This window comes from Prunus dulcis, chromosome 3 (genome assembly GCF_902201215.1).
Source record: "Prunus dulcis chromosome 3, ALMONDv2, whole genome shotgun sequence".
NCBI classification, from domain to species: domain Eukaryota; kingdom Viridiplantae; phylum Streptophyta; class Magnoliopsida; order Rosales; family Rosaceae; genus Prunus; species Prunus dulcis.
In genome coordinates this window covers 4,221,366-4,276,198 of record NC_047652.1, presented here as the reverse complement: position 1 = coordinate 4,276,198, position 54,833 = coordinate 4,221,366, and the positions used below count along the sequence as shown (strand labels likewise).

At 36.6% G+C, this 54,833-nt stretch overlaps 4 protein-coding genes and 1 non-coding gene across 7 annotated transcripts; 2 read left to right on the top strand and 3 right to left on the bottom strand.

Moving 5' to 3' along the window:
• Nucleotides 1–2,559: 2,559 nt before the first annotated feature.
• TRNAK-CUU lies at nt 2,560–2,632 on the bottom strand. The gene has a single exon. It is a non-coding gene; the product is annotated as a tRNA-Lys (tRNA).
• A 1,006-nt stretch (nt 2,633–3,638) lies between these two features.
• On the top strand, nt 3,639–9,482 carry LOC117622482 (casein kinase 1-like protein HD16). Its single transcript, XM_034353158.1, has 16 exons — nt 3,639–4,296; nt 5,278–5,403; nt 5,514–5,587; nt 5,674–5,743; nt 5,871–5,926; nt 6,036–6,107; nt 6,732–6,826; nt 6,916–6,982; nt 7,112–7,241; nt 7,329–7,547; nt 7,664–7,803; nt 7,979–8,153; nt 8,338–8,428; nt 8,540–8,697; nt 8,878–9,066; nt 9,162–9,482. The coding sequence occupies exons 1-16, from the start codon at nt 3,886–3,888 to the stop codon at nt 9,219–9,221; spliced, it is 2,133 nt and encodes a 710-aa protein (XP_034209049.1). The 5' UTR covers nt 3,639–3,885; the 3' UTR covers nt 9,222–9,482.
• Nucleotides 9,483–10,436: 954 nt separating this feature from the next.
• LOC117623485 (protein SAWADEE HOMEODOMAIN HOMOLOG 1-like) lies at nt 10,437–14,877 on the bottom strand. Of its 2 annotated transcripts, none has more exons than XM_034354479.1 (9): nt 14,580–14,877; nt 13,833–13,918; nt 13,609–13,654; nt 13,367–13,505; nt 12,294–12,357; nt 11,599–11,650; nt 11,156–11,299; nt 10,828–10,947; nt 10,437–10,738 (listed from the first exon to the last, which is right to left on the bottom strand). In XM_034354479.1, exons 1-9 carry the CDS (start codon nt 14,649–14,651, stop codon nt 10,619–10,621), a joined length of 843 nt encoding a protein of 280 aa, XP_034210370.1. In that variant the 5' UTR covers nt 14,652–14,877; the 3' UTR covers nt 10,437–10,618. The 2 variants fall into 2 exon arrangements, with proteins under 2 accessions (XP_034210370.1, XP_034210371.1); XM_034354480.1 differs by having other exon boundaries at nt 14,724–14,871.
• Nucleotides 14,878–23,061: 8,184 nt separating this feature from the next.
• Nucleotides 23,062–24,969, bottom strand: LOC117622916 (1-aminocyclopropane-1-carboxylate oxidase 3). Its single transcript, XM_034353733.1, has 3 exons — nt 24,401–24,969; nt 23,951–24,311; nt 23,062–23,393 (listed from the first exon to the last, which is right to left on the bottom strand). Exons 1-3 carry the CDS (start codon nt 24,934–24,936, stop codon nt 23,175–23,177), a joined length of 1,116 nt encoding a protein of 371 aa, XP_034209624.1. The 5' UTR covers nt 24,937–24,969; the 3' UTR covers nt 23,062–23,174.
• Nucleotides 24,970–31,787: 6,818 nt separating this feature from the next.
• On the top strand, nt 31,788–40,923 carry LOC117621359 (ABC transporter G family member 36-like). 2 transcript variants are annotated; one of them, XM_034351787.1, is made up of 21 exons: nt 31,788–32,113; nt 33,114–33,323; nt 33,440–33,524; nt 33,622–33,781; nt 33,911–33,987; nt 34,091–34,144; nt 34,559–34,649; nt 35,478–35,779; nt 36,386–36,984; nt 37,068–37,228; nt 37,343–37,452; nt 37,550–37,703; nt 37,801–37,956; nt 38,039–38,214; nt 38,303–38,635; nt 38,729–39,103; nt 39,202–39,335; nt 39,436–39,663; nt 39,784–39,955; nt 40,108–40,362; nt 40,522–40,923. In XM_034351787.1, exons 1-21 carry the CDS (start codon nt 31,803–31,805, stop codon nt 40,792–40,794), a joined length of 4,416 nt encoding a protein of 1,471 aa, XP_034207678.1. In that variant the 5' UTR covers nt 31,788–31,802; the 3' UTR covers nt 40,795–40,923. The 2 variants fall into 2 exon arrangements, with proteins under 2 accessions (XP_034207678.1, XP_034207679.1); XM_034351788.1 differs by lacking the exon at nt 37,801–37,956.
• Nucleotides 40,924–54,833: the final 13,910 nt, after the last annotated feature.

Sequence of the window (54,833 nt, the reverse complement as noted above, 5' to 3'; positions counted from 1 at the left end):
TTTTTTTTTTGTTTTTTTTGGCATATACATTTTGAGACACATGGCATTCCACGCAAATAATTAAGGATTATGTCAAATACAAGTACCATCAATCTCATTCAGGCAACATATCTAGCTAGCTTTACCAAACCCAACAAAAAAAGAAAAAAAAAGAAAAAAAAAAGTATAGCTAGGTCAAAAGAAAGGGGGGAGGGGTGTTAAAAAAAAAAAACCTAACTTTGTAGTGCTTTTTAATCTTTCACAATTAGCATGTGCATTAGTGAGAAAGCAAGTGCTACATTGGCAGCTAATTTACTTTGAGTGGCAAAAATAATTATTGGGAAGCAAACTTGGGGCAACTGGAAAAGTTGTCGTACGCATTGCTTTTTTTCCCTTTTGCTTCAGAATTATTATTGTTCATGCTTGAAGAGGCTTTATAGGTCATATGCTTTGCTTTTTGGCCACTTAGAATGAGAGTTGTTTTGTTTTGCATCCAAAGCCATAACTTTTGTTGCCCTAAATATATGTTGCTCATCCACAGAATTAAATTAGGAGAATTCTATTGGTATTGGGCACCAAAAGTCTAGCTGTTGGGGTTTGAGGTGGCAATTCCTAACTCAATACCTCTGACCTCAATAATTCTGCACACTATTAATTTGATTATCCAAACCAAGCTCCAGCAGAATGTACGATATGTACAGCTCAAAAATGGTATTGGATAGGATGAGTGTATTATGGATAAGTAATCCAACAATTTAAATATAAATATATATATATATACAGTTCTTCTCCTATGCAGACGTTATTATCATACAGATGTCATTGTAAATAAGAAGGGGTAGTAGAAAATACATGGTTTCTGCGTGTGCAGGATAATAACGTCCGAACAGTTTGCTTATTATGGAATATTAACCTGTTTTTTTATTTTATTTACCGGAATAAGAATGTCCGAACATCTGTATAAGAGAAAATTTGTATTATATCAAATAATAAAGGGGTTTAAATCAATCCCCCTGTGTCTTTCTTATTAAGGAAAAGTGGCCTAGCTAGACAGAGATTATTCTAGTGCAACTTTATTATATGCCTTCATATCATACGATCTAAAATTTCCTTTAAATGACTTCTCAGCAAATAGGAGCACGATCTCCAGCACTGACAAATTAAAATATGGCCATTCAATTCAATTAGATAAATACCTAAAAAGAATAGATTTGGACATGTAGAATCTGGATTAAGAGAATAAAATATACCGCTATTGGATAAAATGTGAATCAACATCATGAGACTTATCAACATAACCTTATTGTTTCAGATATATGCTTACCTTTCAAAGGGGTGCAACATGGATGAGTTCGACATGAACTCAACTCAAAATTTGAATGGGCTAAGTGAGTTAGAGTAAGCATGCACTAGCTATAAGCATGGTTTGATAGATTAGCATTCAACCCATACTTGATCAATCGAAACCTTATAACCGTAACTTGTAGATATATACATAAGACTGTATACATATTCCATTTTAAAAAATAATATCAAATGTCAAATAATGGATATTTAAGTTGAGAAATATTAAATAATAGTTGATCTCATACTCGTTTATTCTCTCATCAATACGTGACTTTTCCGATTCATGACACTTCTCTCATTTCAAGTAAACATGTCTGATTCAAACTCCTCATTTGGTTGCTCGCATTGGATTGGAGTTGAGTCCAAGCGAGTCCTTATGAGTCACAACCTTCTAGATGAGACTTGTAAACTAAACAAGAGAAAAATTAAACAATAGCTTGAGGCCTACAAACTCCGAGTAAATCTTCAATAAGAAACTAAACATTTATAAGTTTATTACACAACGGTTAGCATATTAGTCTAATTAATTGAAACTGTCCAATCTAGACCAATCCACCAACGGGGCATTTCAGGTTATTTTTGGCAAATTAAACATATGGACTGAACTGTTAAGTTGAGCCCAACCCAATCATTCTAGGCAACTTGAGCTCAATCTGGTTTAACAAGTTGGGCTTCAGTTGACTTCATTGGTACTTGATCAATTGACCTTGGGCTCAAACCCAAATTGGGTATATGTCTACTTGAGCTTCGACTAGACGTCCTAACCTGCCAACCACCCAACTTGCTCTACTCCCACCCAAAAAGTTATATCATTCTGAATTCAAAATTCACAAACACATAGCCATACATGCTTCACCAATCAGGCTTCAATTTGTTTTAGGTAAACTACTTTTTTTGAGGAGGTTAGAATGAGGGTCATAGTGAGGGGTTTTTTTAAATAGCTATCCGATTCAGTTTTGAGTTATTATTTGACAGTTTGGACTAAATTCTCATTGTAGCCCTGAACATAGCTCCTTATTACATAAGCTCCCGCTTTTTCTTTGGTCACAGCTGCTAAAAAAATAAAAAATGAAGATGGTGTCTTGGCATTAGCCAAATATTGACCTTCAACCTACAAAAAAGGGTTCAAGTCCAAAGGCATCATAATGTCTCATAGACCAAGAAAAAGCGTTATTGGGCCACTGATAATAAGGAACCGTACCAAATGGCTAAAGAATTGTAAAAAAATGAAATCGCCCACCGTGGGGCTCGAACCCACGACCACAAGGTTAAGAGCCTTGCGCTCTACCAACTGAGCTAGACGGGCTCGTTGTTTGTAACTCCACTTTCTCAGTACTAATCTGCTATCCCGCTCTATACCAAAGGCCAAACCAAGCAATTAGATTAATCATTCAATCATTGGAATTCAAGATTTCCAAGAATTAAAAAACAAGCCAATTAGAACAATCATACATCTTTCTCAACGTGTCATGTCTTTGAAAAAAAATTTGACGTTCGTTACAGATAATAACCATTACAAATTGAGGTTGCTTATAATTATACTAACACAACTTTTCTATCATAAAAGACTATCATTCTCATGAGATTTTTTCCACATATAATTTTTTAAAAACCTATAAGAAATACTATTGTGCCGAAATATACCTGAATTTTACAATCATTATGATTCGTTTTTGTTTGTGATTACTATGATTCTTATGCACACACATTCTCTCCTATTTTTCAAAATAACCTCAATTAGTTTGATTGTAAAAAGAATCTTCGATAGACATTGCAATATGGTCTTTTGACAGTCGGTGAGATAAATTCATTTTGAATTTTGTGAGAAGTGGTTCTAAATCTCAACCCGTGGACAAATTGTGCTCCAATTCAACTACTATTATTTTTTGCTTTTATGAAACTGACTTTTCTTAGAAGCAATTTTTTTTTTTTTGGGGTTAGAAGAATTTTGTTAGAAGCATTTGAAAATTGAAATTGAGATATAAAAAATCGTAACGTTTTCCACAAAATGATCATGACTTCAATCAGTCAACGATGAATCTATGAAAGTTCCAACTTTCCAATTATTTGCAGGCACCGCGAGGTGGCTAGGGCAGTTTGGGAAGTTCAGAATTCCATCAAGCCCTTTTTCGTCTTTGCACAAAATTGTTTTTCAGCCCCCTGAATAAACAAAATAAAAAACCTAAATCCCACCGTGAATTACCCCTCCTCATCAACGTCCCCAATTCACCGACATGAAAAAAATAAAGTAAAATAACTTTCCCAAATTTCACTTTATTTCCTTTATTTTTCGAATAAAACATTTAATTATAAATTAATACCTTTCAATGCCTTCGTCTTCGCTCTTTCTCTCTCTCTGAAACTAGTCGAAGCCCTCCCTCTGAGTCTTTCTGATCTCTTCCAAACCCTAGTTTCTCTTCAAGATCACAGGCTCAGCGATTCGCGAATTGCCGATTGAACCCCAAGACTCCACATTCTTTCGAAGCATTACTTAGCCAATAGTCGAGGCCTTGAACGGCGGCGCGAAGAAGACGGAGCATGAGAATCGGACGATGAACGATGCCGGTACCTCGTGGCGGAGTGCGCAGGGGACGAGGAGCAGCAGGAGCAGCAGCTAAGAAGCAGAAAAAGGAGAAGATTCCGAGTCCGATCGACGCTGGAGAGGCGATAGCGACGAGAACAAGGCGGAGGCGAGCGGCGGCTGCGGCGGCAGAAGCAGTGCCGAGTAATCCGAATAACAGGAACGAGACTAATAAGGCGAAAGAAGAGGAGCACAAACGAGAGGAGGTGGTGGTGGTGGGTGATGAGCAAAACGTAGTCGTTGAGGAGGAGGAGGAGGAGGAGGAGAAGGAAGTGGAAGAGAAGAAAATGGATGAGTATAGTGGCGGAGGCGGGGCCGGCGGCGCTCCGAGTAATGATAAGGCAAATGCTGGTGAAGACGAAGGAAGCACAACTCCGCTTCCTGAGAAGGTTTTATTTTTATTATTGTTTACATTACTTTTTATATTTGTAACGAAAGGATTTGGTCTTTACCGAATCCTATCGAAGATGAATGCCGTTTGGTGGTCATCCTGCATAATTCGGGTGCATTTATAGTATGTTGCGGGAAGTGGGATTGTGGGGCATTGGGGTTTGTTACTGTGGTTGAGTGAACATGTTTGTTTTTGTTTGATTTAGCTTTGAGGTTTCGTAAGCAGTGTGTATACTTGGATCAGAATCCGCTCTCCATTTTATGAAATGGAGAGGTCTGGTTGGTAGATCATGGCCATTCATTTAGTATGGTTCTGGGAACAAGTGTTTTGGTAGATAGGCTATGTGGTGTTCTATATGTTGACATTATTGATCATAATGTTTGACGACTTATCCCTAATTTGTACTGCATTTTGGTGTTTTGCCTGATTGCTCGCTTCCTTTAAATGGGTAAGAATTGAAACCTGAACTTTACCTCCTGTAACCCCTTTTGGAAACTTTGGTTGACTCTGAGAGGGTGTCTGGGCACCTTTTTCTAGATCACGTTAGCACAATTAAGTAGTGAAAACAAATTAAGTTACTGGTTGAAGTTGGAGTGCAGTTATGGAGGTATTTTGTGAACTAGAAGTGTACTGCATGAGCTATTTCTTAGAATCACATAATGTATTGATGGATACTGTATAAGCAGCATAGTGTTTCTGTGTACTGACTTACATTTTTTATGATCACCATGCTGTAGTCCTTGTGTCCTGTTAGTTATAGGTATATCCCATTATATATTCTTGAATAATAATAATTGTTTTAATTATTACTAATAATAACGAGCAGTAGTTGTATCTAAAACTCTGAGAATTGCACCACTATGCTTAGTCTAACAAGTGCTGCCTCTAGAGACAACGTCCATAGTTGTTTTTTCTTTTACTTTGAATCGCTTGACATAAATTGTTGTCTTTATGCTAATTCCTAGGTTTGTTGCTGCAGGTTCATGTTGGTGGTTCCCCTGTTTACAAAGTAGAACGAAAGCTGGGTAAGGGTGGCTTCGGACAAGTTTTTGTTGGTCGACGTGTTTTGAATACAAATGAGAGAACCGGCCCAGGAGCTGTAGAGGTACAACAATTTGTTAAATTTGACTGTTGAGTTTTATTCTCTCTTTGTCTTTACCTTTTACTTTCTTTTGTCTCTCACTTACCTACACATTATTTTCCTTGGTATCTTAGGTAGCCTTAAAATTCGAGCATAGAAATAGTAAAGGGTGTAACTATGGACCACCAGCTGAGTGGCTAGTATACAAGTAAGCATGCCTCTATCTCTCTTGTTTTGGTATTGTTTTTAAATTTTATTTGTGTATCCATAATTTACTTTGTGTTGCTTGTACAGCACTCTTGGTGGCAGCCATGGTGTGCCGCGAGTACACTTTAAAGGCCAGCAAGGCGACTATTATATCATGGTAAGCAGTCTTTTTTTGGCTTACTTGTTTTGAGTCTTGTTAGCCATACTATAATGTTTTGGGAGTCATATGATATACTAGTTCATGAATAGCTTTTTGATTTTGACTGAAAACTTTTATGCTGCAGGTTATGGATATGTTGGGGCCAAGCTTGTGGGATGTTTGGAATAATAACTCTCATACGTAAGTTTCAGTTACAAAATTGACTCCTAATTTAGTAAATAGTTTAATTATTATCTTACGGATTTCATGAATTTTCAGTTTCATAATTTAGTTGTCTTCTGAATTTTAGAATGACCACTGAAATGGTTGCATGCATTGCCATTGAAGCAATATCAATATTGGAGAAGATGCATTTTCGAGGGTAAGATTTTTTTGTTACAAATCAATGCACATTTGTTATCATTGTGGTTGTTTATCTCTCTCTCTCTCTCTCTCTCTCTCTCTCTCTCTCTCTCTCTCTCTCTCTCTCTCTCTCTCTCTCGCCTTCCTTTCCCTCTCATATCATTTCACTTTGGTGCTTTGGTCTGGAACATTATTATATCCAGAAAAAACCTTTCGGCTATGTGATCGATTTCTTTAGAGAAGTTTATATGTGGGAAGTATTAATGCGAAAGAATAAGTATGCCTATGATTCTTCTGTCTGATAGCTTGATATCATATTTAGGCGTTTCAACAATACGAGAGCACATGGCGTGCACAATTTACTCTTTTCCTCTACATCATACAATTTTGTTGTTTAGTTTATTAAGACATTAGGAAGCTAGTTATATAGAAAGCTTGTATGGACAATATGGTCTGTTTGGAGTTTTGATTTAGAAATTGTTTGGGACAGTTGAAGTAGTTTTGGGGGATAGTCACTGTATTTGTGTTTTGGCTATCTTATTAAATTGAATGTGTTTAGGATTAGTTCTTCAGATGTTTTTGCAGTTTGTTGAAAGCCATATTGAAAATTATTTTTAAGCTATGGTACCACATCTATTTTCAGGTATGTACATGGGGATGTAAAGCCTGAGAATTTTCTGCTTGGTCCACCTGGGACTTCTGACGAGAAAAAGTTGTTTTTAGTTGATCTTGGACTAGGTATTTTGTGAATCTCGGTTTCCTTAATGTTAAGTAGTATAGTGGTTCTCAGTAAGTTATCATATTATAACTTGTTTTGGGTTTATCAGCAACTAGATGGAGAGAAACTACAACTGGTCGGCATGTAGAATATGACCAGAGGCCAGATGTTTTCAGGTATAAGCATGGTTTCCTATGTAGTCTTCTTGGTTAGTTTGAATGCTGCTTTCTTTTTGCCTTCCTCTTCTTTATGCTCCCTTGTTCAAGCTTTCTGCTACTTAGTTCTTTAGTTTTTTGGTCCGACAGAGGAACAGTGCGTTATGCCAGCGTGCATGCTCATTTAGGGAGAACGGGTAGTAGGAGAGATGATCTCGAGTCTCTAGCTTACACCCTTGTATTCCTTCTTCGCGGTCGTCTGCCTTGGCAAGGATACCAGGTTTGCCCTTTCTTTCTTTGCTTAAATAAAAATTTCTGTCTTGCCTACCTTGCTTTTATTTTACTTTTAGCATGGTGGTTCTTTCAGGGAGAGAATAAAGGGTTTCTTGTTTGCAAGAAGAAGATGGCAACATCTCCAGAGATATTGTGTTCCTTCTCTCCACAGCCTTTTAGACAGTTTGTGGAATATGTGGTGAACTTGAAGTTTGATGAAGAACCTAATTATGCAAAATATATATCACTCTTTGATGGGATTGTTGGTCCAAATCCTGATATCAGGCCAATAAACACAGAGGGTGCACAGAAGGTATGTATCATCTTCTCTCCTTTTGTTGATGATACTTACCCTTGAGCAGTAGTTTATGTACTTATATTTTTAGAAGAAGGATTGTGCATCTAATATATGCTCCATGTATTGTGAAGCTTATTAATCTGGTTGGTCATAAGAGAGGAAGATTGACAATGGAGGAAGATGATGAACAACCAAAGAAGAGGATTCGAATGGGTATGCCAGCAACACAATGGATTAGTGTCTATAATGCTCGCAGACCAATGAAGCAAAGGTATTTGTATGACCCAAGCAGTGAATCATTTACTTATTTGGTGATGGTTTTGGGGACTTCTATTCTTGATAATATAATAGATATACCCTGTGTATCTTGCTTTCTATTTTTATAGTTAAATTGTTGTCTTCTTGTCGTCATATTGTTTAAACTGTTTCTTCTCATGTTTCTATAGGTATCACTATAATGTGGCTGATACAAGGCTTGCTCAGCATATCGAGAAGGGGAACGAGGATGGGTTATATATTAGTAGTGTGGCCTCTTCTCAAGATTTGTGGGCCTTAATTATGGATGCAGGCACTGATTTCACTTCCCAAGTTTACGAACTCTCACCATGTTCTCTTCACAAGGTACATGCATATGCTTTTTAATCAACCTGAAGTGATTGTCTTCGTTGGCATACTGACTTTGTTTTTACGAGAGTTTGTATGTTCACTTTGTTATTTTATTGCTAACTTTTAATAAACTGTTTGCATGTAACATTCCTTACATTCAAATTGTAATGTGTCATGAATTTTTTGGATGTGTTTGAAGGAATGGATAATGGAGCAGTGGGAGAATAACTATTACATCAGTGCGATAGCTGGAGCTACTAATGGGAGTTCATTAGTAGTAATGTCCAAGGGTTAGTATAGTGTTTTGGGGTTTTCATGGACATTTAAACTGGAAAGGGTGTGTTTTCTTTTTGATTTTTTGAATTCTTTTATTTATTACTGATGTCAATTGTTCGGTCCAGGTACACCATTTACTCAGCAGTCGTACAAAGTAAGCGATACATTTCCTTTCAAGTGGATTAACAAAAAGTGGAGGGAGGGCTTTTATGTTACTGCAATGGCCACTTCAGGAAGTAGATGGGCAGTTGTTATGTCTCGTGGTGCAGGTTATTCGGAGCAGGTAATCTTGGATGAAAAAGCACATTTCTTTCTCTGACTTGTCTTTCCAATTGCCTATGGTGGTTAGCACTTTTGATTTTATAGTAGGTAGTGAGTAATTGGAGAAACAATTTGGCCTAGTGAATTAGTGAACTGTACAGAACTATTTATTTAACAGGGCAGACCATATTTTGTTTTTCAGGTTGTTGAACTAGATTTCCTTTATCCCAGCGAAGGTATTCATCGGCGGTGGGACTCTGGATATCGTATAACAGCAACTGCAGCAACGTGGGATCAGGCTGCATTTGTTCTAAGTGTGCCAAGGAGGAAGCCTCAAGACGAAACACAAGAGACTCTTCGTACTTCTACTTTTCCTAGTACGCATGTCAAGGTAACATATATTTATCATTTTGTTTTGTCAAGGACCTTTTCATTTTTGTCTTTCAATATGTTGGCGTAAGAGTAACTCAAATCCGGGTATTACAGGAGAAGTGGGCGAAGAATCTCTATATTGCATCTATGTGTTATGGACGAACAGTTTCTTAAGCTGCTGAGAATTGTTTGGATGTTCCATACACCATCCGGTATTGCTCTGATAACTCTTCCGATTCTCTCTCTCGACTGGGGTGTCGTAACACCCACCATTGACAAAATTTTGATGACTTGAAGATGCTCTAGTTAATTGTAATTATAGAAACTTTTAGCGGAAACCTATTGGTCGTCTCTGTGTGGGAACTGTCACTTGATGTCAATGATAAATTAAAAGCTTATTTTCTTGCAAAAAAGGAGCATATTGCCTATTTTCTACTCCAAGGACCTTCACGTCAGAAATATTCGTGTATGCTTTAACCACAACTTGAACGAACCAATCTGGCATCCTTGTCAAACGATCACTTACCTACAAGTTTGGAATATTGTGATCTGCTTTGGCACGTGACTAGTTTTGGGAGCGAAATTGAAACTTGGGAGTATTTATATGTAATATATATAATCACTTGAACTGCAAGGTTTTTGATGAGGAACAAAACAAGAAGAAACAATAACAGAACAAAGCCCCGAGTCTCACCGAGGCCATAACGAAGAAACAATATAAACTTGTTGCTCTACAAAACAAAACAAACGGGCTTTGAAACTTTTTTTTTCCCGAATATATTAACATCTACAAAACAAGAAAGAAGAGAAATAAATGAACTCAATACTAAGATTGAATGAAACATCAATTAAGACAATGTTCTAGTAAATTATTCAAAATGAAATATCCTTTTTAAGGTAATCACACAAAGAAGCTGCTGCACCCTCGCCCCTCTTTAAAACTCTAGCTTTAGGTTTGAAGAAGTTGGTCAATTTCTTCTTTTACTGTCGGAAGCAGTTGGTCAATTTCAAACAAGAAAAGCTACTCTTACCGAAAGGCGTCTGGCCAAAATTGAAAGCTGCTCTTTAGGCCTCTATATGGATTTGGGCTGAGTTGGGGGTCGGCGATTGCAAATTGATTTGATTTACAGAGGAAAGAAAGCAGGAAAGAGTGTAGAAATGACAAACAAAATTGCAAGCCAGATATGGAGGGGATGGCGAGAGAAAGAGTACATTTCATGAACATGAACATGCAGTCACACTGTCTGATTCAGAATGCAATGGAGGGGGAAGGCCTCTCTATAGGGCCGGGAGTATTGGGCTTTCTATCATACATGCACTGGGTGTTTTGGGAGGATTCCATTGCAAAAGAAGATTCAGCTCAGGTTGCTAGGCCCTTGAAGCAGAACATACATTTGAACATTTCTAATCGTTTTTTTTTATAAGAATTTTGGGATGAGTTCCCAAATGATCACAACTCTCATCTGTTAGCTATAACAAAATGAAAAGCCAACTAGCTTTTTGGTAGCTAATTCTGATGTCAAGTAAAATTGAACTCTCAAAAAATTTATAAACATCTCCGGTGCTACATTTCAATAAAGAAAAGAGAATTTCATGTCTTTATTTCTAAATAGGTCATGTTGCTGGGTATTAGTAACAGCTGAAGTGATTTGTGCAGGCCTGATACATAACCTCCTCAGCTGAATTTCTTCCTGGTATATTAGTACATCAATCCAGATCAGGCAACATTAGAGAGATATAATGAAGTTGAACAAAAACATGCGCACACAGAGAGATTTACCTCGGTGTTATCATGGTCAAATCGAACAACAAAGATGCACTTGCAGCCTGTTACGTCGTGTAGCCCCCTTTGGATATCCACAACATGGGCATCACAGTAGACAGCTTGATGTTCCCTTTCCTGTAAATGAGGTATTACGTCCGAAAGATAAGACAGTACATATATCTTCGGAGAGGTTTGCCTTATCAAAAGTATGCCTTCTGCAATATTTTGAACTCCTATATCTTCTGTCAAATGTTAATTTATAGAGGTTCCCATTTGTCTGGACCCCTATACTCATGATGACAGCTTATGCGACAGATTGCAAAGAAATAAAGTAAAAGATTACCTGGAAGCTTAGCACTAGGTCTCCAACCTTCACCTTATGACACTCAGAGGCTTCTAAAGGAATAGACCGCTCACGCACTGCTCTTGTCACATTCACCCACTCATCATCCTCCCTACCGAAGCCAGAATATCGCACCCGAACTTCCTGTCACATAGAACAACATTGAACTCCTTTTCATACATCGGACAAACATAGTAAAATCTCTCATCAGGCTGAGACAACATTTGCAAGAATTTCGAATCTAGTCTTTGAAAAATTAATGCCTGGTTGAAAATGAAAATTATCATGACTGTGAATGATGCAAATAAAGCACAGAGAACAAGACATAATGGAATATTTTACTGCTTTATTCTCAAGGAACTCTAATTAGAAAAGAGACCTAAGCTAAGAACTATGTTTACACCCAAATGGAGAAGAACAATAACGATGAGGACGAATCTTACAAGTTCTCCTGAATTAACAACTCTGTACGAGAGGAATGAAGCAACATCATACCTGGAAACCAAAGAAATGTTAAGCTATGACTTTAGTGCAATTTGAATTGAAATGATAATAAACAATGTACAAATTTTCACATTGAATTTCTATTTTTTCTGCAATTATTTAATTCCCAAAACATCTTGAGTTAATTTATAGTGACAAAATATATTAGAGAATAAAGGAGTTTCCATACTTTAATCCACGAAAATAAACTATTCGAAATGCAAAAAACATAACTACTTTGGCTGATTTCCTAACAAGTAAATTAGGTCAGTTCATTTTTCTTCCAGTTCAAGCATAATCAGGTTTGGCAATTTTATTCTGAACCTGAGGTTGATTGCACTGCATTAGAACTACAATCACAAGTTATGGATCTGTCTGTCGTTTATAATTTACCTTTCCCCCCAGAAAAATGGTCCAGGAGAGCTAATGCAAAACAGAAAAGATTTGCGTAATGTATATTAAATGAAGCCATTGCTTTATATGCTAAACTTACTTTTATAATAAACAGGGAATATACTCATGCCACATACCAACGAAGAATTGTTTCAAATGAAACATTAAAAATCAAATATAATTTTCAAATACTTAATATGCAGAAACACATATATTGTACTTAAGAAAAGAAGTTTTTTCCCCTGAATAGATGAATTCTTACCATGCATCGTCTTTTGCTGATCGTGCTTCAAATGCCAACTCATGGAGTTCTGTGCTCCATTTACCTGAGTTAAAGTTATCAAGTAAATTTTTCAGAAAATTAGTAATTGAACTCAGAGATAGATGGAAGATTCCCAATTCCACCAACATGCATGATTAAAATTTTGAGATTACGTGTTAAGCAATAAGTTCCTGTATCACAACTGTAAAATTCAAAATTTATCATCACATAAGGACAGCATAAGCATTCTATACAACAGACAGACATGCCAAATAAATGTTGCAGAAGCACCTGCCCGTGAAAACTATGTGAGATGGTTGCCATCTAAAGAAGATAGCAGCAATAATGAGCCCAAAAGCCTCGAAAAGTGACTTAAAATTTACAGCTGCACTATAGGCAAGAGAGATAATAAGACATGGAGACACAGAGCAAAAAAAGTTTTACACTAAGGTAAAAATATAGTGCATACAACTAATTAATATAAGCCAAAACAGATGTAAATTTGACCACAGATATTATCATGCTAGCAGAATCCAAGCCAATCAAGAAAGAAAGTACAGCCCCTATCAGACCAAAAGTATAGTAACTGGGTTATGGAATGGAATTTATTGCACTTCAAAAACAGTATATAATTGTGCTTCTGAGGACCCATCATAAGGGAATGTATGATTTCTGGTCCAGAAATAACATCATGTACACACGGCCAAGGATATTGCTACACGGCCAGTGGTTAAAGCTTTATGGATGTTATTAATACTGTTAGCACCAGAAATTGATAAATTAGGCCATGGACATCAAGAATGATGAAGCTTTTCCCTTCTCTGCCAAGGTAGCACCAACATGCTACAATGGTTTTTGAAAGGATCCAAGCTGATGCATTCTAATCTGGAATGTAAAGAAATTAACAGTAATTTGTATCATTAAATTTTATTTATATAAATTTGATGCTAGCATAGAAATAATTCTGACTACATGATAAAATTAAAATTTTCATCACAGGGAAAAATCATTGAGTAAAATACATTCATGACAATCTTTTCTACAACTTCATCCATACTGACAAAAAGGATGACCTTTTGGCTTCTGAGAGTTTTCAGTTGCATTGCTTGAAACATTTGAATCTGAAAGATCAACAAATAACTCGAGCGCAGTAGGTGAGGAATTGCTATTAGCTTGCAACTCTTTTTGTTTGTTCTGGAACCAACTTTGAACCTATAACAAAATAAGAACATGATAGCATTACAACAAGCTCCATATGAAATATAAACAATAAGATTTAGATGCAAGAGGGGAAAAGGAAAATTAAAATAAAAACCTGTTCCCAAGTTATATCAGGTTTTCCAGCACGGATTGGAGTGCAACTGAAAAGACAGAGCAAAGCAAAAAACTTAATAAAAGAAACCCTGTTGTGTTGAAGTATGCAATGAATATTTAACTCAAAGAAGTTATTCTTTTCGTTTTTTCCTTTGAGAAGCAAATATAACAAATCTGCCTACCTAATTAAGGCTATAGAATACTATTTAGCATTACTGAATTCACCTGAAACTCGTTGCAAGATCTTGGAAAAACTCCTGACTAAGCGACTGTTGTCCTGCGTGCTTAATTAAATTTTCCATTTCCATAATCTGTCAAGGTGCAAAATATAGTCAATATCTAATACAGAATTTCAAAAGACAATATTACAGAGTCAATGCATGGAGGCGAGCTCCCTAGACTGATTACTTCTTTGACTAATCTCTCCTGTTAAAATTCCAACCCCAAAAGTATGAAGAGTATTTCAGCCACATGCCCTTTATCCCAATTAATTGTTCATGGAAAACCATTTCTCCACAACTCACCTTGATGTAAGCTTATGTACATATATATATATATATATATATATATATATAATATATAATATTTATGTTAAGGTGACAGTGTGATATACATAACAAGCCAATCGAAAACACACAGACGTGTGAGAGAAAGCCTCAACCTTTCACATCAAATTCCATAATTCTTTTGGTCTGATTAAATTTCTAAGAATTCAGTAGTAAAAAAATGCACCTAGAAGGTGGTTAGAGTGTTATGATACAAAACTAAATTTTCCATAAGAAGCAAAAGTCCAACACCAACAATCTTCATATAGAAAATAACCAATTATAGAAAACAAAAAAAAACCCATGACGGCAGCTGAATTTATAGCAAAACTGAGGAAATTTCTGCAGATTAAGATGTGAAATCACAGAGGCAGGTAGTTGACAGTACAAATTGAAGGAAACACAAAAAGGGATCAAATTTTTTTACCTCAGAATGAGTGAATACAGATAGAGAATTCATTGGTTCTCTTTTTCTTGTACGAAAAAGTTCCATGTCCATCTCTATCGAACTGGAGATTTTAAATTCCAATATGATGTTAAATGAGAGTGAGATGAGAGTGATGCCAGTCACCTTTTTCTCTGGGTTTTTGTGTCTTAAGTCTCAACTCAACTCCCAAGGGAGGTTTTGAAAGAAGTCTGGGTTCACTGCTGCTACGATCTCTTCGGCTCTTTGATCCAGTGGCCAATTGAAAGCTGCCACAGCAACTGAAAACCTGTCTTCTGTTGTGGTTTTTTCCTTTAAAAATCTATTTGTTTCTTTAATTGGAAATTGTTTTTCTTTTCCATAACTAAACGAGAAGAGATGACGCGGCATAAGCCCACTGAGCCGAATTTTGGGCCTAAAAGCAAAATAACCAGACCCAAATCTAAAATTAAAGGGATGGACCTCAAGAAGCCCAAGGTCGTGGCACAACGAGCTCAGCCCAAGCAACAAGGCTTGACCCTGGTCACAAATTGGGCCCAAAGCTGCAGCCCAATAGTAAAAGTAAAAACTTTCTAGTCAAGGCCCGATGGTTTCGCGGCCGAGCAGACTAGTTGGCCATGAATGGACGACCCATGATGATATGAACTTTTCTATCTTCTCCCGTATCAAAAATTATGAAATATACTATAAGGATAAATCGATCCACCTTCGCCAAAACGTCTTCAATGATCCCAAGAGGATACTTTACAGATCTATCAGCAAGTTGAAGGCTTATAGACGTAGGTTTGAGCTCCCAATACGTAATTGCTGAAAAACAAAAAAAAAAACATCAGATTAACACTAGCACCTAAAACAATTAATGCTTTTTCAAAATTTAAATTACCAACACATAAAATTGTAAAATTCCTTGGATCCTTTAATTTGGCGTCAATTTCTTGAGCAACACGACATTGCAGTCTTTGGAAATCATGACTTTCTCATGCTCTGCAAACTTCCTTCTGTTAGTGCCAATGTCCTTTACAAATTTTGCGCATGAAGGAATTTTGCCACTTCTTAGAGTTCTAATGGCCTTAATTTACTCATTCCCTCTCGGATTAGCTTCAGCTTCGGTAGAGAATTTTCTTATTTCTCGCTCATTGATAACGGATACAATCTACCCATTTACATCTCTAGCTTATTAATAGAAGCTTGCAGTGTTTTTGATGTTGTTGAGTGACTTACATGAATTAATGGCCAGCTTCTTGGGGTCGGTTTGTGGCTGAACTTGTTATTAGAAAGAACGGTTAATTTGGAGATTCTAAAGACCCAAAGTAGAAATGATGAAAGCAGTACTAGGACAATGAATTCACCACTTGTAATCCGATCTAACTTCTTATTCACCCACTTATTAACTAACCAATTAATGTTGTCGCTTAATTTCCCTTTTTCATGAATTACTTATGGTATTTAGGTAACGTTTGATAGTGCTTAATTTTTTTTTTTTTTAAAAGCAGCTTTAATAAAAAAAGGGTGGTGATTTTCCCACTCCCCTTTTGTCCACTTACACTCCATTTTGTTTTTTTAATAGTTTTTACTATAACAAAAAAGGGAGTGTAAGTGGAGAAAAGAGGAGTGGGTACATACAATTTTTAACAAAGGGAGTGTAAGTGGATAAAAGAGGAGTGGGAAAATCAGCTCCCTAAAAAAATTGTCATGAGTTGGGTGTTTGGTAAACATCAGGAATCTTGCTTCTTTTTAAATTGCGGTCAATGATCACTGTTTTTTCAAAGCTCTCTCTAACCGGCTTACAAAAGCTACTTCAAAAAAAAATTTAACCAGTGGTTTTAATGAATTTTTGACTTTCCCATAATGCCCTCACTTATTTTTCAAATGGACAGTCCTTATCCTTCCAATTACACAACTCCCATATGCAAAATCCTCCATTCTACTCTATTTGTTGCTGCAACAAACCCCACCCAAGAGCCACACCAACCACAACCACAACCCTCCGACCATGGGTTATAGACGACGATGGCAGACAAGCACCGATGGTAGACGACGATGACAGCTGTGCGACAAGGAGATGAACTCTTGCTGATGACAACTGTGCAGGACAACTTCTCTGGGCAGAGGGAGAAAAGAAGGAGATGGAGAAGGAGGAGAAGAGGAAAAGGGGAGAAGAGGAAATTTTCGAAAAAAAAAATTGCAGAGAGAAAGAAAAAGAAGAAGCTCCATCAAATCAAAGAAGAATTCATACTCAATTCAAGAGGGGTCTCCTTGTTGGGAGCTTTTGCAACGTCCGTGGAGCAACATGTAGTTAAACGACTTAAATTTCTTCTAGTTTTCAGATGGGTTGTTGATAGGGGTAGAGATTTAGGAAGCTCAAGGCCAAGGCGGCAGGCAGAAAAAAAAAACAATAAAAGAGAGATGCAGAGAGAGACGAAAAAATTTGACAAGAACAAAAGGTGTAAATTAAAAAATGAAAAAAAATAAAATGAAGCTGGTTTGTTTGTTTGTTTTTTTAAAGTAGAAAAAGAATTAAGAAAACAACCAATAGTTTCATCATCATGATTCATGTCTTTTTGGTTATTATACAAAATAAAAATATTTTTGATAAAATTTTACCAAACACTTGACTACTCACAACACTTTTTAAAAATAGTTTATCAAACGCCTATTTATTTTTTTTTTCACAAATGATTATTCTCGAAACACAGCAGAAGCAACTTTTTTTTAAAAGCACAGCAACGTCAAACTAGCCCTTAGGCTAACTCAAATATTCCTACATGCAATTCGCCTATTGTATTTAGATAAAATATAAATACATAGAAACTCGTTAAGATAAATGAAACCCCCTAAAAGGCATATAAACCGTAGGAGCATGATATTAAACCTAGGAGAATTACAAATCTTAATCACAAGAAGCAAGCCTCAAATTAAGTATGATATTTACTCTAATTTGCATCATATTAACACAATTAAAAATCTAGATGGTGAAAAAGAAAATCAATCATGTTATTAAGCACAATGATTAAGAATCTAACATCAAACAACAATCAATAGATATGCAAAATAAGAAAACTAGATTATCATACAAGGATTATATCATGCCCAAGCAGAACATAGGAAAAAAATAATAAAACTCTAGCAAAGTTGCGGCACACCTCCAATGATCTCTAATTTCTCCAATTCTTGCATAACACTGTAAGGTAATGTTTCTCACGTTCAAATAGAGCACCAAGCCAATTCCTACCCTAGCTGGGCTGTTACATAAGCCCAAAAACAAGGACAAACCTAATTAAAACAGAAATCCTAAAGGGTAAGTAATTGACTCATTTTCCTACTTTGATTGGGATAACACATCAGCTTCTTTGTAAGCACGTTTTCGGGTTGTTCCTCCAAGAAAACTCTGGAAAATATGTAAACTGTAGCTCTTTGTCTTAGCTTTCCAACCATATATCACATGCCTTGAGGAAAAATCAGGAAAGTCTTCAAATCTTCATTCTCCTACAGAAGCGCAGTTTTAATGGGATTGCAACTTATGCCGACTTGAGTTGAAAGACTGCTCTCATTGGCTGCTCTGAAGATTCTAGAAAAATCCCACAAGCAACATCAAGGTCTTAGCTTCAATCTCCAATTGGCCTTGCACAAAAACACCACCAAGAAGTCATATTTCCATTGAAAACCAATTAAGTGCTTGGAAAGCTGAAAATTGAGAAAATAAAGTAAGTACGAAGAGTACATAAATGATGTAAAATAAAAAAAAGAAAAAAAAAGAAAAAGAAGATGATGTAAAAGAAAAGATAAACCATGCATTAAACTTAAAGTGACGAGTACACGGCAAGACATGAATATACAAGTTTTTGACCTTGCTACTTCGATTCTGAGAAAGTACTTCAAATCACCTAAATCCTTCATCTCAAATTCCTAAGACAAATACTTTTGCAACTTCAGTTCCTCTTCTACGTCTTTCTAGTTATGATTATGTCATCTACATAAACAATCAATGCTGTAAGTTTTCCTTCATCATGCTTCAAGAACAGGGTGTAATCTGAATTACTCTGTATATATCCAAAATTCTTCATGGATTTAGTAAATTCTTCTGAGCTTGCAAACTTGATTTTTCTTGTCAGGAGCTGAATTACATCATTGGGGTAAGTCCATATATACTTCTTCTTCCAAGTCTCCATGTAAGAATGCATTTTTGACATCAAACGGATGTAGTGGCCAATCGAGATTTGTTGCTAGAGACAATAGGACTCTAATAGTGTTAATCTTGGCTACTGAGGCAAAAGTTTTCTCGTAGTCTATCCCATATCTCTGTGTGTACCCATTCGCCACCAATCTAACTTTATATCTTTCAACGGATCCATTTGCTTTGAGTTTCATAGTATAAATCCACATGCATCCTACTGTCTTCTTTCCATGAGGTAAGGGCATGAGTTTCCATATGACATTCTTTTGAAGAGCTCGCATTTCTTCATTTATAGTTTCTTTCCATTTTGGGTCTTCTAGTGCTTCAGTTACACTATTGGGGACAAATATGCCAGCCAAATGCTTCACATAGTGCACATGTGGCTCTGATAATTTGCTGAGAGATATATAATTATTGATGGGGTATTTCCCTTTGGCTTTAAAATCTGCTTCATATTGTACTCGAGGTTTGTCACGGTTCTTTCTTTTTGGAAGCTGATGTGTAGGCTCTGTGCCTTTTGAAATCAAATCATCATGGGATATTTCATTAGTGTTATCAGCTTTAGAAAAAGATGTTACCTGAATGACTTCCTCAGCAGGTGATTGGTGCGGTATTGAAGCTGAAGCGGGCAAAATCTCATAAACCGGTTCAATTTCCTCATCTTGATTTTGACAGCGTGGAGACAACTGAAAGTTTTCCTCTGGCGACTAGTCATTTTAAAGCAGATTCCTTGTGGTTGAAGAACTAAGGGGGGCGATCGGTTGCTTTCCACTGGCGACCGATCATTTTGATGCAAAGTGACATCATGGGGAAAAAAATCGAGAATTGGAGCAGTGGTGGATTCTCGATTCTCCTCCTGGGCTGTTGAAAAATATAAGTCATGTTTCTGAAACACAACATCTATGGAGGTAAAGACCTTCTGATAAATAGTATGATAACACTGGTATCCTTGAGGTGCATTGCCAATGAAAACACACTTTTCAGCTCGGGGATCAATTTGCTTCGTTGGTGATCATGTAAGTGGACAAATACAACTAGGGGTGGGCACTCAAACCGGCGAACTGAAAATTCGAGCCGAACTGCACCGAACCAAAGCGAAAAAAATCGAGTGGACCAAAAGGTCAACAACCGGTCAAAAATCGAACTGAACTGGTTTGGATTGGTTTCGAATCCAGTTCCATGTCTTTAAAAACCAAACCGGGTCGAACCGAACCGGTCAAATTAAACAATTATATAATTTCAATATATATTTATATTTAATGCTATATTTTGAATTTCACTAAAAAAAAAAACTAATATTTATCCAAGTTCAATTTCAAAGTATCTCTCTTTTCTAACTTTAATATTTATTTATTTATATGAAATTGAATAATTTGTTAGTTTTCAAGTAAAAAAATAATATTTCAGTTGAGAATTATATTAAAAAATAATTTTTATAATCTGGTTCAAAATCGAACCGGAACTGGAACCGGTTCAACCGAACCAGACAGTTTTTGAATTTTTTTATTAAAACTGAACCGAACCAAACCTAATAAAATAGTACCGGATCGGTTCTAATTTGAGACAAAAACCGGTCCAAACCGAACCTTGCCCACCCCTAAATACAACACAGCCGAAAATTCGGGGTTCCAAGTTTGGGGTGGGAGGTGTTTGGATATGGTGGTGAAGTGTTTGAAGTGGTGTTTGGAAATTTAGGATACTAGAGGGAATCCAATTGATAAGGTATGCTGTAGAGACGACGGCTTCGCCCCAAAAGGATCATGGCATATTGGCACCAAAGAGAGAGGCACGAACGACCTCCAATAAGTGTATGTTCTTTCTTTCAGCCACCCCATTCTGTTGGGGAGTGGAAAGGCATGAGCGTTGATGTATGATGCCATGATTTTGTAAGAACTCGTTAAGATCATGATGGAGAAATTCTTCGCCATTTTCAAAACGAAGTACGTGAATTCTAATGAAACTGAGTCTCCACCATTTGATAAAACTGTTGAAACCTGGAACTGACTTTCCTTTTAGTTTTGAGAAGGGAAACCCAAGTCATGCGTGTGCAATCATTTATAAACGTGACAAACCATCGCTCTCCTGCTGGAGTGACAATTTTAAAAGGTCCCCAAACATCAGAATGAACAAGGGAAAATGGAACCAAACTCTTATTTGAACTTAATGGGAACGGGACACGATGACTCTTAGCCAATTCACACGTATCACACTGGAAGCTGGAAACATCAAGACTGAAAAATAATGATGGAAACAACTTCTTCAGATAGCCAAACGAGGCATGCCCAAGACGTTTATGCCATAACGAAATTTTGTCTTTCTCTCACTCAGGAAAAGTTCCACTGGTTGTGAAAGCTTGACCAACCTTGACCTCACTATCTGATGATCAGTCCAAGTAGTAGAGTTTGCCCCGCCGAGTACCACAACCAATCGTCTTTCCTGTGAGGATGTCTTGAAAAACACAATGATTCGGCCAAAATATTACAGTACACCCCAAAGTAGTAGTAAGTTGTGCAACATATAGCAAGTTATAGTCCAAAGATGGAATAAGTAATACAGAATTCAGATGTAGGGAAGTAGAGAGAGATAGAGAGCCCTCCCCAACCACAAGGGAAGGGGTACCATTAGCATTAGACATCACGGATGGAATGGATGATTTGCGACTAATAAGTTGGCCAAGATTAAATGTCATGTGATCCGCAGCACCTGAGTCGATAATCCATGTGAATTTTTGAAAGGACGTATGAAAAGTAGAACTTTTGATTGTGGCGATATAAGCATGAGTCAGGGTAGCCGGGTTTGTAGGAGTGACCGCATGCTTCTGTGAGTCTGCAATAAAGGGGAGAATAGTAGGGGTTCCTGACATCGCAGCGGAAGTAAGATGTGTGAGGAATTGTGATTTGAGGAATTTGATGTAGGAATTAGATTTGAGAGGTATGTATATAACATTTGAGGGTATGTGTTTAGGGATTTTGATAAGAGGATTTGAGGACTTTAGATTTGAGGGATTTGGATTTTGGGGGAAAATATGAGGAATTTGATTTAGGGTTTTGGATTTGAATATGAGAAATTTGAGATAAGGGTTTAGAGACAACCTAGGATCGATTGCTTTGATACCATGCTAAAATATGAATATGGTTTGAGTACTTTAGGTTAGGTTTTATTCTTCTCCATAAGGAGGTATATATAAGAGTTTACATAAGTGCTTTACAAGGAAATAGATACAGTAATCAATTAGGATAGTATCTCCTAATTATACAATGATTTGTCAACTATATAGAATATGAAAGTAAATCCCCTAATTAATCAAGGAAATAAATCTTCTTGATTAATTAGGAGACTCATGTCAATACAAGCATCTATTACAATCCTAAGTTTCAAACTTATTTCACTAGTTTTCCTTTTTTTTAGTGCTGCTAAACGAACTTTACAATTAACTCAGTACACCTTATAATTTAAGTGCATTCTAATTTTTTTATAGCTGAAAAATACACATACATTTTTCTGGTAAGACTTTGCAAACAAGTTACAAGATAACCGAAACATGCATTTTTGTTGCTTCAACACAATGGAAAAATAAAAAATATAGGAGAAAGTTCAAATATTCTCTTGTAATTAGGTTAGTGTTTATACCAACGAAGTGGTTTCTCAATAAGATCATGCCTCTTGTTGTTCAATAAAAAGGAAAGTTCATTTGTTGGAAAAAAGTAGTGTTGATCTTAGATGAATTGTAATTGTACTCAAGATTAGTTCAAATTTAACGAGCTTTAATTCCTTTGCGAGCTTCTCCTTTGAAAAAAGGCTACAATCTATTTGCCATAAACCTTTTTTTTTTTGGTTTAATATTGTATTCTATTTTTTTGCCAATCCTTATATGCACTTATAGAACAACTTTTTGCGTGCATTGGTTTGAGCATACAACTCAATTGATCGTTTCCCATATCAACCAAATTACTAGTCATTTTTTGTGAAATTCATACTGCTTTTGGTCACTTTAAGCATTACATCCTAACTATTGGTCCTTGGTATAGAAGCCATCCTTAACACTACAAAAACTTTGAAAATTGGTAATACTAAATTAGACAAGTAAACATACCGTTTGGTGGGTGGAATTGGATTGGACTATTTCAATTAAAATGGACAACAGTTCTGGCCGTTATTAGGTGCGCTGGACTGGACTTATTAAAATAGACTACAATTCAACATATTGTGTCCTACAAGTTAAAAGTCCCCCCTAAAAGGATGGGACTAATAAGGACTGACAAAAAAAAAAAAAAACATATATATAGTACTGTCGAAAGCTTTGTAGTAGAAAACAGATCACAAATAGACCTTTTACCAAAGGAGAGTAAAATGTTGTCCATTTTTTGAGGAACGAATGTGTAGAATAATCCTTACTAACTGCCAATAAATATTGACAACATACATCAGAAATTTCTGTAGAAGTACACTAAAAACTGGTAGACAAGAGTTAAAAATATGGCCATTATAGCTTGTTCACCAAGTGATATAGTATTTTCCTTGTTGCTTTGGGAGTTTGAAATAAAGGTTGGAGGAGAATAGAGAAAAGCCATTGAGATGCAGTCCTCCTCACCTTTAAAGATTGGCCTTCCTATCACATGCTTATACTGGCCACCACTCCATGCCTGCAAGAGAACAAAGCAAACAGTTCATACATGTACAGTAATGTTCGCTTACGAGACAGTCTGATGTATGTTCACTTATGAGACAGTCTGACATCTTATGTTGCTAGACCAACAATACAAACCCCCTCTCCAAATAAACACTCACTTAATAAATAATTTAAATTGTTTAAATTGAAAATTTAACAACATAATATGACGGATAATTTGATAAGAGAATATATTTCTATTATATATTAAAACATTTTTTGCCCTATGATTAGACCATCTCCACATAGGTGGCATTGGATATAAAATATACAAAGCAATGATGGTTGAAGAAACTAATCGCCATGATGGTGGGCTTGCAGCCATCATAATTCATATGCCTCTGCTACAATGCAAGGGAGAAATATGACTTTAGTGCAACTTTTACACAACTTTAAAAACACTGTAAATAGAAACTAAAGCAATAGACCATCTGGGAAGGCAAAGTAATTATCATGGTGGCTTTATTATTAGATTAAGTGGTCTCCCTTGGTCCCAGTAAATAACAATAATCAAAGTTAAATTTAATTTACCTGTATTTGATCCCCAGTGGTGACTATTAGAGCATTTTTATCTGGGGTAAAAGAAACCCAACCTTTCTTGGAGTAAACATGGAACTCTGAAGAACCATCACAAAGATGCAAACACAAGGCATGAGAATAGTCAGTTCCTCTAATCAACATCTTAATCACATCATATCTTAAAGAGCTGTCCCATTCATCTTCTAAAACATTTTGGCTGTGCCTGTACAGGCAACAGACTGTCCCAAGTTCTTTCCCTTGCACCATATCATCATTTCCATAAACAAATTTTGTTTGAGAATTTTTCAATAAGCTTGGTAGGATTTTCCCAGAAACCTTCTCAATATCTGTCATTAGGGTCTCCAGTTTCTCACTGCAAAATCAAGAAGTTTGGAATTGTAATCCTAATTGGTTTCATAAAAACAAACAAAAGCCAATTAATTGCATTTATTTGTTAATTACCTGAAATTTGAATATCCAATTGGTGCAATTCTCTCCATTGTCAACTTCAAACCTTGGTCTCTACACCAAACAAACTCTTCACTCAGTTCACTGCCAACCTCCTCACCATGAACCTCCTCGAACCCGTATGGCTTCTCCGGTAACCGGGTTATCTCCGCCCTCTTCTCCGGCGGTACCTGGAATATTCCGGTGGCTGCAGCCTGCACAGAGCTCACAAGCTCACTTGAAATTCCATGGTTCACCAGCTGAAAACACCCGTTTCTTGCTATGGACTCCACAACCTTGCAAAGACTAGCATCAAACTCATCCAGATTCAATGCTAACAAATCAATGGTGGGGGGATTTTCAAGTGAATTTTGTTTAGGGAAGAACTTGTCTGGCAAAATGAGGTCAGGGACTTGGAGGGAGTGCTCGAGGTATTCGGTGAGGACTTCATCGTTTGTGACTAATGATCGGCGGCCTGAGGCGATGGGAGAAGGCGGTGGGGCACGAAAATCAATTGGGTTTTCAGAGACGGGTTGAGGTGAGGCTGCCATTGGGACTAAAACTAGAGGGGAGTGATGCAAATAAGCCCACTTGTTCTACTTCTTCTTGTGTTCTTCTATGGCTATGCATCTTTATATTTCTTTTCTTGTTGCTAAAGAAAAAGGAAAAAGAAAAAGAAAAAAATAAGCAAGGAGCAGCAATGATGACATGTCTTGGGGTTGAGCTACATCCCTCCCAAGAATGATCAATGATCAACACAAGGTCTTTCACTTTTTGGGATTTGTTTTTCTTTTCTATTGTTCTCACTTTCTTTACAGCTCCATTGTTAATCATCACCTCCCTGGTTTTCTCTTTTGTGGCATTTGCCAGACTTTTGGTGAGGGACCTTCATCTCACATAACAAAACAAAAATCTTCAAAAGACAGATATGTAGGTGTTGCGGTTCTATTGTTTGTACGAGAATTACTATTGTTTTTGGCCAGTGATGTTAAATTTCAATTTCAAAATCAATCTGGATCGACAGAGGTGTATATGCTGTGATTCTATTATTTGTCCAAAAATCATTGATTTTGTTTCCCTCTTTTTATTCACAAAATTCTATAGTGAGAGTATTATATACAGACTATAGATGTGAATCTTCATATTAAACAAATGATGATTTCATTAAACTTTGAACCCTGAACGACTCCTCTTGTTCAATAAGTCAAAAAAATATATGCTTATTTTTGGGCTGACCAACCAGTTTGTCTGATTCAATGGGTGACAACTTGGCTCAAGCCCATCAATGGATTGGGCCCACCCAACCCACCCAACCCGAGTTTGGGCCTTAATTTTGCACTGTTGCATTAATACAAAATTGCAAGAGTTTCTAGAGGTATCTTTTTGTCACGGCCGCCTCCAAAAACGACCTTATACACGCCAAAATAATCAGTAGTTTACTTACCAACATAATCAGAAGACGAAGACGACAAGGACATGAGTTGTATGTGGATGCATAAGCATCTTCTCTCAAACATTATGTTCTACAAGGGTGATGTCTGCGGCAGGCTTCAATGGTTTCATTTTTCTAAGTTTATATTATCATTTAGAGCTTAGTAATGTTATTGACTTATGGGCATAATTTGATTTTTGGTATGAGATATTGTGGGGATATATGACACTTTCTGCTTTTTTCCTTGTCTAATATAGCACATGTTGCTATCAAATGTCTTTTCTGGTCATCAAGTGTACACACGACATGTTAAATTTGTTACTTCCAAATGAAAGCTTCGGTTCAAGTCTTGACAATCATCAATAAATATATTATGCCTCGTCATATTTTTAGAGAATTTTTTAAGCACAATTCAAATAAAATACGTCTGATACAGATATTTAAAGTAATGCTTTCGTCTACTTTTTCTTATACAAGTAATATTAAGAGGGGGAGATTTGAACACGAAACTCCAGATACATGAATAATTATGATTAACTACTTAAGATACAAGGCATGTTTTCTACCAAATATTAATTTCTATATGGTTTATGTCCCTTCCTCTTTGAAAGTACTTATTTTGAGTTGAATTAGTTTGCCAGAAGATTTTCATGTATCGCTTTCACCAAATTTTTTCTCGCAAGGAATTGGAATTAAGGTCAAACCACAAACCACACTGACGTATAGCATTGGCGACTTGTTGGACATTGAGATCACTGTCGAAAATGAACACGTGGCCGTGGCTTGGATGTCTCTTGTCAAAATGTTTAGATTAGCGAGACTAATTTTTATCTTAGTATTCACTTTTGACCAACAACTAATGAGAAAACCAGAAGAATGAAACCAAAAGCATCACAACCCTCTCTCTCTCTCTCTCTCTCTCTCTCTCTCTCTGAGATGAAATGATGCAATGAAATCCACCGACGACGAAAGGATGATAAAGGGAAAGAGAGGATGTCTAGAACATTGTTTCGGTAAACGCAAGTTTTCTCATTTTTATGTGTAAAGGTCACACAATTTTAGGTGCATCTAATTATTCACCAAGTTGTGATTAACTAATTTTTATTCTACACATGATGGAACCATTCATTTTCTAAATCACCATCTGAGATCATCTTTATCAAAAATCAATTGAATTAGAGATCATTTACTTATTTATATGTATCAACTAAATGGACAGTTTCGTTATGAGAATCATAATTGTTATACCAAGTGTTTGTGCAAATAATTTCGCGGGAGAATATTCGCTTCTAAATCATTCAACCTTCAATCTTCCTTCTCTCTCTTCCGGTACGGAGTTGTATGTATGGTGTAAACCGGGTGGCCGGAGCCGTGTAGAGAAAATATGGAGAGTGGAGAGGGAGAAAGAGCTTCGGGTATTTTTCTCGGGTATTAGGAGTATATCTAGATGTACCTTGAATGATGAATGAGGTCGTCTATTTATAGGAGCCTAGGGGCTAGGGTTTCGTAGAGAATATGCTGAGTTTATTCTCCACCCAAATTCGTAAGGATCGAGTCGGACTTAGATAATATCTGAATTAAATGATATTATCTCCTTTTATGAAGATAATATATGAATTAATGATATTATCTTCTCTTTATTAGGATAATATCCGAATTAATGATATTATCTTATTAAATAAAGATAATATCATATAATATCATATTAATTAAGATATTTATCTCAATTAATTCATTAGCCAGATAAACTGGTTCAATTAATTAATTTAAGAGATAATCTTCTTTTCCACGTGGCATGCTGTGATTGGAGACGAAAATATTTGCTCCCACACCAAGACTGTCGATTTGTATGATTCATAGAGATACCTAATTTTGTCCCTAACTAAACTATAGTAAGTAAACATTTTTCATTGCATGTATGAAGATATAATTAGAACATCTAACTCAAAACTAATATACTAATGGGGTCTAGCCCAGTAAAAATAGCTTTTACTTGCAGATCAGTGATCTCATGTTCAAATTCCTACAGTATCTTGATAGTATATGTGAGAAATCCCCCTTCAATGTAGCCAATTTAGACTATCACTTGTATTAAAAAGAAAAAAAAACATAAAATTATATATTGAGGTGACTGACTTTGTTATTATTTCAACTCTTCTCTCTATCATACTATAGCCACTAGCGGAGCCAATCCATGCCTAGGGTGGGCACTGGCCCACTCTCAAATATTGTTGTATAGACAATTATATGTTGGTGATATTGTTAAAATATTATAAAAGTTCTCACAAATTCTTAAATGCCCACTATTGTTTTTTTTTTTTGCTTCTCTTTCATTTTTATATCTAAATTTATTTTGAATTGCATGTATTTGTTATCATAAAAGAGTGGTAGGTTATTCATACAAAAAAAAAAAAAATTTCTTAAAAATTAGGTTGATTTGTCATAAAAAAAAGTGTTTGAATTTTTAAAGGTGCCTTCTCTTACTTAAATTCTTGGCTCCGTCTTTAACTATAGCTGAAGACCTATCTAACCAAGAAGACATCGGAACATATATAGGTTTTAGTTGGCGTAACCAAGTCCCCCACCACAAAGAAAAAGTCCTTGAAATGATATTAGGTCGAACCTGGTGGAATTATTATTATTTTTTTTTTTTGGGGTCATTCAGGGGCCAGGGAAGTTGAAAACTTATTTTATTTTCTTCCTTCCTGAACTGCTATTGCTTCTCTACTTCTCCTTTTACAATCAAATCTTTTTCTTCCAAGGCCAATTGCCTGCACCGCATTTCTTTGTTTAATACCAACGTGCTGCTTCTAACAAGTTTCTTCGAGTCAAAAGTGTGCGTCATACATCACTTCGACTGCTTTCCGTCTCCTTTCATCTGGTGCTCATCAGCTTCCATTCTTCATAATCGCCAACGCCTGCCTTCCAGCTAATTACTATGGTCCACTCCATTTTAACTTTCTTCCTTTGAATTCCATCTTCCCTTCGACTTGGATCAGTTTTAATATTTTATAGAAGAGTCTATGGAATCTCTCGTCACGATCAATTTGGATAAAGTTGCTCTCACTTATAACATAACTCTATTGTAATTGTAATACTAGCATGTTTATCGTGAAGCTTATGTTTAGGGTTTGGATGGACCATCGAAGCTAAACAAAACTGGGCTGTGGAAGGATATAATAGATTAGAACTTTGTGGTATCAGTTCATATAGTGTATTATATATAATAGATCTGAAGGAAGTTGAGGTTCCACTTCAAAATCAATTGGTAATGGGGGGAGTAGCCCAACTCCTTATAAACATAGGCTAGGTCCCTTAATATTTCAATATGGGACAAACACTCTCAACACACCCCCGCACGTGTGGCGAAGTTTCAAACCTAATACGTTGACAACACATATTGGGTGATATAAGAGCATGTATGGCTGTTGGGCCCAACACGTGAAGTCTTACTCTGATATTATGAAAGGTTTGAAATTTCTTGAAGATCCCCTTGGTTTTTCTGTGCTTCTCACCCTTCTTCAATAAAATGAAGACACATAACCATTTGATATAATGTTATAATTTTGAAATAGATCACGGTAGTTCTAAAAAATTAGAATTTATCAATTTAAAAAATCGTAATAATTTTCAGAACTTACATATAGATCTAATTTCACAACTTTAATTTTAAGATGTCGAAGTTAGAAATTCTCGGATAAGATTCAATATTAATTCTCAAATTACATTTGATCGGAAATTTTCGGACCACACCATTAGAAAATGGGGCAAAAGCCACTTGCCTTTCCTCCTATATTAGAGCATCTTCAACTGATATGTCAAACGTACCACATAGAGATTTAACAGTTAGAAATAACATCTTACATCATTCCAACTGATGTGTCAAAGCTGATGTGGAATGAAGGTTGGAGGTTGAAATGTTATTTTTGATATCCGAAAAGCAAGATGTCAAATGAATATTTTATTATTATTATTTTTTTAAATTGAAAATAAATCAACACTAAAATGTAATAAAATAATAATTTAATTTGACATATCGGATAGAGTGTAAAGCTGTAAGATGTTAAATTGCCATATCAGCCATCAAATTTAAATTTGATGTCAAAAATAACATCTCAACCTCCAGCCTTCATTCCACATCAGCTTTGACACATCGGTTAGAGTGATATGAGATGTTATTTCTAGCTGTTAAATGTCTATATGACACTTTTGACACATCAGTTGAAGATGCTCTTAGCTACATATGCTGTACATTTGTGCTTTTAAAAAAAAAAAAAAGAAGATCATGGCACCCACAAAGGGCGTGGTGAATTTTAAATGTTGGAAAACGCACCCTTCTATTAGCCACAATTAATATTGATTAACATATCTAAATTGTGCTCAGTACACGTAGAGAACCTACAAAAGGTCCCACTTAAGTTTGGGTCTATATCTAGCCACAATTAATGTTGATTAACATATTTAAATTGTGCTCCGTATAGAGTGTTTGACAGGATCCAATCCATCCTCGAATTTTCCCTCGAAATCCTAAGGGATTTTGTGGTTGTTGCATACTCTCATTTTTATTTTTATTTTAATTTTTTTGATAAATATCATGAGCTGTCTGGGTTACTTTGGGTGCACCTCGACTAATCCCCACTTGCATAATTGAGTCTACCGTTGGCCACCAGATGTTGCAACTGCCCGGATTCGAACTGGGGAGCCAACCCAACCGAACTTCCACTGAAAATTTGGCATTCATGGATTCATTTAGTATAGTTGATTTAAAGATTACAATCATTATTTATTTTAATCTTCATGATATTAGTTTTAGCATATTTCATTGTAATTTAATTATGTTTTAAGGGACTTTTTAAGTGCCTAACTTGATGGTTTCATTTTAATTTAGTTATATAAATCAATATTTTTCCCATATTCTTTTGGGTTAACCAAGCCTGCTACCTTTATGCGGTTAAGTTGTATTGGCCATTTGTGGCTATAGTTGTTGTCGGAAGACAATATTTCCCTTGAATTGATGATGTTGATGTACCCCTTCTGAAGTTGTACAATTTTCATACATGTATTGGTTATTGGTAGCTAGATTATGAATATAATTTTCACTTGATGATAAAATAAACAACTAGCAACATTATATTTGTATTTTTTTTTGTTTAATTTTAATTAACAAATAGCCACGTTGATTTGGGGACCATTAAACTGCTAGCGAAGTCGACAAATACATTTGCTCATGTGATAATGATAAAAGTAGAACGAGAATATCTTTGCAACCAAAGGAATTGCAGTTGCCCGTCTCCAAATGGTAAAATGCAGGACGTATCATGTTTTTAATGTCAATCTAATTACGTATTCAAATAAGAATTCAAGTTGAAAGCTTTGACAATGTAATAAACATTAAAAAAAAGTATTTTCCATTAAGTACAACTGCGTACTTAGAGTCAGAGACTAGCTTTGTTATTTTAAGTCTTCTCAAGTAACCAACAACAATCTGATTCACCACAATTCAACCAAGAAAACCAAAATTGGTCCAAACAAAAGACAGAGATACAAAAATTATCTACAACAAAGAAAAAGTCTTAGGAATTTGGAGGGAGCTGAAATTGGACTTCATTTGAATTGTAGCCTACTCATTGCAAAATCGAATCACATTTCAAACATCACCAATGCAACACAAAATATCACAAGAACCAAGAATCGTCACCATTACCATATATCTAGACAGCAATGTCATATCAAAGCCAAATAACTTTGCGTGAAAGAAAAGAGAGCATTTTCTTGATCAACTCTCAGAGGTCATACCCCGTATATGGTTTTCAAGAAAGAAGATATTGCATATATATACCATTTTTGCTAATCTTTTTTTTAAAGCAATTCCATTTTTGCTCATCTTTTTTAAAAAAAACATTTCAGTAGGGTAAGTCAAAAATGGACCATAGCCATAGCCATAGCAGAAGCATAAGCAGGAGTTTTAGCAGAGCAAGTTGGAGAATGGAAGAAGCGTTTGTGAGTGCCTCGCACTCTCGGAGAAGCAGCCACGTGGATGAAGATGAAGAAGCTCTGAAATGGGCAGCCATTGAGAAACTGCCCACATATGATCGGCTAAGAACAAGCATCATCAAGTCCTGTGTGGAAACAGAACCTCAAGGACACCACCACAACAACAACAAAGTGGTGCATAAGGAGGTTGACGTTCTAAAGCTCGACATAAACGACCGTCAAAATTTCATTGACAGGATTTTTAAGGTTGCAGAGGAAGACAATGAGAAGTTCTTGAAAAAGTTCAGAAGTAGAATTGATAAGTAAGTTCTACCATGATTAAACTTAAGTGCAACCGGTATATTCCTTTTTTTCTGTCTCTCTCATCTCTTTTTTTGTTGATATTTAGTAGAAAGCCATTTTCAATAACTCATATTAAAACATTTACTCTCACATCTCTCACAAAAGTGAAACTCACTTGCAGTCTCACTTATGCTAGTGAAGAGACATAATATTAAGAAAAAAAAAAGTTTAGTAAGTTATTAATTATCACTTCTCTCAATATAGGAAATGTCCTAAAAAAATAATTTTTTTTCTATATCTCTCATCTCTTCTTTTTGTTGATATTTAGTAGAAAACCATTTTTAATAACTCATTAAAACATTTCCTCTTCGAGTAAATAATCACATCTCTCACAAAAGTGAAACTCACTTGCAGTCTCACTTATGCTAGAGACGAGACATAATTAAGAAAAAAAAAAAGTTAAGTATATTATTATCGCTTCTCTTAATAGCAAAAATCTTTAAAAAAATATATGAATAAAACAGACGCAATGCGTATGCCTTTCGCATTAATGGATGCAGGACCCATTAATATTTGTGATTCATGTAACATTTCGGGGTAGAGGTTTTCGGCCTTTAGAATTTGTTACATGAGAGATTGATGATGCATCAACAATGTCATCCATGTATCATCACTTAGATATGGTTAAATTTTATTTACTTAATTAATTGCATGGTCGCTTTCATACATAATTTACCATTGATCGCTTTCGTTTGTCATTTCTTTGACCTTGATTAGAGGCCAAATGGAATATGAAGATGTGAAAAACAAAAACTAGCTTAAGTCGCTGTCTTGGTGAGCATAGTAGAAGGCTTGTGTTGCTTAATATTGTGTCTCAAGGGACAAACAAATTAGGTCAAGAAAAGAACTTTCAGGCTACTCTTTTATTGTAAAGGGAATCAAATTGGAGCATATTAATTATGAGTTAATTAATTAATTAATTTATTTATTTGCTAATTAATGTGTTATAATTGATTACAGGGTTGGGATCAGACTTCCAACAGTGGAAGTTAGGTTTGAGCATTTGACCGTTGAAGCTGATTGCCATGTCGGCACCAGAGCTCTTCCCACCCTCCCAAATGTTGCTCGGAACATTGCAGAATCAGCTCTTGGCTTAATTGGGATTAGATTGGCTAAGAGAACAAAGTTAACAATTCTCAAAGAAGCCTCTGGCATTATTAAACCATCAAGGTAAGGTTTACGGTAACTAATAATTCGAAATTAATAATTAGATGAGGTCATTAGTTATTGATTTTGATTAATTAGAGTTTTTTTAACCTTTTTTTTTTTTTTTTTTTGGGTTGTAGGATGGCCCTTTTACTAGGTCCCCCATCCTCAGGGAAAACAACCCTTTTGCTGGCACTAGCTGGGAAATTGGACCCAGGCTTGAAGGTCAGGGGTCAAAAGACACTGTTAATAAAATAGGGTTTATTACAATAATAATAATAACTTTTTTAAAAATTATTTATTATTTATAAATATTGAACAGGTTAAAGGAGAAATCACTTACAATGGGTACAAGCTAAATGAATTTGTGCCGCAGAAGACATCTGCGTACATTAGCCAAAATGATGTTCATACAGGAGTTATGACAGTCAAAGAAACCCTAGATTTTTCAGCAAGGTGCCAAGGGGTTGGTACTCGATATGGTAACTCACCAAACCCAAACTCAAACTCAAATTTGGCTCTCTTTATTTATTCATTCATTTATTTGTAATTTTGGAAATGAATTTGATAATAATTGTTAAAATTATATTCGTTGGGTTTTATATATGTAGAACTTCTTTCTGAGCTTGCTAGAAGAGAAAAGGCCGATGGAATATTTCCAGAGCTAGAAGTAGACCTTTTCATGAAGGTATATAATATTTATAGTCATAAGATTTATTTATCCAACATCCAAACGTCTGTGTAGGAGAATTTCCATCTAATATGTAATCTATTTTATTTTTTTTTGGCAGGCTACTTCAATGGGAGGAATTGAGAGCAGTCTCATTACTGATTATACTCTAAAAGTAAGTATTTCTTAATTATATATTTTTTTTCTTCAAATTAATTATTAAAGGTAGTGACAAAAAAAAAAAAAAAAAAGTGCCAGTGCCACCGCCTTGGTTTGCTTTTATATTAATTACGAAGAGATTTTCCACAACCAGATCATGAATGAAAGGCACAGGTCACCAACAATACCAAGTCAAATTAGTTTTTGTTTTCGACAAAATTTTCTCCTCACACACCTACTTTGCTGACTGCTGTCTATCTGAACAGTCTTGGATAATGAGGGCCCTTCTTTGCACTTTGGTTGGTGACCAACCATGCTTTTAATACCAATTTACTAAAACACCCTTTACAATATCTTGCTAATTAAAATAGTGATGAAGCGCATGACCTCATGTAATTGCGGACATGATTTTGGATTGAATTTGGAACAGATTTTGGGGCTTGATATTTGCAAGGATACAATTGTTGGAGATGAGATGCAGAGAGGGATTTCTGGTGGGCAGAGAAAACGAGTTACCACAGGTCAATTCCCACCTTCGTTTTTTTCTTTTGATTTTATTAACAAAAATGGGGTCCCTGTGTTTGAATTTTCTTTGTCTTTGAGAAAAGCATGTCTCAAATTATTATAAAGGATCCCCCAATCCAATTAAAATAAAAATATTTTATAGGAATAGAATTTCTAACTATTGCAGTTGAAAATTTAAAAAGAAAAAGGGACCCCCTTCTTTTTGTTTTTGTTTTGTTCTCCGTAGAACAATCCCTCTTGAGTCTTGAAGGGTCTTTCTTGGACAGGAAATATTTTATGAAGAGCAATTTAACGATTTTTTATTATTATTAACAGATGAGTGGAGAATCAAACTTGTGAACTCTTCCGAGTTTCAACGATGAAAAGAGTAATTCAACTACTTACGTGATACAAATAGAATTTATGAATTCCTTCATCTTTCCAAAGGACCATAGGACCATAAGTTGTTGCTAAATCAATTCGAATGCCCTAATGGACCAATATAAATCCTACAAGACATACCTTAATTTATTAATAAGTAGATTCTAATGTATATATTGATCATATGAAGACAACTTTAAACAGTTAATTTTTTCAGGTTTTTTTTTTCTTTTTATGTTGATTAATTAAATTTATTATTGTACCGTCAAAATTTTCTAAGAAAATGAAAAATGAAAAATCTCAAATTAGGAGTCATAGTATATTATAAAATAAATATTTCATATAAACTTCATATGTGCAATTTTTTTTTTTTCATAAATGTTTTCTTGTATTAAAAAAATATTTAAATGTGCGTGTACAATTACAATGTGTTGACAAGCTCAAATTAATATGGTGAAATACAGGTGAGATGATTGTGGGGCCTACTAAAACGTTGTTCATGGATGAGATCTCAACGGGCCTAGATAGTTCCACGACATTTCAAATAGTGAAGTGCCTACAACAAATTGTACACATCACTGAGGCCACAATCTTGATGTCCCTACTCCAACCTGCTCCTGAGACGTTCGATCTCTTTGATGACATCATCCTTCTATCGGAAGGCCAGATTGTCTACCAGGGCCCACGTGATAACATTTTAGAGTTCTTTGAGAGCTGTGGATTTCGATGCCCCGAGCGAAAGGGAACCGCTGATTTCTTGCAAGAGGTAAAATCTTGATAGGTCTGACTTAATAAATATGATAGGTTGTGATCAGTGGTTGAGATGTTGTGGTTTGGTTTGGTTCGGTTTAAGTTTTAAATCATATGTTGAATAATGAAACATCGCAATTTGAATTAAACGTAGTAAGATAAACAAATTACACTAATTCATTTAATGATCGGATTGGTTCAGTCAGATCACTTTCTAAGCAATTAAGCAATTTTTTTAGAGAGATATGTCATTCAGATACGAATACCTTAGCGATTTTATTTTATTTTTTCATATTAAAAGGTTAATATCAATGCTGAGATGAAATAGTAAAACGATGATACCAAATAAGAAGATGTCATTGTTAAAATAAAATAATAATAATATGGCAGCTTAGTTCGGTTTAGACAATTTCTAAATAAGTCAAACTAAACTAATTGCAATTTGGCTCGACTCTGTTCAATATTACATTTTTAGTGTAAAAACGAATCAAACATATCCGGGTCTGATTGGATCGGTTTGAATGGTTTAAACAGTTTGAACAGTCCATGCAATTGTGCTAATCTAAATCCATAATTTTGATGGGCCAATTTTCCAACCCATAACTGTATTAAACTTTCTCAGGTTACATCAAGAAAAGACCAAGAACAATATTGGAATGACAGAAGGAAGCAATACAGATACGTATCAGTTACAGAATTTGCAAACAGGTTCAAACGCTTCCATGTGGGCATGAGGCTCGAAAATGAGCTCTCAATCCCTTTCGACAAGCCTCGCGGCCACAAAGCAGCTCTTGTGTTCACAAGATATTCAATACCCAAAATGGAGCTTCTCAAGGCCTGCTTTGACAAAGAACGGCTGCTCATTAAGAGGAACTCCTTCGTCTACATCTTCAAGACGGTCCAAATTATAATAGGTGCATTTATAGCCTCCACCGTTTTCTTGAGGACCGAAATGAACACTAGGAATGAAGATGATGCAGCAGTTTATGTTGGTGCACTTATATTTTCCATGATCGTTAACATGTTCAATGGTTTTGCTGAGCTCTCTTTGACCATTGCAAGGCTCCCTGTGTTTTACAAGCACAGAGACCTACTCTTCCACCCTGCTTGGACTTTCACTGTCCCAACTGTCCTGCTTGGGATTCCTATATCCATCTTGGAATCTTGTATTTGGATAGCCATTACATATTACACCATTGGATTTGCACCAGAAGCTAGCAGGTACAAAATTTGTATGCTTCATCTCATTTATGTCTTTGGTTTTTCAAGGAACTCTGAGTTTGAATATGTCAAAATATTTGCAGATTTTTCAAGCATCTATTGTTGGTATTTTTGCTCCAACAAATGGCTTCTGGGATGTTTAGGCTTATTGCAGGAGTCTGCAGAACCATGATCATATCGAACACTGGGGGTTCTCTCACCGTGCTCATTGTTTTCATGCTTGGAGGTTTCATAATTCCTAGAGGTTAGCATGAAACTGAATATTGAATGTAGTTGTCAAAGCAGTCAAAAACCTACAAAAGATGAGCACGGTTAGTACTTCACTGAATCATCAATGAGTTTGCTTCATTTTTTACAGGTGAAATTCCCAAGTGGTGGATTTGGGGATACTGGGTTTCACCTATGACATATGGCTTCAATGCTATGACTGTAAACGAAATGTATTCTCCGAGGTGGATGAACAAACTGGTATGCCATACAAGGCACTTCCTTGCATGCATCATAGATGAGCTAGATTTGTTTAACAAAAAGGTTAGATTCTAAAATGGACTTCATTGTGTTGCAGGCTTCAGATAATGTTACCAGCTTGGGTGTGGCAGTGCTAAATAACTTTAATGTTTACCCTGACCAATACTGGTATTGGATTGGAGCTGCCGCTATTCTTGGGTTTGCAGTTCTCTTCAACGTCCTTTATACGCTCGCGCTTATGTACCTAAACGGTAAGAATCAACATTCCTTTTATGTCAAACACGGATTTTCTTCTTTTATTTGTTGTTTCAAAGTGAAGATTTTAATGCTCTTGTTTCAATAAACTAGCTCCCGGAAAGCCACAAGCCATAATATCCGAAGAAGTGGCAAACGAAATGGAGGCAGACCAAGAAGAATCAAAGGAAGAACCAAGGCTTAGAAGGCCCCCGTCAAAGAAAGACTCATTTTCTAGATCTTTATCCTCTACTGATGAAAACAACTCAAGTAAGAAACAGAAAACTCTTGGCAATTGAAGTGTGAAAATAATTTGTTATTCAAGTTTCTTATTGGACTCAAAATCTTTTAGGAGAAATGACAATCCGGAGAATGAGCAGTCGATCCAATGCCAATGGACTAAGTAGAAATGCTGATTCGTCTCTTGAAATCACCAGTGGTGTTGCCCCGAAGAGAGGAATGGTTCTACCCTTCACTCCTCTTGCAATGTCCTTTGACAGTGTTAATTATTATGTGGACATGCCCAAGGTAAAAGATATTTCTTTTTCCCTCTACACTCTTTATGAACCTGAAACATCATATTATATTCCAACTTCACTACTTTGCACAATAACAGGAAATGAAGGAAGAAGGAGTGGCAGAGGACAGGCTGCAACTACTTCGTGAAGTAACTGGTGCATTTAGGCCTGGGGTCTTGACTGCTCTAATGGGGGTCAGCGGGGCTGGGAAGACAACTTTGATGGATGTCTTAGCAGGAAGAAAGACCGGTGGGTATATTGAAGGGGACATTAGAATTTCTGGGTACCCTAAGAAGCAAGAAACGTTTGCAAGAATTTCTGGTTATTGTGAACAAACAGATATCCACTCACCCCAAGTCACTATCAAAGAGTCACTGATTTACTCAGCTTTCCTTAGGCTCCCTAAAGAAGTCAACAATGAGGAAAAGATGGTAAAATCATGCCCTGCAATACTTCTCCGAGCAATCTATAGCGTGATTATTTAAATTCTGAAATGCATGCTCTTTGTTTTATGATAATTGCAGATTTTTGTAGATCAAGTGATGGAATTAGTCGAGCTAGACGGTCTCAAAAATGCTTTAGTGGGGCTTCCAGGAATTTCAGGGTTGTCAACTGAACAAAGAAAGAGGTTAACAATTGCAGTTGAGCTTGTTGCTAATCCCTCAATCATTTTCATGGATGAGCCAACATCAGGTCTTGATGCAAGGGCAGCTGCAATTGTTATGAGGACTGTTAGAAACACTGTGGACACAGGGAGAACAGTTGTCTGCACAATTCATCAGCCTAGCATTGATATCTTCGAGGCCTTTGATGAGCTGCTACTGTTGAAGAGAGGAGGACAAGTTATCTACTCGGGACCCTTGGGCCGCAATTCTCACAAGATTGTCGAATATTTTGAGGTATTTTGCCTTCCGAAACTTTTTCATTTTCTTAATGTTGCACAAACAAATAAACAAATGCAGTATTATCTAAGTCCGTACTTATTGATCTATTCCAGGCAGTTCCTGGTGTGACAAAAATCAAAGAGAAGTATAATCCAGCCACATGGATGCTAGAGGCGAGCTCGGTATCAACTGAGCTTCGGCTTGGAATGGACTTTGCTCAACACTACAAATCATCTTCCTTGCACCAGTAAGTAAAAAACAAACCAAAAAGTTTAGAAATACTAATAGTTTGTAGGGTCCAGAATTTGGCTGACTTTTGGGAAATGTAAATTCTTCTCTATGACCAGGAGAAACAAAGCTTTAGTAAAGGAGTTGAGCACACCACCAGCAGGAGCAAAAGACCTCTATTTTACGACTCAGTATTCTCAGTCATCATGGAAGCAGTTCACGTCTTGCCTCTGGAAGCAGTGGTGGACTTATTGGCGAAGTCCTGATTATAACCTTGTTAGATTCTTTTTCACCTTGGTAGCTGCACTTCTGCTTGGAACTATTTTCTGGAAGGTTGGCACTAAAAGGTATGCGCTTATCTCTGCTTAACTAGTTCAAAACTTCAAGTAGGGCTCTTTTTGCTACAGAAAAAAACCTCCGAGAGTTTACATATACTACTGAGCTATTTGTCTTTGTTCCATATTCAGAGAAAGCACAGCTGATCTTTCCATGATTATTGGGGCTATGTATGCTGCTGTGCTTTACGTTGGAATCGATAACTGCGCAACAGTTCAGCCAATTGTTGCGATTGAACGAACAGTTTTCTATCGAGAAAGAGCCGCTGGGATGTACTCTGCATTACCTTATGCACTGGCACAGGTAAGTGAGGGGCCTTATATGCTTACAGTAACTAAAATTTTACACAAATTAATCATCCAATTCACAAGACATTATTATATCATAGTTTTGTGCTATCAAATTGTCCACCTCAATCTAACTGATTCAAATAAAACCATATATATGGCTTGCAGGTCATTGTTGAAATACCATATGTGTTTATTCAAACTACATATTATACAGCGATAGTGTATGCTATGGTGAGCTTCCAATGGACAGCAGCAAAGTTCTTCTGGTTCTTCTTCATCAACTTCTTCTCATTCCTTTACTTCACATACTACGGAATGATGACCGTTTCCATCACACCAAACCACCAAGTAGCAGCCATATTCGCAACTGCATTTTATTCGGTCTTCAATCTCTTCTCAGGTTTCTTCATCCCAAGACCCGTAAGTAGTAGTTTTCTTCTTCCCACAAGCACCTACTTTCAAATTCAATTATAAAAAAACTCATGTGATTTCTTGGTTAACATTACCAAAATGGTGACCAAGTAATCGAAACTCATTAAACGTATGCTAATGCGAAGTTCTTTACTTTGGAATTTTCAGAGAATACCCAAGTGGTGGGTTTGGTATTACTGGATCTGTCCAGTGGCATGGACAGTGTATGGATTGATAGTGTCGCAGTATGGTGATATTGAAGACACCATTAGAGCACCTGGGATCACACCTGACCCTACTGTGAAAGGGTACATAGAAGACCATTTTGGATATGATCCAAACTTCATGGGACCAGTGGCTGGGGTTCTGGTTGGCTTCACACTCTTCTTTGCCTTCATGTTTGCCTACTGCATAAGGACACTGAACTTCCAAGTTAGATAGAAACATTCTTGTTATATTGTACGTGTTATATATGTTACAGAAAGTGAGACATGTAAATATATGTAAGAATGTACCCCAAGAACAGGGGGCAATGCTTTAAGCATGATGAATTGTTCTCTTGAGAAAGTAAGTGAGTTATATATATATATATATATATATACCTTTTGTTTAAAGTTGCTGATTTTTTGTTACCGATGATGAAGATGAGTTTAGTTGACAGCTCCTTTAGATTGTATTTGAAATGTTAAGTGTCTATCTTGTAATTTGTTTGTATTACTACCAATACCAAAGACAGACGATATTGTTTAATCACATTATAAATTTTAGTGCCTTTTATTTTTATTTTATGCTTAATTATGTACATGCTCCCTGTGCTTTCAAACTTATCTCAGATTACCACCTGTGTTTGCAAACGTCTCAAAGTACCCCCCAACCTTTCAAAAACCGTCTCACGTTACCTGTTCCGTCAATTTTTTTGACGTTCCGTTACGAACGTTGGGCCCCACTTCCTTTTTTCTTCTTTTTTTCTCCTCCATCACCCCCCCCCCCAATATTCGAGAACAGCAGCCCCTCCCCAATCGGCAGATTTTCAATCGCTTATTTACCCTGTAAAACTCAGAAATTTCTCCTAACCAACACAACTAGCAGCAAGAACAACTCGAGAGGTTAAAAAACCATACCTGGATTGAAGCAAATGGTGCTCAGAATCGCCCGAACGAGTGATGGAGATTTTGGGTAAAAACCGGCCAATTTCTTGCTTGTTCCGGCGATCTAGACGGCGGTTGGCAGCGTCTGAGATGTGAGGCTGGTAGAGGACAACGTGTTGGTTCTTTTGATACCCATGCTGTCGCTTGGGGTGGCCGGAGGAGGAGATGGCGGCCCAAAAACTGTTTGGATGAACAATACCAAAGGGGAAAGGCTGCTGTTCTCGAATGGGGAAGAGCTGCTGTTCTCGAACAGTAATAAAAACTTAACAAAACGTCAAAAAAACTGACGGAACGGGTAATGTGAGACGGTTTTTAAAAGGTTCGGGGGTACTTTGAGACGTTTGCAAACACAGATGTTAATCTTAGATAAGTTTGAAAGCACATGGGGCATGTATATAATTAAGCCTTTATTTTATGGTTGAAATTTGGTGCATTTTTATAGTCAAAGAGTTAGCAATGTTTTTTGGCTGGAGTAATTGAAGTCATCATTCATTCTATTCTATTACTAACTTCTTGACAAAATTCCTAGTAAAATTCCTGTTCAATCCCAAGAATTAGCAGGCTATTGCTGAAATACCACATTATTAAGTGACCTAATGCAGTGTATGCTATGGCGAGGTTTCAATAGACATCAGCAAAATTCTTCTTTGTGAACTTCTTCTCATTTCTTTAGGGCCGGGTTAGATGGATTGATTGCAAATTTAAGAAAATAGATGACATTATAACGTAAAATTGTTTGTTGAAGTATTACAATCTATATATGCAAAGATTTAGACAAAAAGAAAAGGAAGAAAACAAATGGAATTCAAATGATTTCTTTCAGATGTAGTCATTTCAAATGTACCACATCTAATTATTTCAAACACCACGCCCGTAGGCCTTTGGGCTCGACCTCTTGACATAGTCTTGATTTAGGCTTGACTTTAATCCACTAGGTCTTTAAATTCAGGTCAGCTTCTCTCAAGTGGGTCTCAAAAGGAAAATTCAGGAATAGACACCTTAAGAGTAGATTTCGCCCCTCAAAGACGATGTCTCGGTACATTGTCATCATTTCATATTATGTCAAGAATTTGGCGTGATGGCCCCTTTTTGCAAATTAATAGCTAACAATTTTCCACATTATCAACAAATGAATTCATAAAATCAATACACCAATTAAAACAATTGAACTACGAGAAAAAACATCTTCAACAGCCTCTTCAACAGCTTGAAATTATAAAATCGGTGAGCCAACATCAGAAAAACTCTCTCCAACATCTTATTCAACCTCAGTCATCAAAGTTGCAACCTCTTTCTCTCTCTTTAGGATGGTAAGTTGATTTTGGCTATTCAAACATTTAATTTTACTTCGGAAAAACAAAACCTACCTTGAAAATGTTAAAAACATGTTTTTTTTTTTCTTTTCATATAATAAATACATAGACATTTTTCACATGTTTTCATATTTTTCATATTTTTCTATGGTATTTCATTAATTAAATTGAAGAGTATTTTGTCATCTCTTTCTCTCTCAAACCCTCAATTCTCCCTTCTCTTTAAGCAAGGAGTGGTAGGGGAGGGGGAGAAGGCCACTCCTCCTCCTCCTCCTTTTCCTCCTCTCTTCCTTTCTCAATCTCTTTTTCTCCTAACTTTCTACTCTGCTTGTTAGACAGTCAGACGTATCATGTTTTTAATGTCAATTTAATTACATATTCAAATAAGAATTCACACAATTAATAATTCAAGTTGAAAGCTTTGACAATGTAACAAACATTAAAAAAAAGTATTTTCTATTAAGTAGACGGTTTTCCTATACAACTGCGTACTTAGAGTCAGAGACTAGCTTTGTTATTTTAAGTCTTCTCAAGTAACCAACAGCAATCAACCAAGAAAACCAAAATTGGTCCAAACAAAAGACAGAGATACAAAAATTATCTACAACAAAGAAAAAGTATTTGGAATTTGGAGGGAGCTGAAATTGGACTTCATTTGAATTGTAGCCTACTCATTGCAACATCGAATCACATTTCAAACATCACCAATGCAACACAAAATATCACAAGAACCGAGAATCGTCACCATTACCATATATCTAGACAGCAATGTCATATCAAAGCCAAATAACTTTGTGTGAAAGAAAAAAGAGCATTTTCTTGATCAACTCTCAGAGGTCATACGTCGTTTATGGTTTTCAAGCTACAATGTCAAACAGTTGAAAGAGCACCTAAACCCTTATAATGAATGAAATACAACCATTAGCTTTAGTTTTACTATAAAGTCACCGGAATAAATATGAATTTTCAAGCCCTTAATAAAAGTCCAAAAGATCAAATCCTATTAATTCAAAGTAGCAAACCCGAGGCCAATATACGAGTACCTCTCACACAATTAAATGGTCAGATATCACCCTTCCTACGGAATGGACACTTACCACTGAAAGTTATCCAACCCCAGTTTAGCATAATCTAAACAATCTAGATTATATTCAACAATATTTAGATGGCACAGTTAAAATTAATTTTGGTAGCCAACCCACACAAAAATCCACTGTCCAGTTACACCAGTTGCCTACTCCTGGCTAGCCCAAGAGACACATCCCTGCTAGAGACTCATTTGCCGCTTCTTCCTCCACTCTAGAACGAGATCTAGAGTTAGAAAAAGCCATGATAGATTTCAAATTAAAATCCCTAAGAAAAACCTCCCAGGTTAATCAACCTTGCTACGGTAAACAACCAGTTGAAGATAACAAATCCAAGTCCCCTGAGTCTCCCACACAAACTGATTTTGAAGCCAAAGATTTTGCAGTTGTTAATAATCAATTACGGACACTTAACAAAAAATTCATAATAAATTGGAAAGCCTTAGATAGCCATTTAAGAGCCCCTGAAAACCAAGAAAGAAAGAATTATTATCACATGGCCTACCCTAATAAAGAAAATCGCCAACAAATCTTTAATGAATGGAAAGAATATATAAGGTCAGCCAAAGTAGAAATTTTCTACCTTAATTTTGTAGTAAGTCGTTACATGTCTAATAAGTTAACAACTTTAACTAAAGAAAAATGGAAACTCTTGCTATTTTGGTGTGTAGAAGATCGTTTTTGGAGGCGGCATTGACAAAAAAGATACCTCTAGAAACTCTTGCTATTTTTTATTAACATATTACTACATATGCAACAGTGCAAGATTAGGGCCCAAACTCAGGTTGGGTGGGTTGGGTCAGCCCAATCCATTGATAGGCTTGAGCCAAGTTGTAACCCGTTGAATTGGACAAACTCGTTGGTCAGCCCAAAAATAATCATATATTTTTCGACTCATTGAACAAGAGGAGTCGTTCAGGTATCATTGACTAATATGTAGATTCACATCTATAGTATGTAAATGACACTCTCATTATAGAATTTCGCGAACAAAAAGAGGGAAACAAAATCAATGATTTTTGGACAAATAATAGAATCACATCATATACACCTCTGTCGATCCAGATTGATCTTGAAATTGAAACTTAACATCATTGGCCAAAAACAATAGTAATTCTAGTACAAACAATAGAACCACAACACCTACATATCTGTCTTTTGAAGATTTTTGTTTTGTTATGTGAGATGAAGGTCCCTCACCAAAAGTCTGGCAAATGCTACAAAAGAGAAAACCAGGGAGGTGATGATTAACAATGGAGCTATAAAAAAAGTGAGAACAATAGAAAAGAAAAGCAAATCCCAAAAAGTGAAAGACCTTGTGTTGATCATTGATCATTCTTGGGAGGGATATAGCTCAACCCCAAGACACGTCATCATTGCTGCTCCTTGCTCCTTTTTTTCTTTTTCTTTAGCAACAAGAAAAGAAATATAAAGATGCATAGCCATAGAAGAACACAAGAAGAAGTAGAACAAGTGGGCTTACTTGCATCACTCCCCTCTAGTTTTAGTCCCAATGGCAGGCTCACCTCAACCGTCTCTGAAACCCGATTGATTTTCGTGCCCCACCGCCTTCTCCAATCGTCTCAGGGCGCCGATCATTAGTCACAAACGATGAAGTCCTCACTGAATACCTCGAGCACTCCCTCCAAGTCCTTGACCTCATTTTGCCAGACAAGTTCTTCCCTAAACGAAATTCACTTGAAAGTATGAATTCATATTTTCGTGTCAATCATGATTTATAGGACAAGAGAGAGGCATTCTTCTAAAGTATTTTTAGTAAAAACGTCATTACATACTGAATCAAAAATATCTAAACGTACCAAGTCTTAGGAATATATATATAAACCAGAAACTTGAGTTAAAATGAGTCGCCTATTTAGAACAAATTCTTGTAATTGAAGCAGTTTTAGAGCCAGCATTAGTCGCCTCCCAGAAATAGTTAATGAAGAACAAATAGAATATAAGTTTAATAGAGAATTAGATTGTAGGGATTGGAATATACCTAGAGTCCCCAGTCAGGACATCTATAAGAAAAAGTGGTCATTGTCTAGTTTCAAGTCGACCACCTATGTCAAAACAGTTGAACAAGTCTATGCTTTAAGTAAAGAACATGAATCATGTCAGTTGCTTAATCTTGAATCGATTAAAAAACATAAAAATGATGGAAACAATTTCCTTCACATTGGTTTAGTCCAAGTTGTAGTTAAGCCCCTTACTAGACTAGGACTAAAAGCCTCTGTCTGCCTATGTCTAAGAGATGCTAGATTCACTAATTTTAGTGAGAGCTGACTCAAGTTTATGTAATGGTCCAGTTCATTTTGATTGCTACCCAGACTGTACAGTCAGTCTCAACGATCCTCATATTTTGAAAACTTTAACTCTGAATATTAAAACTGATGGGTACCAAGTCCTCCCAGGAACACAAGCATTAGCTTTAGTTTTTAGAATTTACTATAAAGTCACTGGAACAAATATGAATTTCCAAGCCCTTAATAAAAGTCCAAAGGATCAAACCCTATTAATTCAAAGTAGCAAACCCGAGGCCAATATACGAGTACCTCACACAATTAAATGGTCAGATATCACCCTTCCTACGAAATGGACACTCACCACTGAAAGTTATCCAACCCCAGTTCAGCATAATTTAAACAATTTAGATTATATTCAACAATATTTATATGGCACAGTTAAAATTAATTTTGGTAGCCAACCCGCACAAAAATTCACTGTCCAGTTACACCAATTGCCTACTCCTGGCTAGTCACAGAGACACATCCCTGCGAGACACTCATTTGCCGCTTCTTCCTCCACTCTAGAACGAGACCTAGAGTTAGAAAAAGCCATGATAGATTTCAAATTAGAATCCTTAAGAAAACCCTTCCAGGTTAATCAACCCTGCTACGGTAAACAACCAGTTGAAGATAACAAATCCAAGGCCCCTGAGTCTCCCACACAAACTGATTTTGAAGCCGAAGATTTTGCAGTTGTTAATAATCAATTATGGACACTTAACAAAAAATTCACAATCAATTGGAAAGCCTTAGATAGCCATTTAAGAGCCCCTGAAAACCAAGAAATAAAGAATTATTATCACATGGCCTACCCTAATAAAGAAAATCGCCAACAAATCTTTAATGAATGGAAAGAATATATGAGATCAGCCAAAGTAGAAATTTTCTACCTTGATTTGTAGAAAGTCATTACATGTCTAATAAGTTAACAACTTTAACTAAAGAAAAATGGAAATTACCTGATAATACAGAAGTTATAGCAAGTCACCCCCAGCAGAAACAATAATAATTGAGCATTTAAAAACCCAAATACTAGCTAGTCCTTTCAAAGCCCTTGAGAAAAATGATCCTGATAAAAAAAATAATGGAACAAAATAATTATACAAATCAGAGTCTAATTGTCTTAGGAAAACAGTTAGATAAAATCGAAACAAAAGTTGATAAACTGATTCCCCAGGATAGTAAAAATAAAGCCAAAGTGGAAAAACCATTCGTTCAGTTCCAGGATCTTAAGCCAAATTCGACCCCTTAAAATCAAACCAACAATGAAGAAAATTGAAGAAATGTTAGAACAGTTGACACAAGTTAAACATGAGAAATCTGGTCTTAAAGTCCTAGATTCTTTTGTAAACCTTTCTGAGTCCGAGTCTGAATCGATAATCAGTATGAAATCAGAAACTAGTAATATTTCAAAAATTGAAAATGCTTTTAAAAATTTGGAATTAGGAATTGAACCAGAGGTCAAACGATTAACTAACCATGTCAGCCCTACAGCCTAACGAAAAATTGGTATTCTAGACCAACACCCCCAGACATTCAATTTGAATAACGAAACTTCCAAACCTAGTTTTCAGTCTCTTTCGATAAATTGTATGAATGGAATATTGATGGTTTGTCTAAGCAAGAAGTCCTTAACAAACTTCAACATATGTCTATGGTTGCTAATAGTTATGTCACCAACCATAGTTTTAGGCAGTCTGAAATAGTGCCTTTACTAGTCACTGGTTTTATCGGAACTCTCCGGTATTGGTGGATAAACATTAACCACAGAGTCAAAAAACCTAATAATTCATGCGGTCAAAATCAATGAAGAAGGTCTCCCCATATTTGATGAACAAATAGGCCAAGGTGAACACCCAGCAATACTACTGCTAGAATTCATGATCAACTTTGCAAACTCCGATGCCCTAAGTTATTTGATTTTAGATGGTATAAGGATGTTTTCATCTCCCGAGTCAAGCTTAGAGATGACAGTAATCAGCCGTTTTGGAAAGAAAAATTTGTTAATGGTCTTCCAAGCTTATTTGCCCACAAAATTCGCACAGTCCTTAGTAATGAACAAGGTCATATTGATTGGGATAGTTTAACTTATAGAAACATAATAAGCACGATTAATCAAGTTGGAATGAAAATGTGTGTTGATATGAAAATTGGTAGACAGATATAGTCCGACAGAAAATCCGCTAAGTATGAGTTAGGAAATTTCTGTGAACAATATGGTCTTACCAGTCTTCCTCCTTCTAGAAAAAATAAGCCTAGTCGACATATTAGCAAAAGTCGTCCTTATTCACGCAGAAAACACGCCTTTAGAAATAATGATGAAAGTAGAGAATTTTACAATAAAAAGAAATACAGTCCGCGTAAAAATGGGAAAAAAGCACCAAAGAAAAGTCACTTTAAGAAGAATACTGACAGAAAAATGTTAAATGCTGGAAATGTCAAAAGAATGGTCACTATGCCAATGAGTGCAAAGTTACTATTAAACATTTGAAAATAACGGATGAAGAGAAAGACAAGTTGATTAAAATTTTAGAGTTCAGAAACTCCGAGTCCAATGAAAACGAAACCATAGTTGCCAGCACAGAGTCAGAAAGCTACCAGTCTTCAAATTCCCAGTCTAGTTCTCCCCAAGTTCAGTTTGGTTGTCAATGTTGTAATAGATTAAAGTCTATTTTTGTCCTCACTAAACAGGAAGAACAAGAAGAATTGTTAATTGATTTGATTAGTAAAGTCGAAAATCCAGAGTTGATTAGTTAATTGAATTGATTTGTTAATCTGAATATTTAAAAAAAATTAAGAAAAGTCATTAGTAAAGAAAGCACAAGCCAGTCTGTTCCCCAACCTATAAGTCTGAATACTACTTTAGAAAAATTCAATCGAAAGAAGGATGTTACCCTACAAGATTTGCAACTAGAAGTCAAATTAGTCAAAAAAGAAATAGTTAATTTAAAACAAATAAGTCACAAGTTGCAAGTCGAGAATTATGAAATAAAGCAAGATTTAATCAATTTAATGGATAAAGCAAGTTCTAAGTCTAAAAGTCAGTCAGAGAGTCCAAATAACTCGGAAGATGAACCTTCAAACGATGAGCAAGCCATTAATTTAATAAAACAAGTTAATTTCAGAAAATGGTATTCCAAAGTTACAATATTTGTCAAAATTTTTGAATTAAATACAATTGCCTTATTTGATTCAGGAGCCGATCTTAATTGTATCCAGGAAGCTCTAATCCCCACTAGATATTATAAGAAGTGTAAAGAATCCTTAAGCACTGCTTCGGGAAAATCACTCCAGTTGAATATGAAATTCCCAGAGCCCATGTCTGTCAGAATAAAATTTGCTTTAAAACCTCATTCGTCTTAGTCAAAAATATCATTGATGAAGTCATTTTAGGATTACCTTTTATTGCCCTATTGTATCCTTTCCAGGTAGAATACGACGGTATCATATCTACCCATTTAGGAGAAAAAGTTAAGTTTGAATTTTTGTCAAAACCTGAACTGCATAATCTGAAAGCCCTGCAAAAGAGTTCAGTTTGAAAAACAATCAAATTAAATCATAATAAAAATAAGCAGTTAGTTTCTCTTAAAGAAGAAGTCAAATTCAAAAGAGTTGAACAGCAGCTAAATGATAAGTCTTTACAGCTACAAATACAACAATTCGAAAATAAGTTAAAAAATGAAGTCTGTTCTGACTTACCTAATGCCTTTTGGCACAGGAAACAACATGTTGTTAGTGTTCCTTATGTCAAAACCTTTAGTGAGAAAAATATCCCCACAAAAGCAAGGCCAATCCAAATGAGTCAGGAAATAATGGAATTCTGTAAAATTGAAATAACTGAGTTGCTCCAAAAAGGAATAATTCGTAAGAGTAAATCCCCTTGGTCTTGTTCCACTTTCTACGTCCAGAAAAATGCTGAGTTAGAAAGAGGAGCCCCAAGATTAGTTATTAATTACAAACCCCTTAATACGATCTTAGAATGGATTAGGTATCCCATACCTAATAAACGAGACTTAATTAACAGGTTAGAAAAAAGCAGTCGTCTTTTCCAACTTTGACATGAAGAGTGGTCTCTGGCAAATCCAAATAGATGAATCAGATAGGTATAAGACAGCATTTGTCACTCCTTTTCGTCATTATGAATGGAATGTCATGCCTTTTGGTTTGAAAAAGGCGCCGAGTGAGTTTCAAAATATAATGAATGAAATATTCAATCCCTTCAGTCATTTCTCTATTGTTTATATTCATGATGTCTTAATCTTTTCCCAGTCAGTAGAACAACATTGGAAGCATTTGCATAAATTTTTCCATATAGTCAAACACAATGGTCTAGTTGTATCCGCTAAAAAAATCAAGTTGTTTCAAACTAATGTTCTATTTCTTGGTTTCAATATCTGTTAGTCACAGATCAGCCTAATAGATCGAGTCATCCAGTTTACAGATAAGTTTCCTGATCAAAATTCTTGAAAAAATTCAGCTTTAGAGGTTCTTAGGATCTCTCAAATATGTAATAACCCAAAACAAAATATCAAAAAAAAAAAAAAATATATCTAAAAAGAAGGATTAATATCTTCTAGCAAAAAGACAAGTTTGCCCTCATATATTTTAATAGGGAAAAAGTTGACTTTTCGATCGAAAAAGAATTTGGCAATTCCGTTTACGCCATTGCGTAGAGCACGGCGAAACGAGTCCGTAGACACGGAGTAGACCCGAATCGGGGTTGTAACGAAGAAAATGCGGTCAAAATACCACGAAGGGCAAAATGGTAATTTGGAAAAAGTCAGATTTTTATCTCTTCTCTCTCTCTCTCTCTCTCTCTCTCTCTCTCTCCCCCGCGCGACTTCGCCCCTCGACCTCCGCTTGTTCTCAGCGACGGCTCGGCCACCACAGGCCGGGTTGATCTCCGCCGTGGGTACCGTTGCAACCGCCACTCGCCCGCCGTTCTTCTTCGACCAACCTCAGCCACGAGGACGCCCGGAATCTGCCATTGTTGCCGACTTTCCAGTTTAAACTTCCAGCTCGTTTTTCTTCTTCAATTCTTCGCCAAATCGATCGAGTAAGGTATGGTTTCTCAGTTATTTTTCGTGTTCTAGCTGATGTATGTATGGGTTTCGATCGATTTTAGCTCTAAAGGGTTCGATTTTCGACTTGAAAATTGGCCGAAACTTTGGCCGCCGTGATCTACTGTTTCCGGTCACTTTTTGGGGTATGTCCAAGAACAAAAGTGACTCCAAATGGGGTGTTTTACCTAGGATAGGAGTTTGGAGTCTTGGTTCCGAGATTTTTCGGCAACCCAAAATCGCTTTGGACACACGAATCTGCCCGCTCATGAGGTAGCGCGTGGGCGAGGGTGGTGAGGTGACTCTGTGCAGTTTTGAGATCCTCGTGTCGTCACGAGAACGTAGGATTTTGCGGATCTCGATTCGGAGTCCGTTTGAGCCCCGAACGAATTTTCCATATCTTGCGATCCTTGGGTGCAGTGTCGTCAGATCGTTGGATCGCACTGAATTTTGGATATGTCGGTCTACATATCGAAGTCCCGGATACTCGTTGGATAGTCGTTGGATCGTGTAGGATTCGACGGATTGAGAATCGAAGTCCCGGATACTCCGAAATCGCGAACCCTGGGGCTAGGGTTTGGATTTTAAGCGATAACGTGATTTCGGCTAATCCGACCGTCCGTTTCGGACCAAATTCGCGAAACATGGTTTCTTCTCTATGAGGAACCTTCAGAGAATCCCAGATTGGCCATCGGAGATCGTGGACCCCACGAGTCCCGGGTCGGCCGATCTGGCAGCTTATCGCTTAACTAAGCGTCGGTTCTTCCAAAACTGATCTAAGAGTCTGAAAGGCTAATGTGGGCATAGGAGTAACTTGAAACGAGTGCACGTATTTCTAGGAGCCGGGGGCAGGGTGTTTAATTTAAATTCTTTTTATTCAGCAGTTTATTAATTTATTATTCATGGTTAATCAGGCACCAGAGGTCCGATCGACCCGCAGGAGGGACCTTCGAAGGGTCCAGCTAGCTCGGACCAACTGTGAGTGGACTTTCTTTCATAAAGGATTTTATATAAATAAGTTATATAAATGATTATATAAATGAGTTTACGTAAATGGTTTTATATTGATTTTTTTTTATAAATAAGTTTATATAAGTAAATTCATTATTTGATCTTGAATAAGTATTCTTGCAAGTCTTGAGCATGTTTTATACTGTTAAATACTTTGAGTTACATATATTATTGAGGTTATATTAGCAGCAGACCATGAGCTTTATATAACAAAATAGCAGCAGCATTGAGACTACAGTTACTTTATCAGATTTCAGAGAATTATCAGATTTTCTAGTTAGACCACCATGTACCCATTTATTTATGGGGATTACCCATAGTCGGACCGATGTCTACAGACACCTAGTCTGATTTCAGTTTACGTCAGTGCACTTGACTTTTGCCTCACGAGTTTCGGGGACGCTCGGACCGTGAGTGCCAGGATTTGCGGCTCGGCAGACTTGGTGTCCCGAGACCTGCCAGGATTGCGGCTCGACTGACTCTGTGTCCCCGAGACATGCCAGGATTGCGGATCAGGCTGACTGCGGTCCCCTGTATTGACAAGACCCGCCCCGAAATTTCTCGAAACCGAAGCGGACCCCGTCTTGGTTCCGACATCAAACCGATGCCGGGCCCACAACTTAGAACTCGAGACTTTCTACCAAAATTTTGGCAGAGTCTCCCCTGTTAAATAAGCAATCCCAACAAAATTTACTCAACCTGCAACACACAGTAATAATAATAATAATCCCAACCATCAGCATGCTTCCACAATTCTACAAGTCGCTAAACTGGCCTCCGGCCTCACAAGTAAAATCTATCAAGGGCGATACAGAGCATCTACTGAATTTAGATTACAAGAACAGTTGAGTAGAAGAAATTACTCAGTTCCTAACTAGAAAGGTTCACAGTTCGGGCCTCGTACACCACTTGCACGCTTCCTGGAGCGACTACTGGCTGGGGGCGCAAAACAGAAAATATGTGAGTGGACAAAAACCAAATTTGCAGTTAAAAACAACATAGTAACCCCACCAGGTAAAAATAATGCTCAGGACATGCAGGTTCACACTTCAATAATTAATTACTCAAAACTTGATTCATTAAAAACGTTTCAGAAATACCGGTTATCTCCTTCAAAAAGGATCCCCGTTCTCTCAATTTTACCACTCCTTTCAAGCTACTACTTCCTTACACACCCAACCATACATATCCACATAAATATAACTATATATATATAATAAATAGCTATACGATATACTCATCACACCACCTAGGTACCGGGAAAACAATCCAACTGGGGGATCGTTTGACTAGTCCGCAGGATTTCCAGGTGCTATCCTGCGTCTAGGGATGAGCGGTCCAACCGGGGGACGAAACTCCAAAGCTCCCACACCGGAACATCCAACGCCATGTGTAGCTTCCAAACTATGTCCTACGCGCGCAGACGGGATCATCACACACCGGAACATCCAACGCCATGGTGATGACCCTAAGCTCTATATGAAGTCTTTCCATACGCCGGAACATCCAACGCCACATATGGAAAGTGTCTCACACGCCGGAACATCCAACGCCGCGAGTGAGACTAGTAACTGGGGAAGGTACTTACGTAGTGTAATCACACAACTTCTCTCCACAACCACATTCTTCCACATCAACCTCCAACTACCCCAATATCTCATCTATAGCAAATATATAAATATACCTCCCCACTATCCATACAAATGCACTCTCAAACCCAAAAATGCCAAACTCGATATATATATATATATATATATAGCCAAAAGCTACACGATCAACAAAATCATTTCATGAATATACTATATAAATTCCATAAGCCATTAAAACATTATGCAGAAACTTTCATCAATTAAAACCATGCATATGATTAAAACAAAGTCCACTCACAGATAGTCCCACGCTGCCTGACCACGTGAGGGTCCTGCCTGCTGAGTACGTGCAGTCGAAACACCTATTTCGAGATACGAACCGTCAATTGGTATACAATTACGTCGAAGCGGAAATTACAAATTAAATGATTAATTCCCCAAATTCCCCATACGTGCACGTTGAAGAAGGTATCCTAAGGTCCGATTACAGGTTTAGGAATCGTTCACGATTTTACGGTTATCGCTAACCCGCAAACTTTTCATTTTTGAATCGGAACATCCGGGGTTCCGATTCATAATTCGTGAAGTCCCATACGGTCCTAGGAATTCCTAGAACAACATATTTTAATTCGGGAAAAATCTAACGGTCGGAACCTATCGAACCCGGATAACGCACAATATGCGAAAATCCGTTCGATAGTCAAACGACATCCGAATTGAGATCCGCGAATTCCTACACGCTCGTGACAACCTAAGGATCTCATCGGGTTAATTAGCAGCCTCACCAGACTCGCCCACGCGCCGCCACACGCGCCGGCAGCGCGTGGGTGTGTAGAGTAATTCCGAAAACGGAAAAACTCCACACCCGAGCTCACCCTTCCTACCCTAGCTTCTACTCGAGGTCAGGATCACTTCAATCAACTACGGGAAGGCCCAATTCGGGCGGCAACTGGCCGGAATTTCATTTTGAAATTCAGCCCAAA

Coding starts and splice junctions, on each gene's coding strand:
- LOC117622916 (XM_034353733.1), bottom strand. CDS start 24,936: ATGGCAGCCTCACCTCAACCCGTCTCTGAAAACCCAATTGATTTTCGT. Junction 24,312..24,400: donor ATTGGATATTCAAATTTCAG/GTAATTAACAAA, acceptor TTGATTTTGCAG/TGAGAAACTGGAGACCCTAA. Junction 23,394..23,950: donor CCACTGGGGATCAAATACAG/GTAAATTAAATT, acceptor GTTCTCTTGCAG/GCATGGAGTGGTGGCCAGTA.
- LOC117621359 (XM_034351787.1), top strand. CDS start 31,803: ATGGAAGAAGCGTTTGTGAGTGCCTCGCACTCTCGGAGAAGCAGCCAC. Junction 38,636..38,728: donor TCAACAATGAGGAAAAGATG/GTAAAATCATGC, acceptor TGATAATTGCAG/ATTTTTGTAGATCAAGTGAT. Junction 39,956..40,107: donor TACCTTATGCACTGGCACAG/GTAAGTGAGGGG, acceptor TATGGCTTGCAG/GTCATTGTTGAAATACCATA.
- LOC117623485 (XM_034354479.1), bottom strand. CDS start 14,651: ATGGACATGGAACTTTTTCGTACAAGAAAAAGAGAACCAATGAATTCT. Junction 12,358..13,366: donor AAACTCTCAGAAGCCAAAAG/GTCATCCTTTTT, acceptor ACTTTAACTCAG/GTAAATGGAGCACAGAACTC. Junction 11,300..11,598: donor TTGTTAATTCAGGAGAACTT/GTAAGATTCGTC, acceptor TCTATGTGACAG/GAAGTTCGGGTGCGATATTC.
- LOC117622482 (XM_034353158.1), top strand. CDS start 3,886: ATGCCGGTACCTCGTGGCGGAGTGCGCAGGGGACGAGGAGCAGCAGGA. Junction 7,804..7,978: donor CGCAGACCAATGAAGCAAAG/GTATTTGTATGA, acceptor ATGTTTCTATAG/GTATCACTATAATGTGGCTG. Junction 8,154..8,337: donor CACCATGTTCTCTTCACAAG/GTACATGCATAT, acceptor ATGTGTTTGAAG/GAATGGATAATGGAGCAGTG.